This window comes from Euleptes europaea, chromosome 13, assembly GCF_029931775.1.
Source record: "Euleptes europaea isolate rEulEur1 chromosome 13, rEulEur1.hap1, whole genome shotgun sequence".
NCBI lineage: Eukaryota > Metazoa > Chordata > Lepidosauria > Squamata > Sphaerodactylidae > Euleptes > Euleptes europaea.
This window is the reverse complement of record NC_079324.1, coordinates 8,758,573-8,829,848: the sequence shown is the minus strand read 5'-3', so window position 1 is coordinate 8,829,848 and position 71,276 is coordinate 8,758,573. Positions and strand designations below refer to the sequence as shown.

Below are 71,276 nucleotides of genomic sequence, written 5' to 3'. Positions count from 1 at the left end.
CTTGAATACAGTTTGCTTCTCGGTAGAGCTACTTGAAAGTAAGCCCTACAAAGTCTAGCTGTATCTGAAGAAGTGAGCTGTGGCTCACGGAAGCTCCTACCCTGTCAGAAAATAGTTTTGTTAGTCTTTAAGGTGCTACTGGACTCTTGCCCTTTTCGACTACTAAAGTCTAATGGGACTGACTTCCAAGGAAGTCTACTATGCCTCCAGTCTAAGGGCACAGGTGATCAAGCCATACATCTCGCATTTACTCAGAAGTAGGTCCCACTGACATCACTGGGAGCTGCTTCCAAGGAAAGGTGCAGGGGAGGCGGGCAGTCCTAGTCCCCATATTTATGAGTAAGACCCACCGAGCGCTGACCTAGATGGCCCAGGCAAGCCTGATCTTAGAAGCTAAGCAGGGTTGGCCGTGGTCAGTTATTTGGATGGGAGAACGGAGGGTCTCTAGCCAGAGGCAGGCAGTGGCAAAAAAAAAAAAAGCCCTTATCTTTTGCCTTGAAAACCCTACAGTTGCCATAAGTCAGCTGCGACTTGACAGCAAAAGGAAAGAAAAAGACACGCTGAATTTAGAAGGAGTTGCCTCTGCATAAATATGCTAAGATTTCTGCTCCAGGACAGGTCTTCTGCCATCCCACTAGTTTTCCTGAGAAAGAGAAAATCAACAGGGCGAGTTTTACCCCAGGCTTCCTATAAAAGATGAACCTGTTAAATGGTTGCCTGCCACACCATTCTCAGGCAACCGATCCCTGCCAGGACTAAAACAACCACCTTGCTAAGATGATAAAATAAATGCCATTGATACCCCTATGGAGTTAGCAGGAGAGAAGCATGTAAAGGGGGAAGCCTCTTGGAGCAGACAAAGACAGCCTTCTGCCTCATCAGAAAGGAGGGTGACTGAAAGTCAGAGTGGACTCTCTAGGATTACCAGCTCTGGACTGGGATTTCTGGACATTTGGGATGCAGCCTAAGGAGAGGTGGAATCTCAGCAGGGCACAATGCCACAGAGTCCGCCCTCCCAAAGCAGCTATTTCCTCCAGGGGGGGGGCGGTTCTCTGTAGTCTGGAGATGGATTGTAATGTCAGGAGATCTCCAGGCCCCATCTGGAGGTTGGCAAGTCTAACTCCAGAGTTCAAGGGCTGGTCCACCAGGTGCACCCAGCTGATTTCTGTTGACCTCATCACTGGGGGCTGGTTCACACCCAGGTGTCTCTCCCCATTCAAGTAATATCTGTGGTTGCCACCTATTCCACACACAGCCCTGCTCATGTGCTATTAAAACAGCACTCTTTCCAGGCAGTAGCAGGGGATGGAGCTTCAATTCGAGCAGTGGCCACTTACTGCAGATTCTGTAGCCAAAAGTGTCTTTCAGTACAACTCTACATGAAGTTACTCCAGTCTAAGCCCATTAAAATGAATGGGCTTAGACGAGTAACTCTCCTTAGGACTGCACTGTTTGACAGCAAGCTGGGATTTTGTGGCTTTCCCATTGCTAATGCAGCTGCAGATAAAAGCACAGCAGCAATGAGGCCTGTGCATGGCAGATTTCCCTGCAGTTTCCTTCCCCAGTCCCTCCGAAGTGGCCTCCCCCAGGCCACCGGGACTTTTGCATTAAAAAAAATTGCCACTGGAATATCTTTATATCATCTTTATATCACTAGGTGTATCAGGTTCTCTGAATAACCAGCTTTTGTTTTTGTTTTTAAAGAATTCTCTATTCCCTTTCCTTGCAACGATATGCTTTTTCCCTTATATCTCCGTAAGAAAATGGGCTGAAGACTTATCTTAAAAAATGAATGCTGAGAATTCAGAGAACCTGCTGCACCTATTGTTACAACGACATAACAATATTCTAGTGTCATTAAAAAAAGAAAGAATAAAAAGCCTTTTGGTGGCAGGTGCCATGGGACAGGGTCAAAGAAAATGGCTGCCACGTGGGCTGAAAAATCCACATTTTCCCACCCACACAGTAGCCCTCTAGGCTTTTCCACCATCTTTCCTGCAAAGGCACAAGAGCAGGCTGGGATGGGTTTATTTCTAGTCAATTGGCAACTCTACCCACATCAACTGACAAAAACTTCCTGTGTGAAAAGCTGTCTGTCATTTAATAAAACCTTTCGTATCACCCAGGTGCGAGGTTTTTCAACGGAATTAATTAATACATTCGCTTGGCAGCCAATTGCACAATAATCTAGTGGAATTAAGTAATACATATGCATGTGTGATCATAAGTGAGAAGCGGCTGAATGTGTGAAATGGTCAACATGACCGTTGCTGGTACTCAGCATTGCTGGTATTCAATAAAACAGCAATAAAACGGTATTCAAATTCAATAAAATGGCAACATTAATAATGCATTTATATAGCACTACTAGAGAGGAAGCCTAAAGAGGTCTACTTAGAAGAACGTTCCATTTTTTTCACTGGGGCTTACTCCAAGGAAACTAGGATTTCAGATGTAGGCTGCCATCCTAAAAACACTTTCCTGAGAGTAAGCCCCCATTGAATAAAATGGAACTAACTTCTGAGTATACCTACTTAGGATTGCTCCCTTGGTATCCCAGGCTGGTATCCATACATACACTATCTTCCACCTTCTTTCGACCCTTACAACAACCCTTTAAGGTAGGTCAACTCTGTGGGTTGAAGGCTAAGAAAATGTTTGTTTCTTTAGATGCTTTCAGTTATAGGCCACCTTTCTTACTGAGACTCAAGGTGGTTTATACTGTTAATCACAACACAACAGGAACATTATAATCCATAAACAATGTAATAAAACTAGATTATTAGACAGAGCACTAGAAAACTATATAAAAATTCAATGAAGTGGGATTAGAGAACAGAAGAACTGTGCAAAAAAAAAAAAAAAAACCCCAGTAAAATAAATATAATGAACAATGCAAATAAAGGTGTCTTAAATTTTCCAGACATTAATAACAGCCTGCCCAGGAGAGCCTGATCTTCTACAGATCTGGGAAACAGGAGGGCCAGCCCTGGTTAGTACTTGGATGGGAGGCCACCAAGGAAATCCCGGGTTGCCAAGCAGAGGCAGGCAAAAGCAAACCACCTCTGCTCGTCTCTTGCCTTGAAACCCTACGAGGTCACCATAAGTCAGCTGTGACTTGATGGCACTTTACACACACAATTGCAGTCCTGTTCCCTCTATGAAAGGGCCCTGCTGAACAATTCCATTCTGCAGAAGGACAGAGGAGAGAAGCCTTCTGCCCTGTCCCTTTACACAAGTGTAGTGGTTAGAGCATTGTTCTGAAAGATCCTTATTCAAAGCTCCAGTCTGCCTCGAGCCTCAGTGAGCAACCACAGGCCAGTCACTTTCTCTCTCAGCCTAAACTACTTCACAGGGCTGTTGTGAGGATCCAGTGGGCATGCCACGCTGCCTTGAGAAGAAGAAGAAGAGTTGGTTTTTATATGCCAACTTTCTCTGCCACTTAAGGGAGAATCAAACCGGCTTACACTCACCTTCCCTTCCCCTCCCCACAACAGACACCCTGTGAGGTACGTGGGGCTGAGAGTGTGTGACTTGCCCAAGGTTACCCAGCTGGCTTCGTGTGTAGGAGTGGGGAAACAAATCCAGTTCACCAGATTAGCCTCCGCCGTGCATGTGGAGGAGTGGGGAATGAAACCCGGTTCTCCAGATCAGACTCCATGGCTCCAAACCACCGCTCTTAACCACTACACCACGCTGAGCTTGTGGTTGAGATGAGATTTGGCCTGGGAACCTCTAAATCCGATACATGAAATAACAGTGGGAGGCCAAACAATGTTCTGGTTAGGTAAAGGTAGTCTCCTGCGCAAGCACCGGGTCATTACTGACCCATGGAGTGACATCACATCACTGTGTTTAAGGCAGACTTTGTTTACGGGGTGGTTTGCCAGTGCCTTCCCCAGTCCTCTATACTTTATCCCCAGCAAGCCAGGTACTTGTTTTACCCACCTCAGAATGATGGAAGGCCGAGTAAACCTTGAGCCAGCTACCTGAAACTGACTTCCATTGAGATCAAACTCAGATCATGAGCAGAGCTTGGACTGCAGTGCTGCAGCTTCCCTCTCTATGCCAGGGGGCTCTTATGTTCTGCTTGGTGACCCATACATGATTTTGCAAAGTATTAAGAGCAGCCCCACTTTGCTTCCCCCCTCCCAATCTGAACTGGGCCCATGGCAAAGCCCTTCACCCCATACCTCCCTTTGCATTTTGAAAAAAAAAATTCCATTTGCCCCACAGGGGGGAGGCATGCTGGTATCATACTGTTGGGGGGCAACAGTATTCCTGCTCTATCCTTAGGGTTGCCAGGTGCCCATGGCCATTGGCGGATGATGGAGGGTAGAGTTGCCAGATCTAGGTTGGAAAACTCCTGGAGATTTGGGGATGGAGCCTGGTGAGGACAGGAACCTCAGTGCCACAGAGTCCATCCTCCAAGGCATCTATTTTCTCCAGGGGAACTGATCTCTGTTGTGTGGAGATGAACTGTAATTCTGGGGGATCCCCAGGTCCCACCTGGAGGCTGGCAGCCCTCTCTAACCAGGCCATGGAGAGAGTGACCAAGCTAAAATTCTTTCCAGGAGCAACTCTGCTGATGCCAGTAGAGTTATATGGGGGGGGGGGGGTGAATAGTCCTGAATGGCCTAGAAGGAGCTTCAGAAGGCCTTTGAAGGAAACGTATTGATGGTTACACAGCTGCTGCAAAACACTGCAGAAGTGCTGAGTGGGAGAAACACTGAGGTGCAAAAGGGGCCACCTAAGAAAGAGTTACACACCTCCCAAAGCTCCTCCAAGGCACTGAGAACCAACAGTCTTTCCCAGCTCGACAGAAGCAGAGGGAAAGGCCCCTGGTGTGGGGAAGCCTCTCCCTTTGCAGCCCCTCTAAAGCTTGCTGCATCACTTTAGACCAGGGGTCCCCAACACGGTGCCCTTGGGAACCATGGTGCCAATTGACACCTTTCCTGCTGCCCTCCAAGTGTTTGTGGGAGGGGCTTCTGTCAAGCAAGGCTTCTGATTGGCTGTGAAATTTTTAAAAACCGTTACTTTGGCAGGACTGCCAGCACAGGATCTTCACTGTGTGACTGAAGATAAGCTAAGCGAGTTATTTTGTGGCTGACTTTACCTCCTGCAGCACCGGGGGGGGGGGGGCAGCCTCCAGGTGGGACCTGGGGATCCCCCAGAATTACAGCTCATCTCCAGACTACAGAGATCAGTTCCCCTGGAGAAGATCGCTGCTCTGGAGGGTGGACTCTGTGGCATCGTACCCAACTGAGGTTCCTGTCCTCCCCAGGCCCCACCCACAAATCTCCAGGAATTTCCCAAGCTGGAGATGGCATCCCCACCCCCACCCCCTGCCAGGGGCTGGGGGGACCTGGCACCCTAAGGAGTTGTTTTGTGGCCGACATCCTGTGGCTGCAGGGTTGCCAGCTCCAGGTTGGGAAATACCTGGAGGTTTTTGGGGTGGAGCCTGAGGAGGGGGGGTTTGAGGAGGGGAGGGGCTTCAATGCCATAGAGTCCAATTGTCAAAGCAGCCATTTTCTCCAGGTGAGCTGGGGTTTTTTGAGCCTAAGGGCACATTTGGAATTCTGACACAGGGTGGTGGGCACAACCACAAATTGGCTGCCGCAGGAGGCAGAGCTAACCTCCGAATGTCAGAGTCAGGTTATGCATACGTGTAACACTTTAACATTTCAGGCAGAAGGTCTGTTTAACAGAATTTCTTTTTAAATGAACAGGTTGTTTTAAAATATCCTTCTTGCCTACCCACGCAGTAATGCAGTGAACATCCTTGGGCCCCGGGGGCAGCTGCTCCCGAGACAACTTTAAAAACATCTGCACAGCCCATTAGACCTACGCTGGCCCATCAGAAGCCCTTCCGAACAGAAGCCCCACCCACTACAGAAAAACACTTGGTGGGCACCAGGAAAGGTGTTGGCAGGCAGCAGGGTGCCCATGGGAAACTCTAGGGGGGAGCCTGAGGAGGGCAGGATTTGGGGAGCTTAGCAGGGCAGGGTGTCGTAGAGTCCTCCCTCCAAACCATTTTCTCCAGTGGAACTGATCTGTAGCTGGATGGGCACCACATTGGGGGCCTCTGATATATTCCATGCAGTGGTGCAGTCCTGCTCCCTTTATAAAAGCGCCTTCCTAAACCATTCTGTGATACTATTGCTCAATTACCTTAATAATTAATAACTGAATTAAATTAACACATCTAAGTAGTAGCTGTTAAGACACAAAACTGAAGCCGAGGTCAGTTTTGCCAGGGTGAAATTGTGTGTGTGTGTGTTTTCTGGTGTCACCCTGTAAAGAGGGCTCTGCCTAAGGAAATATATTACAAAAACACAACCACAGTTCTTTTTTATTACGTTTTCAGCTGAGGAAAGGAACACGCAGAGAAATTTAACCCTCTCTTCTCACACAGCTTCAAAACTGCTGACCATCTGAAATACTATGATAATAATTGATTTGGCCCAGTCAAGAAATTTGGGCCTGTAGTCATTTGGGGGTCCTTAAATCCAAGCTGAACTCCGCTTCTGATCTCTTTGCAGTTAGATTAATAGCCCACTACTTAGAAGTGGTATTTTATTTTTACTTATGATGCTAAGAATAGCCTCTCCACACAACACAACCTAAGCTGGCTTCAGAGATACCAGACTAAGCCTCTCCGGATGTTTAATGTCGAGCTTTTAATCTTTTGGGAAAGCTCTAGGAAGGATTACTTTGGCCTGTAAGTCAACAATCTTTTTTTTGGGGGGTGGGGTGTCTTTAACAGATCTCAGTTTTGATGCAGACTAATCTGTGAACCCAAGAAAGAAAACAAGTTAAATAAGTCATTTTGGACCACCATGAGTTTGCTGCCATTCTTCTGTTTGCAGCACCTTGGATACAAAACAACGGCCAAACAGGGACAGAAGAACACCTGGGCAGATGCAAGTATGAAGAGGGGCACCAGCTGCTGGTGGAATTACTCTCCTGTGAGAGCCACATCACAGCTGAACATCGCCTGGTTTGTTTGTGTTTATTTAAAACATTTTTATGCTCCCTTTCAACCCCATCAGGGTCATAGAATCATAGAGTTGGAAGGGGCCATCTAGTTCAACCCCCTGCTCAATGCAGGATCAGCCTAGAGCATCCCTGACAAGTGCTTCTCCAACCTCTGCTTAAAGACTGCCAGTGAGGGGGAGCTCACCACCTCCCTAGGAAGCTGATTCCACTGTTGAACAACTCTTACTGTAAAAAGTTTTTCGTAATATCTAGCCAGTACCTTTCTGCCCTCAATTTAAACCCATTATTGCAAGTCCTATGATCCTCTGCTGCCAACAGAAACAGCTCCCTGCCTTCCTCTAAGTGACAGCCCTTCAAATACATAAAGAGAGCAATCATGTCCCCCCTCAGCCTACTCTTCTCCTGACTAAAAATTTCCAACTCCCTCAGCCTTTCCTCATAGGACTTGGTCTCCAGGCCCCTGATCATCCTCGTCACTCTCCTCTGCACCTGCTCGATTCTGTCCACATCTTTTTTGAATTGAGGCCTCCAGAACTGCACACAATGCTCCAGGTGCGGCCAATGCAGTGTACAGCAGAACTATGACATCGTGTGATTTGGATGTTATGCCTCTGTTGATTATATGCCATAATATCGCATTAGCCTTTTTTGTTGCTGCATCACACTGGCTGCTCATATTTAACTTATGGTCCACCTGTACCCCAAGATCTTGTTCACACACACTGCTACCCAGAAGTGTATCCCCCATCCAGTATGTGTGTCCCTCATTTTTGTTACCCAGATGTAGATTTTGGCACTTATCCTTATTTAATTGCATCTTGTTCACATCTGCCTACTTTTCCAGTGTGTTCAGATCTGATTGAATTCTATCTTTATCTTCCAGTGTGTTCGCTGCTCCTCCCAATTTGGTGTCATCTACAAATTTAATGAGTAGTCCCTCCACACCCTCATCCAGATCATTTATAAAATTTTGAAAAGTACCGGACCCAGAACCGAACCCTGAGGCACCCCACTGGACACCTCTCTCCATTCAAATGAAATGCCATTGACAACCCCTCTTTGAGTATTTCACTGTCCACAAGACAGTGAACATAAAAGACATTTAAACAAAACTACAGTTAAAAGTATTCAATAATTCAGTTAAAAACCCATAAAAAACAACACTAGAAGGAAGGACAATAACCATTATTGGGGTATGCCAGAGAAAACAAAAATGTCTTCACCTGCTGGCAAAAGACAAATCTCCCTGGAGAGGAAGTTCCAAAGTTTTGGTGCCACAACAGAGAAGGCCCTTTTTGGGTCACCACCCATCTAGCTTCAGATGGTGGGGCAACCGAGACAGAGCCTCTGAGGATGACTGCAGTGAGTGGGTAAAATTGTATGGGAGAAGGTCCTTAAGGTATGTTGATCCTAGGCCATACAGGGATTTAAAGGTAAATACCAGCATATAAAGGTGTAGTTGCATACCAGTGTAGTTGCATATCAGTGATGACTAGGAGGCTAAGGGGCTATTCAAAACTGGAAGGCATGGAAGAACCTCCAAGAATTAACTGAACTGACTAATCCTCTGCACTCAGTCTGTATGTGGGGCGGGGGACAGACTCTAGTGCCTTTAGCTTTTCGCTTTCCTCTGAACGTCTGAGAAAGATTTTAAATATAGGCATTTCTAGATGATCATTTGTTATTTGAATCAACTTACAATTGTTGTGGTAGGGTTGCCAGGTCTGGGCTGGGAAATTCCTGATGATATTGAGGGTGGAGCCTGGGGAAGGTAGGGATTGGGGAGGGGAGGGACCTCAGCAGGGTATAATGCCATTGAATCCACCTTCCAAAGCAGCCATTTTCTCCAGGGAAACTGATCCCTTTAGATTGGAAATCAGTTGTAATTCCAGGAAATCTCCAGCCACCACCTGGAGGTTGGCAACCCTTACTGAATCTGAGCAGACACTGTGTTCGGTCCCGGGCGCCATGGCAAAGGGTGCCTGGAAAACAAACTTAAGTTTAAGGAAACATTTCGTGATTTCTCCTTTCTCATCCTCTTCCCTCTGACATGCTCGTCTTCTCAGGGTTTGAAGGGAAAATTTGTCTCACTTTAGCACATCCACCTCAGACCCAAACTAGTGGCGAAGCTGATGGGCACAGGTTTGCCCACCAATTCTGCCCACAACTATGCCCATTGGCATCACATCCTGCTGAAAGTGGCATGGGAGGAATTGACAAGGAAACCTACCTCCATCAGACCGAACCAAAGAGCCTTTGTGCCAGCATAGCATTGCCAACCTCCAGGCAATCTGATCCATCAGGATGGAAGTAATAGTGATACGACACTGTCTATATGAGGATGAGTTTACAAGAATATTATTTTGGAGAACTGAACAAGCCTAGCTCATTTTGAGCAATGTGAAACGGTTCTTGAATGAGGCTGCCAGACCATCTTCTCTTCTTTGAAGTTTTCTCCTTTGGAAAAATATTGTCTTCTGTAAAAGTTACCTAGAAAGAAAAGGAAAGAAATATAAGCTTCAAGTCATATGGTCAACTGTATTTCTACTCACCTTTTTCCTGTGATGCATTTGTTTCTCAAATCTCCTGCAAGAGATAGAGAAAATACTATGTGTTAGTCTGAAGACTTCAATATAATATAATTGTATGTTTGTTTATTATTCTGTTTGAGAACATATGTAACTGTATATTTTGTTATTTTGGTACTATTTGATAGACATATATATTGTACTTTTTTGACTTATGCTGTCTATTTTCATTAACCTCCAGGTTGGGGCCTGGGGATCTCCATGAAGTACAACTGGTCTCCAGACTACAGGCACTATCAACAACCCTCCCCACCTTTCCCATGCTCCACTCCTCCAATTCTCCAGGAATTTCCCAACCTGAAGCTGGAAACTCTATGCCAGCACCCCCGGGGGTATTTCCCACGTGGGAAGAGGCTTATGTGATTTCTCTATTTTTGCTGCAGCAGTAGCAGCCAATAAAGCACAATGGCGACAGGGCTTGGGGGTGGCCGGTTTCTTTGCCTTTTCCATGCCCCACTCCACCATTTCCGCTATTCACCCCACCCAAGCCACAAGGGTGCTTTCTTGGGTTCTTTTTTAAATCTGCAATCGACATGTTGTTATAACATGATAGTGTTACAGCAATCTATCTACTAGTTGCTGTGAATACCTAGCTATCATTTTACAGAAAGGGAACTCTCTGTACGGTTTTTTTGGCAGAGATATGCCTTTGCAGGAATCTTTCCCAAAACATCAAAACAAAGCAGGCTTGGGAAAGACTGCAGGAAAGGCAGGGATGGCACAGGAGGTGCATAGAAGAAGCACAGTGCTGTGGGGGAAGAGAGAGAAAACACTCCCTTCCCAATTGCCTCCAAGCCAGGGCAAACCACCCCTAAATAACTGACATGAGGTTCAGCTTGGCTGGATTCTGCCACCTCCACACCAGGAACATACCTGGTCTGTTAAAGGGCCCATCTCTTCCTGTCCTCAGATGATGTTCGTTCATCATTTGGGAAAAGGGACTTAAGGAATCAATGTCCTTCTGAAAAGGATATCTAAAGAAGAGCACTGTCAGTATTTATTTATTTACTTCATTTATACCCTGCCTTCAAGGGAAGGGAGAACCACATACACTGCTTTGAGCTCCTTGGAGGAAAACTGGGATAAAAATAAACAAGACAAACAAACGAAGATCGCTTCTTTACAGTATTCTTTCTATGCACACAGTAGGGCTGCCAACTATTATGTAAGCATAGGCGAGACACACCGGAGACGGAGGTCCAGCAGCAGCTGCTTTATTGAGTGAACAGGAACAGAACTGGAGAACTGTGCAACAAACCCCGGCTTATATGCCCGCTCGGCTGCTCGGGGCCACGCTCCCCAAGTCCGTGATTGGGCGGCTGCAAACCCTTACAGCCAATTGGGACCCACAAGTGCAGGAGCCTGGAGAGGCTGCAAGCTCAACATGTTTCCAGCTTCCCGCTGCATACATAACACCAACTCTGGGAAATTCCGGGAGGTTGGAGGGGGAAGCCTCGGAAGAGAGGGTTTGGGGAGAGGAGGCAGGGACCTCAGTGGGGTTTAATGCTATACAGTCCACCCTCCAAAGCAGCCATTTTCTCCAAGGGAACTGATCTCTGTCATCTGGAGATCATTTGTAATTCTGGGAGATCTCCAGGCTTCACCTGGAGGTTGGAAACCCTAGCACACATTGATATTGGGGGATAAGGAAGATGATAATGAATGGAAGGGTCAGAAAACCACAGCAAACTGTGCATGATCCTATTCAGAAATTAATCGAAAAATAAAATAAATGACTCATCCCTCATAGTTTTCCATGCCTTGTTAGAAATGTTCCTGCTTTGCAGGCATTTTCTTTTTAAAAAACCTGTTGTCAAGACTAGCTTTTAATTCTCACAGGCTTTTGCACACTACTTTGCTTTGTTGACTATAGCTAAGAGTTTGGATTCAGTGCTACAGTCCCTGTTTACACCCTGTCCATAGCAAAAGGTAGGAAATATCACTGAATTAATTACACATTACTGGTTATTTGACTTGTATTTAATTGCAAACAAACCCACTGAAATTCTCTACACCAGCATGGGGCTCATCTACTGGTTCTCTCAGCTCTGCTGGAATCAAATCAAATGAAGTACCAGGAGATTCCAGCTGTGGCTCTTGGTATTCTTTTTTCTTTTGGATGAAAATCTCTAGCTATGAATGATAACTGTTGGCGCATTTCCTCACCTGATATCTCTTTAGTAGCTTTCAGGCTCTGCAAGGAATGATTTAATTAACAGGGATAACTCGTCATATGTACAGGACAGAGGCTGGAGTCTAAAGATAATGACAATTAGAAATCTTTAGATTTAACCAACCAACATCCCTATTTTTGTGGTACAGTCCGACCCCTATAACTCTGATATGCCAATTTCATAGCTGCACAAACCATAGTTTACAAACTTACTGCAAACTATGGACTCTGAATCTATTTTGCCAGTTGATCTGAAACCAAAGTTAACTTAGACCATGCAAAATCGTAGTTAAACTTACAGGGGAAGAAAAGATAATGACATCAGTTTGTTGAGTTTGTGAGATGGATGCTGTGGCTATTTTGGAAGATGGCTTCCTCTGCCTTATGCCAACCAACTCACCATGTCTGCCCACATTTTTCTCATTCCAAATCATGTCTTCCGTAATCTCATATACGTGGAAATCATTGTGTCAGGCATCATACTTCTTTGGAAGCTTGTTAAGGGAGAGGAGGATGAAATGTAGAATAGCTCAAGGTTAGGATTGGCAACTGCAGTTTGGGAAATTCCAGGATATTTGACAGTGGTGCCTGAGGATGGTGGAGTTTGGGGAGGGAGCTCAGTGCAGATTTAAAACCGCAGAGTATTCTAAGGCAGCTGTTTCCTCCAGGGGAACTGACTGCTGCAGTCTGAAGACAAGTTGTAATTCCGGGATAATTCCATGCCCCACCATCACTACCTGGCAACCCCTGTGGTCTCACCTTTTCCTGCTTCCTTCTCTCCTTCCCACCTACGTATCTTTTATCAGTCCCAATCTTTGGCTATATTGATGTTTATTTACTTTATTTATACCCTGCCTTTTACCACAAAAGGGGACTAGGGTTGTCAACCTCCAGGTGGTGGTTGGAGATCTCCCGCTACAACTGATCTCCAGCCTACAGAGATCATTTCACCTGGAGAAAATGGCCACTTTGGCAATTGGGCTCTATAGCATTGAAGTCCCTCCCCACCCCAAACCCCACCCCCAAAATCTCCAGGTATTTTCCAACCCGGAGCTGGCAGCCCTAATGGGGACCCAAATCAGTTTACATCATTTTCCTCTGTTCCATTTTATCTTCACAAAAACCTGTTAAGTAGGTTAGGCTGAGAACATGTGGCTGGCCCAAAGTCACCAATCGAGCTTCCACTGGGGTAGAGTAACTCTGCATAAGACTTGTACTGCACCCTTCATGCATACTTACTCCAGCACAAACCTCTTCTTCCAAATTTCCAGGCAGCCGACCATTTAGTGATGTGTTTGAACGATTTACACGCTGCCTTGTGTCTTTGGATCTTCAGGCATTGACAGGGATATTTATGGTAACAACCATATCAAACCAACTAAAAATAGTGCAACAGCGACCCCTTAAACAAGCAGGTGTATAAAGATGCAACCAAGCCATGTTGAGGCCCATGGCTCGGCTGAATGCTGAGAGAGAGCCGGCTTTAACATAAGGAAAGCCATGCTGGATCAGACCAAGACCCATCAGGTCCAGCCGTCCGTTCACCCAGTGGCCAACCAGGTGCCTCCAGGAAGCCACTAACAAGACTTTGACTGCAGCAGCATTATCCTGCCTGTGCTCCAAAGCACCTAATTTAACAGGCCTGCTCCTCTGATCCTGGAGAGAATAGGGATGCAGCATGACTGGTATCCATTTGGACTAGTAGCCATGAATACCCCCCTCCTCCATAAGAACATAAGAAAGGCCCTGCTTGTGAGGGTCTGTATATCTTTCTGTATGTCTCTGTGTTCTCTGACCCCACTTCCCCCCTCCCTCTGGACTCGTAAAAGCAGTTCTGACCATTTGGCCTTCTTTGAGTTCAGGTGCCATATCTGTCAGGCCCTGGCTGGTATGTATCATGAGTGCCTCCCCTGCTGTGTTCCCCGACTGTGCTTTTGGTTCACTCCCTCTTGCCAATTCCGGCCTTGGATGGTAGATAACCCTAACTAGCTCCCTGGGGACGATTGATGTCTGTACCGTACCCATCTATCTTTTAGCTTCCCATAATATAGGTGTGACCTTTTGCTCCTCTGAAGGAGATATATTCTGTAGCAGTGTAGTCGGACTTACTTGCAACTTTAACCCGTGTATGGCTAACACCTTCTGAAGCTCTCAATAAAGATCCTTGTTTCTACATGACTGTCTGAGCAAGTGGCTTTATGGGATTTGCACAGAGAGGTGGGGAATCCTCACACTGCTGGATCAGGCCAAGGCCCATCGAGTCCAGCAGTCCGTTCACACAGCGGCCAACCAGGTGCCTCTAGGAAGCCACAAACAAGACGACTGCAGCAGCACCGTCCTGCCTAGTATAACAGGCCTGCTCCTCTGATCCTGGAGAGAATAGGGATGCATCATGACTAGTATCTCTTTTGACTAGTAGCCATGGATACCCCTCTCCTCCCTGAACGTGTCTACTTTCCCCTTAAAGCACTGGTTCCCAACCGGGGGTCCACGAGAACTAAATTAAGGCCCGCGAAACAAAGTTATAAACCCATTATAAATTAATATTTTCAATTAAAAGTTCTCTATCATAAAATATATATATATTCAAATATTATTCTAAGTTTAATGTTTAACTAACAGTTATGATTACAGTTTATTTTCAAATTCTCTGATTTTTTTATTTTGCACCTTGGGGTCCCTGCACCGAACAAAAAAGTCCTAGTGGTCCCTGGTCAAAAAAAGGTTGGGAACCCCTGACTTAAAGCCTTCCACGTCGGCAGCCATCACCACATCCGGGGCGGGCGGGCAGGCAGGGAGGGCGGCTCGACCTGACGAGCCTCGGCCGAAGCAGCCGACGCAGCGGCCTGGGCGAGGAGGGGCGGCCTGGCACCCGCGCCCGCGCGCAAGATGGCGCCCACGGCTTCGCGCCCGGCTCCGAGTCTCGCGATGTTTCCGGAGCGAGGGGCGGGCGGGAGCGCGGCGGCGCTTCTCGGCGGGGCCGGAAGAGGCGGGGCCGCCGGGCCCAGGGAGCGGCGCTCGGCCATGGAGCACATCACGACGCCGAAGGTAAGGAGGCGGGAGGCCTCTGAGCGTGTGCAGAGTGCGCCTCCGGCAGCTGGGAGTCTCCGCTGAGGGACTCTGTGCTGGGCGCCGCACCCCCCTTCGCCCCTCATCCCGCCCCCTTCGACCCTCAGATGTATCGGGTGGGGGTGGGGGGGGGAGAGCGGTCTGAGAGGCTGCATGAACATGTGCAGAGTGCAGGTTTCCCCCCCCCACGTGCTGCGGTGGGGGCTGAAGAGAGCCAGATCGTGAACGCGTGTCAAAGAGCGCTGTGTGCACGTGAACAACGAGGCAACGGGGGCGAAGTCCGGGACCCCTGAGGACCCCGAATGTCTGCCATGATCAGTCTTTTTTATATATATATAATTTTTAATTAATTTTTATAACATAACACAAAACAAATACAATAATAAAAATATAAAAGAAAAAATTTAAAAAGAAAATACAAAAGAGTATATATGCTAATTAATACATTCATAATTACAAAATTATAAGATTCAAGATCAGTCTTGATGCCACCGGCCTCTCGGGGGGGTTGGTTTTTTTTCAAATGCCAGTAGCATAGCCTCAGTAATCTTATATTTTTGAACACCCCTCCCTACCTATTTGTACAGGAGGCAAAAGGGAATCATGTATTTTTGGCTGTTTGCGTTTAAGTTGTTTTTCTGTACAGCCACGTCTAGCGTACATGCTACTTTGTGTGTTTGTTTTAAAGCTTAATAAGTGAAACAGGATCAAAGGTATACATTCAATTTACATTTGGGGTAATTCCCTTAACAGTGAGCTACTGTGCCTTTCCCCCCATCTTGAGTTCACACAGACGAACCTGAGGGGTAGCTTCTCTAGCTCAGATGCAAGACCCGGATTATCCTTGTCTGTACGGAGACTCACTTTCTCTTTGTTGCAAAGCTCATGCTTCCCCTCAAAACCAGAACTGCAGTTTGTGGTTTGCAATCCTGGTTGGGGTGAAGATGTCAGTTGTAGTTTGCCAGTTAGTAGCCATAGTTTCTGCTAAAAAGCAAGTAACAGATGAACTTGAGCATGCAGCTGGACTACAAGGATGGTTTTTGGTGTGTAAACCACGATCTGGCATTGTATCCTTTATTAATGTGATCTTGCTCTTTCTGCTACACTTTAGCATGGCATTGTGTGGTGTCCGTAAAGTTTCCATGTATTGAAAGCAGCGTTCAAATGCAATTAAAAAAAACCCCACCTTAACAGAAGGTTTATTAATAGTGATATGTTGAGTTTCACCAGATGTTCCTCCTTCTCATCAACTGTGGCTTTTTAAGACATATGGAATAATTTGCATGGGAAAATTCTAAGCCAGCGTTTCCCAACCTGTAGGTTCGGACCCCAAAGTGGGTCACAAAACCTCTGAAAATAGGTTGCTGGCCAGACCTACCTAATGTCCATTCCTACACTTTCCATTGCGCTCTTTTATATTTTAGTGGTTAGCCACTGTAGAAAATGGGAGTGCTGAACTAGGTCAAGACCAAAGTCACAGTTTGCATTAGGGTGCCAAAAAACTTTGTCCCAGCCTTGGATGAGTCCTTATTCCAAGTAAATTTGGACTTGTGGGTCTCCATACGGCAAAAGTTGGGAATCACTGTTCTAAACAAAGATAAGGGGGGGGGGGGTTAGACAACTGAAGTCCTGTTGCAGTTCAGCAATAGTTGTGTCCAGGCTGACGGCTCCTTGTGAAAGTTAGTTTAGTCTAGTAATGTCTTCAGCCTCACTGAGAGTTTTGTGTTCATGGTACATACACAGCTGATGGTACTACTGATGAGTATTTCAAAGTTACATGAACTGCCCAGTTTGTGTGATTCACTTTGGTGTCTGTAGTGCAGGTTGAGTATCCCTTATCGGGACCAGAAGTGGTCCGTATTTCAGATCTTTCTGTATTTTGGAATATTTGCATATACATAATGAGTTATCATGGGGATGGGACCCAAGTCAAAATGCAGAATTCATTTATGTTTTATACATGTTTTATATACACTTTATAAACGTAGCTTGAATGTAATTTTAAATAATATTTTTTGTACATTGAACCATCAGAAAGCAAACTGGCACGCTGCTGAGGGCCTGTGAGTAATGCCTGCATGCTGGCTCAAAAAAGTCTGGTTTTCAGGTCAGCCTGGATATCAGATGTCTGGATAAGGGATCAACCTGTACATGTGTTATCTTGTTATCTTTACAACAGTCTTTCAGAAGAATTAACCCTGTCTTACAGCTGCTGAGGCACGGGCAGGCTTCAAACCGGGAGCTTTCTTGTTCAGATTCAAATTTATTAATACGGTCGACTGACCAATCACATGCCAACAAATCAAAATTTCCAGACTCAGTAGTTTTGCACCGCAGAATCACAGACTGGCCGTACATATAAAGATCAATAAAAACAACCCCTGGTTAAAATTATCATCTTAAAATGGATAAAATTGTAAAATAGTCTAACAATCATTCTCTAATAAAGCTCTGCATATTTTAATAGCAACAGTGCAGAACTTGGCAGTTTGGAGCATAAGCTGAGGGTCTTCTAATAGGAGCTTCTTTGCCAAAAGCTCAACTGACTCTTCAGGGAATTTACCAAGCAGGGGGGAAATAAGCTTTGATCTAACTTCGTGGTAGAATGGGCAACATATCAGTGCATGTTCGATGGTTTCTATGTCCCCTGTTCCACACGGAGCTTTCTCTTTCATAGCCCAACCAGTGCGCTTGATGCCGATCTCTTTTACTGCCTCTTGAAGTGTTGGCCTAAATTCTATGATGGGGATTTGTTCAAGTTTTGTGTGTGTCTTTAGGCATCTTTGCACAGAGGAACTGCTTCTGTCTGTCACAAGCCAGGACCACCAGTCAATATTATCAGTGCAAGCAGATGAAAGCATTTCTCCCCATTTATGGTGACTGAGTAAAGATAAGTTCCTTGAGCACGCAGCCATATTTTACAACTCATGAGGTATAAACGTCTTTTAACCAAAGCCATAATCTTATCTGACAGGGAAGAAACCCTGAAGCCTTTTTTCAACCTCGTTTTTTATCTTCATGATGTAGATAAGAAAACCTAGCACAGTGTGAATGATTAATAACTAGGCGTTCGGAGATGGAGAACTCTGGGGTTTAGTTATCTTTCTACAAACATAATATGCTGTGGTTTCCTGTTTTTCTGTCTGTTGGTTGACAAAAGTGTTTGGAATTTAACAGAACCTTTTGTTAATATCACACATTGATAATCTGGGGAAGAAACACAGCTTTAGTACTCTTATTTAAGAGTGTTGTTATAGCAGACAGTTATAGTGTTTAGTGATGTATTCTTGCCAGACAGTTGGCCTGGCTTTTTTTGTTCATTTGCAGCCTGCCTTGTCTCCCAAACCTGGGGGAAAACATCAAAATCTCCCCCTCCCCTCTGCAAAGCAGTATAAAATTTTACCAAAGCATCACTGACACTTCTTTACCCTTTGCTGACTTAAAAATAACACCTAACATTTAGCCTGCATTAGAAATATATCTAGAGAGAGAGCCTAGGTCGGACATTCTCCAGCTGGAGAAACTGCATGTGCATTGAGCAGATGCAACAGGAAAGGGCTGATTACAGCCATGACATACTCTGTTAGATATCATATATAGTGCAGAGAAGATATTTTCAGTATTTGCCTGCCAACACATAGCACAGTTAGTCACTGGTGACATGTTGATGGGTCCCTTATCTTCTGGAATTGACTTATTTGCCAACAGTGACTGGCTGAGTGCCTGTTTCGCAGCCTGACCTAACTGGCCACCTACCCCAACAGGGACATTAGCGGATGGGATGCTTACTTGATTTGCCAGAAGATAGACATTATTTCCACATGCTCAGGAAACAGATATTCTGTTTCCCAAGCTGGCACAAAGTAGTAAGTCGAAAGCATCTTCTCCACTTTACCTTAGCATGCTTCGGTGGTTGCTCCTTCCCCCTGGAATCAGTTCTCTGGGGAAGTTCGTGCCCTGACGGATCTTTCAGTATTCCACAGGTCATGTAAGGCTGTTCTGTATCGTGGGGCCTTTGGCTAATGTTACAAACTGAAGAGCTGGCCAATTTTATTTTCCAAGTGAGTTTTGTAGCTGATATTTTAAATGGTTTTATTGTTCTATTTATTGCTTTCACTTCCATTTTATTTGTATATATTGTATTTTAAATGTTGTAAGCTGCCCTGAGTCCCCCGTGGGTGGTATAAATTAATTAAATAAATTGCATGTGCTGCAATTCTGTTAGTGCATGGCACAACTTGTTGACATGTTCTAATTGGGGGTTTCCTCCCCTTCAGGTGGAAAATGTCAAGTTACTAGATCGTTATACCCACAGAAAGCCAGCCAATGGGACACTATACCTGACCGCAACACATCTGATCTATGTGGATGCTTCGGCAGAAGTTCGGAAGGAGACATGGGTAATGTTGGAAGGGGGGGGGCTAAGTTGCTGAGCGACCAAGGCACAAAGGCAACGATCCCTTCTTTAGCTGCATGCCTCAGAGTAGCTGGCGTTCAGGAGCTCTCTTGCCTTTGAATCATGTTGCTTCTCTAATGCTCCTGATATGCTTTAGAGTGTGAATAAAAATTCTTTGCGTGTTTTGAAGATGATTGTCACTTAAAGGTTGCTCTTGCAAAGGGTCAGTAATATTTACTGGCAAATGGTATCCGCACATTGGGGCCAGAGGTGTTATCAAATTAAACAATATCCTATATGACATCTTTTCATGCTGGTATTTTCATTTTACTCTAGTTACATTTAATAAAAAGTGAAAACTAGGATTAAAAGCATCCTAGCAAGTAAGTTCCCCAAATTAACCTAGACTCCCCCCCCCCACACCCATCTGTCTGCCCTCTTATTCCTGTCTCATTGATTTGTGGCTTCAGTGAAGGATAATCGGTTTCACCTCCTCCCCTAGAAAATTCTCACTAGTGGTTATTTACAGACCTGATTAAAAGTGTTCATGTCAACCTGGATGCAGGCTGTTCGTGTTTTATTAAACAAATTATCTTAGTGAACAAAATGATGTATAGCAACCTGACTATACAGTGGAAATTAAACTTCTTGGGTGAAGTTAAAAAAAATCTTCCAGGCTGCGTAACCACTCTTGGTTGTATGAACTGCCTTTTGGGACTCATTAAAATATGTACAGTCACTGCTTGTATTTATAATTGCCCCTTGATTCCGTTCTCGTTCCTGCAGTCTGGCGTCAGTGCTGTGAGATGTGATTCACAGGAAGTGGCTGAAGCCTTGCTCCTTCAACTTCCCTTCCTGTTGTTTCTATAGATCCTCCATCACCACATTGCAACTGTGGAGAAGCTGCCACTGACTCCGTCTGGATGCCCACTGCTTATTCGCTGCAAGAACTTCCGTGTGGCGCACTTTCTTATGGGGCACGAGCGGGATTGTCACGAAGTCTACACCTCCTTGCTGAAACTTTCGCAACCAGGTACTCAAGGAGTGCAGTCCTCTCCCAGACCTTGGCAATTCAGTTGCAAGGGGCTGTATGGGAGATGAATTTTGGTTACGGGCTGTTGGTTTCCCTTGAACTGGACAGGAAGAAGCACAATCTTTGTCTTTTCCTGTCTCTGTTAGAAGAGCGGAAAAAGCCTGTATCTTCTGCAGAATTTTGGCAGTGTTCAAGCAAAGTGAAGTTTTGGAGATTAAAATACTCCTGTTGTTTTTGTTGTGCTGGTGGTTTAAAACCCTCTAAAGCAGGGGTCCTCAAACTTTTTAAACAGGGGGCCAGTTCACTGTCCCTAAACACTGTTGGGGGCCGGACTATAGTTTGAAAAAAAATGAACAAATTCCTGTTCACACTGCACATATTTTATTTGTAGTACACAAAAAATAAGAGAAAACAATGCAATATTTAAAATGAAGAACGATAGCAAGTGATGCAAGTGTTCATCAGTTAGTCTGGATCTGGTTGGAGATTTCAGATGTTTCATTCGGGGAAAAGTCTGTTAACAGATATAGGTGCTGCCAAAGATGGTTGCAATTTTGAGTGCATGGTTCCTGAGATTAAGATATGTCTCAGAGGGGAGAGATGCATAGAAATTAGTAAGGCTGCTTGATTTGAATGCTTTTTTCAGAGAGTCACAATTCTGTAGTTCGGCCAATTCCATTTGGTAAATCGGATTGACATTTTCAATGTCAACAGAAAATGGGTTCCGGAAAAGCTGTATGTCCTGTTCATGGATATGAAGCTCTTTAAATCTAATTTGAAACTCCTTTTGTAACATTTCTAGTAAATCCACACATGTTTTGTTTGGGAATGCAACTTTCCGTCTTTCTCACAGGGACTCAAGGAGGATTACGTAAAGTGAGTCAACACAATCAACCAAATTGGATATCCAATAAACCAGGGGTCCCCAATGCAGTGCCCCTGGGTGCCATGGCACCCACCAAGTGTTTTTAGAAAGTGGTTATAGGTTGTATGAGCAGTGTGGAGAAGGTGACAGTATCAGACTAGAATGGGCAAGGACTTGGGTTCAAATCCTGCCAACAACATAGAATCTTGGAGTTGGAAGGGACCACCAGGGTCATCCAGCCCAACCCCCTGCACAATGCAGGAAATCCACAGCTCCCTCCCCCCACACACACCCATAGGGACCCCTACTCCATGCACACAGACACATGCACACAGAGGGCAATTTCATACTTACTGAATAACACACTTTAAATCCACATTCAATTCACTTTAACAATCGTTTGCAAGTGGATTTTGCAGTTTCACACAGTAAAACTCAGCTGCAAAATGCATCGGCAGTGGACTGAGAGTGCATGTGTGAACGCAACCCAGGAAGAGCCCGCCCCCTTGCCACACATGAAAAAAAACCCAGCAGACACCGCCACAAGACACGCGTCAGACGCTTCCACACGTGCACCCCCTCCTCCACGGCTTGGTCCCTACCCAACACTCGCCCTGCTGAGCTCTAAGCTCCGCCCCCACCACAGGACATGCGTCAGCCCCTTCCACACTTGCCCCATCCCACCCACTTGCCCAACACTCGCCTTGCCCATCTCCAAGCTCTGCCCCAGCAATAGGGGCATGCAGAGAGACACGCAGGCAGGGCCCCCGCTCACGCATCCACACATTATGCGTGCGCTCACCACTCATGCAGCGCAGCACATCGGGCGCTTTGGGCGGGCGTCGGCGGCCCCCCTCCCTAGGAAGGCCGGAGCGGCAGTGGCTGCTGTTGCTGCTGGCGTCGGCCGAGGCATCAGCACCTGGGCCCGCCAGCCTCCGCCGCCTCCTCCTGCCTCTCCTTACAGCTGCCCCGGATGCCTGGGCGCCCAACGTCACCAAGGCTGTGGCTGCCACCGCCATCTTCGCGTGGCCCAAAGACCCCGCCCCTCGGCCCCGCCCACCCAATCCAGAGTCATGAGCTCCAGGCGCGCACGGGCTGTGGACCCTCTCGCCTTTTTATGTAAGCTTGAGGAAAAGCCACGCCCACTCAGAAGAACAGGGGAAACTAGCCCCCCCCCCCATTAATATTAATCGGCAGTGAAACGCCTCACGCGCTGTGTTTGTTTTTCCTTCATGGTCACGCACGGGCGCGCGCGCACAATCTGCGAGAGAAAGAGAGAGAGAGAATGTGTGTCTCTCCCCCTCACCCCCACCCCGAGTTTTTAAACTGACTTCCTCCCAGAATTACCTTGCGGCTGCAATTTTTTAAAGGGGCCGGGTTCAGGACCCTGACGGGCCGGATCCGGCCCGCGGGCCGTAGTTTGAGGACCCCTGCTCTAAAGTATTTCTGATCAGCTCAGGTGAACTCTGCAGTGATAACTCGGTAGTGCTGGAACAAAGTTTTGGAGCAAGTTGAAGCAATGCAGGTAGTCCTTAGGAACTGTAAGCCTGGAATAAAATGCTGACCTTTACCAGACAGCAAAGATGTCCAACTCCTTTGGCCAGGGTTCAGACCCCAGAGGGTGTGTCCCTACTTTTTCAGTTCAGGTCCCAGAGGATCTGTCCATAATTTTTCATTGTAGAACATCCATTCCCATTTGCCCTTGGCTCATAACTCCATTCTGTATCCTTTCCTCCCTTTGCTTTTCAGAGCTCCTTTGATCAGTAGATCTTGAGCAATGACTAGAAGAGTACTAAAATAGTTTCTAAAGGAAAATATGATAGGAATTTAGCAACTGATAAGGTTATATTTGGATCACTGTCTAGTGTCATAGAGAATAACATGTCTTTGAAGATTATTAAACGATAAACATGATAAACAGTTCCAGCAATCCGTTAAAACAATAAAAAGGAGCATTCCATTATTTTATGAGGTAAATTATCAATTTTACCCTGGATATAAGGACAAAGACGATCTGAATATGGAATATTACAAAACGTCCCACCCAATACTTCAAAGGAGTTAGCGGTAAGATGAGCCAGAGCAAATGCCTGTGCATAATGAGGAACTGTTAAATATCTCATATAGGAAGGCAAAGAACGAGGTGGTAAAATACCAAAGAACTGGAACAAACAAACTCTACAAGTGCAAATTACTGTGCTATAATAATCAAGCTCGGTAAGATGATGCTTGACAACAGAGAGGGTCTCTGCCTTACCCAGCTGGAGAATTTCTTCTTCTGTAAGCCCCAGCTGCTGTAATCTAGTTATCAATGGCCAGCCATTCTGTATCAGTCTGGAACTTAGCCAAGTATCTGTTTGAACAGTTTACAGCATGAATGCAGTGTCATAAGGTTCTGTATTAATATTTTGTTGCGGGAAAGGTACAAAAGGCCAGCGGAGAATGAGCAGTTACTGGGACTTGATTGATTGCTACTTTTCTGTCTGTAGTATGCCCACCCCCTCACCCATATTTGGGGTTGTAGGCCTGTGTATTGAACTCTTTCTCTTCCCAGCCTGAGTTGCTGTACTTTAGTTTGGATTCAGTTCCTGCATAAAGTCCTACACTATCTTTTCTTGGCAGAGCACACAATTACTCATTATTTGCTGGAGGGTGACTGAAAACTGGAGATTACCTGTTTGGCAAATTGGCTGCTTTATCAGATGCTGGCAGGGCCTGTTCAGCCTCTGGGCAGCCTGCTGCCATGAGAGTCTTGCAGGATGAGTTATCAATTGGATCTCTACTTTTGGGGAGAAAGAGGGGCCGCTGGGAAGGCAGGAAGTGAAGAAAGACAGGAGTACCGAACCTAGCGCTGGTTTCACCACACTTCTTGAAATAAACTGCCCATTTTTCCCCCACACACATTTTGAGGTGTATTGAAACAGGAAGTTCTAGGTGGACAGAGCGCCTCAGACAAAAAAGTGCAGTAACTGTAATATTTTTATCATTGAATTTCCCCCTTTTATATAGCCCTTCAGCTTGAAGAAAACGACACTACAGTGTTGATTGGGAGCCCCATAGCCGATTCTCAAAGTCAAGGTGTGAGGGAGAAATGTCTCTCCAGGGCCCTGTTCACAATGCCTGGGGCAACCTTAAATAGGAAGTGTTATCCCGGTAGAGTGTCTCCTGATTTGGAATGTGCACAAAGGAGGGGCTGTGGGTCAGCGGTAGATCATCTGCTTGGCAAGCAGAAGGTCCCAGGTTCAATCCTTGGTGTCTCCAGTTTAAAGAGTCAGGTGATGCGAGCAACCTCTTCCTGAGATCCTTGAGAGTTGCTGCCAGTCTGAGCAAACAAGACTGATTCCGTTGCAGTGTAAAACAGCTTCATGTGTCTGTCTACTGTATGGGCATTAGGGTTCAGCCATCTTTTGCATCAGTGGTGGTTTCTGTGAAGGGCTAGGAAAGAGAGGCTCACGCCAGAGCGTGGCCAGTTCTCCCACATGTGAAACTTCAGTGGTTCACACAAGATGGCAGCTCCTTGGAAACCAGCGCATCACTCAGGTGGAAAGGTAGCCGCTCAGCCTATGCACTTCGGCTTCCTTGGGGAGCAGCCTTATCAGCCCCCCTCTTGAGGCCAGCCAGGGTAGGATAATTTCTACCCGATCTCCCAAAAAGGGCCACAATCTTAGACCAACCTTAAGGGTGTATGAAGAGAGAAATCACAGCGCTAGCTTTGATTAAAAAAATCTTTTTGGCACCTATAGAAATTTTTATTGGCGGTAGGGGTAAAGAACATAGCTTATCAGTTTTTTAAAAACAAGCGTTTCCTAGACTTCAGAAAGTCAGCTTTTCATCTGGTGACTGCTCTTCTTAATACCAATATCTCGCACTCAATTGTTACTGCAAAATAACAATTCTGCTTCTCTCAATTTTCCTTATTCCTTCAACAAGCCACATACAACCACAGCTTGGATCTAAAAGTTCAGTAATACTGCTTTTTAAAAATAACTTCTAAAATTCTGGAATAGAACCATCATGAGTAAAAGCAGTGGGAGAGGGTCAGAATGGGATGGTGCTTTGTTTGTACAAAGTCTGGGGAGGGGCTGTGGCTCAGTGGTGGAGCATCAATCCCCAATATCTCCAGTTGAAAAGATGCTGTAGCTAATTTTTTTTCATTCTTCTCACTGCTTGATGTTATGCTAAGACTGAGGAGAGGTCACCTTGGAGATAGCTACGTGGCTGGACTTGTGGTGAGCGTGAATTGTCAGATAGAGAAGGTTTGCAAAAGGTGATCTTTCTTTTCTGCCACAGCTGATGGAGGGACAGGTATCTGTGTTATGGGGGGGAGTAAGGACTAGTAGCTTGATAGAGCCTATTGCCACAGTTGGGGGGGGGATAGTTAAAACCAATCTGACACAATATAAAAACATAAGGAAGCTGTGAATTTCATTTTAGTTTGTTCTTTTTCTGAAGGACTCCGGTTTGAATTGTGAGTCGTGAACATTGATTTTTTTTGCCTCTATGAATTTAATCTTTGCACTCTAGTGAAACCAGAAGAACTTTATGCATTCTCTTACAATCCTAAAATGCCCAAAGATAACCGGGAAATGGGCTGGAAGCTGATAGACATCACAGTGGACTACCAGCGAATGAGCATTCCCAATGACTACTGGGAAATAACTGATACTAACAAAGACTACGAGGTACGTCATTCTTGCCTAGACTAGCCGCTCACTGCAGTGCGTCCAATCCATTGATGTTCTTTAGTGAAAATCTCAGGTGTGGCTTGCTTAAGGCCGGTCAACAGAAAGAAGCAGATCGTGTGGTAAAGCTCTTTTGTTGTACAGTTTCAAACTGTGGGTGCAGAGTTGCATGTCTGAATGCTCCCCTTGCAAAAAAGAAATATCCTCACACAAAAAGGCAGCTGTGCCAGGGAGAAGTTAACCCTACAAGCTTTCTCCTTGACCTCTAGTTTTCTGTATGCATGGCTAGTCTATGCAGGAGAAAGGGACTTGGTCATGTGATTCTCCCCCCTCAAAATGGTAAAGTCCAGCGAGATATATATAAGGATGATGAGCTGTTTATCTGGACAGGTTCTTTTTGTAGAATTTCTTGTAGTCCCATTCTCTCAGTTTACTCACAGGATTGCTGTGGGGATCAAATGGGGAGAGGAGAACCATGTATCTGCCCTGAGATAGACTGATGACATAGGAAATTGCAGGATCCGACCCACAGTCCATCTGATCCAATGTCCTGTTTCCCAAAGGCCAACAAACAGGGAGTTAGAGATCAAAGCCTCTCCTGTCTATTCCCCCCCCCCCATATTCATGACATGGATCATAGAATCATAGAGTTGGAAGGGACCACCACTGTCATCCAGTCCAACCCCCTGCACAATGCAGGAAATTCACAACTACCTCCCCCACACACCCCCAGTGACTCCATGCCCAGAAGATGGCCAAGATGCCCTCCCTCTCATGATCTGCCTAAGGTCATAGAATCAGCATTGCTGACAGATGGCTATCTAGCCTCTGCTTAAAAACCTCCAGGGAAGGAGAGCCCACCACCTTCCGAGGAAGCCTGTTCCACTGAGGAACCGCTCTAACTGTTAGAAAGTTCTTCCTAATGTTCCATCATAGTTAACATCTGGCAGTGGACTTGTGTTATGGCCCATACTGCATCCCATTGCAGTGAGTTCCACATGAGATTGCTCCAAGAAACACTTCCTTTGTCTGTCCTGAATCTGTTTCCTGTGAACTTCATTAGGTCCTTCTGGATTCTACTATTCTGGGGAAATGTGCCCCCCCTCCCACACTCTATTCCCCCCCTCCCCCCACACACACTATCCCTATGTGGAGGGAATATTACTTGGTCCTTTCCTCCGTACCCTGATTGGTCTTTACATCAACTTAGAGAATAAATTCCCAGGTTAGGTTTTATCATTTGGACTGGCGGTATCTTGTTATTGCTGATTCTGAACAGACCTGTATTAATGTTCCTAATCTCTTGCAACCAGTTTTGCTTCCATGTGAGCTATGATTGCTATGATCTGCAAGTGCTAAGTTGCAAATCAGTAACAAATGCTCCAGCAAGTTAATATTGCACCAATGAATAATTTAAGATGCTGTTCCTCTTGCCCGTTCATTACTTCCCTTAGGTCTGCAGCACGTACCCTCGGGAACTGGTGGTGCCCAAAGCTGCTACAAGAACGATGGTGCTGGGCAGCTCAAAGTTCAGAAGCCGAGGTCGGATACCAGTGCTTTCCTACTTCTACAAAGAGAATAATGTTAGTCATGCATGTTCTGCTTTTTCTGGGGTTTGTCTGACCATCTCTGCCAACAGCTCCATGCTTTGGAGTGGGAAACTGGGCATTTTGTTCTGTCTCATGAAACTGTTTGTGGGACTGATTGTATACATAGCATAATGAATCAGTGGAGTCCTGAGTTGTCAAGGGGACGGTACCAGTTCCACTTACAGAGGGAGAGTGATGCTTTTGAATGTCGTTCTTGTGGGGAGTTGGCTTGCAGAGTAGGAACTGGGGCCTTTGCTCAGTCCGAGTTGCTCAGGGCAGCATACGGCGTTTACTCTACTGTGGAGACCTAGGCTGTTCATAGGATGTGATTCCCCGGATCTTCAGTCTCAGTCGAGGGGGTGAAGCAATCTGTACCGATCTGTGGTGGGGGTGGATTAGATGACCCTGGTGATCCCTTCCAACTCTATGATTCTGTGATTCAGGGTCACCCCTGGTTAGTATTTGGATTGGAGACCATGAAGGAAAACCAAGGTACACAGAAGCAGGCAGTGGCAAACCACCTCTGAACATCTTTTGCCTTGAAAACCGTACAGGGTCTCTTTCCACCACTGCCCCCACCATGGGAAGAAATTCTTTAAGAACATAAGAAAGGCCCTGCTGGATCAGACCAAGGCCCATCAAGTCCAGCAGTCTGTTCACACAGTGGCCAACCAGGTGCCTTTGGATTTGGTTTTGCTGTGATTCTTGTCTGTCTTGTATTCTGGCACTGGAGGTGGCTTATGTGCAGAGAGTTCCCCGGACATTTCCTGTAAGTGAATACAGACCTGTTTAGGGTCAGAAAAGTGGCTGCATCATGCATCTGTTGACCTTAGTGGGCACTCCTGTTCGCTTGTCTTTGTGACACTGTCACATTTATCTACGGATGGACCATGGAGGGGATATGTAAATGTGTCGGTGGAGCATTTCATGTCGGGGACCTGTGGCTACACTGTTAACCCTTGTGTCTTTCAGGCTGCCATATGCCGGTGCAGCCAACCCTTGTCTGGGTTTAGCGCTCGTTGCCTGGAGGATGAGCAGTTGCTGCAAGCCATTCGGGAAGCCAACCCAGGGAGTCCGTTCATGTATGTTGTAGACACAAGGCCAAAGGTATTGCTTCCTGGGGTCTGTGGGCGCTCACCGGGTCCGCATCTCTGGTGCTCCTTCCAAGGGACAGTGTCTTTACTGCTATCAGAGTAGGCATTGCCTTCATTGGTTGATTTATATCAAAAGGTTATTTATTGTATTATCAAAAGAGGAGTAACTTTTTCTGGCATGATAAAGCAAAGAGAGGTGCAATGAGAGAAGCAATGAGAGAAGTCCAGGAGCACCTTAGAACCCAACAAGATTTCGGGGGTAGAAGCTTCTGAGAGTCAAAGCTCCCTTCGTCAGATACGTCGCGATCTCTGAGTCTTTAGCTGAGTCCTTGGCTCTTACTCTGGGGATGGCTCAGCTGGTCAGCGTAATAGGCTGAACAGACCCAAGATCTAATTTCATGCAAGGCAGTGCCACATTATCGCTTCTAGCATAGAAGCTCGCTGGGTGACCTTGGGCCCCTCATGAACTCTCAGCCTGGCCTACCTCACAGGGTTGTAGTTAGAAAGTGGAGGAGGGGAGAACGATGTTATAATCTCATTGACTGCCACATGCAGAGAGAAGTCCACGTCCTGCATTTCTGTTGCAAAGACAGACGTTCCTGGGCAGGGGGAATGAGCTACTTTGGGTGAACACCATGAGCATATGAAGCTGCCTTATACTGAATCAGACCATTGGTCCATCAGACTCAGTCTGGTCTACTCAGACTGGCAGCGGCTCTCCAGGGTCTTAAGCAGAGGTCTTTCACATTATCTACTGCCAGATCCTTTAACTAGAGATGCAGAGGATTGAACATGGGACCTTCTGTATGCTAAGCAGAGCCACTGAGCCACAGTCCCTCTCCATGGTGATAGCTGTGCAGCTCGTGAGACATATGTCTTTATCTGTAGAAGCTGCAACTCATATTTTGGGGACTGGAGAAAAGGTACTGTTTTTACCGGCACTTCTCAAACAATGCAGAGAGTTTCTGAGCACGGTTAGGAACATGCCGTTACCTATGTTTCCCCCTTAATTCTTCTAGTTGAATGCCATAGCTAATCGTGCTGCTGGGAAGGGTTACGAGAATGTGGACAATTATGACAACATCCGTTTTAAATTCATTGGCATCGAAAACATCCATGTCATGCGGAGTAGCCTGCAGAAGCTCTTGGAAGGTATGTTGGCTTTGTTTGACAGCTGGCCGCTTGCTTGTGGCCCACCACCTGCTGGTCTCCTTTGCTGTAGAATGTGCCAGTCCTGTAGACACAAGCCTGTGTGCTCTGGGGGTGTGGGAGAGGGAAGAGATTAGGAATGTCAATAGCCATTGTGTTCTTTGCTTGCTCAAGTGGCTTGAACTGACAGCTGGTATTAAGTACTGGTTGGGAAAAACCACCCTGACCTGGATGGCCCAGGCTAGTCTGATCTTGTCAGGTCTCAGAGGCTAAGCAGGTTTGACCCTGGTTGGTGTTTGGATGGGAGACCACCAAGGAATACCAGGGTCACTTTGCAAAGGAAGGCAATGGCAAACCACCTCTGTTAGTCTCTTACCTTGGAAATCCTACTGGGTCTCCTTAAGTTGGCTGCCCCCCCCCCCACACACACACACAGAAGAACCAGATAAGAAACGCACTTCTAGTTTTACTGCTAAGATAGGCCAAGGTCAGGATAAGCATGCTAGATAATCTATACAAACCCAAAGAAGAAGGTTTGAATTAACAGAGCTGCAGAATTTTGGATAGCCTTTCTAGATCAGAAATGGCCAGACTGTTCAGCGTGGGACAGAGAAGCCTTCCTGGCTAAGCTGCTTGGAGGTGAATCCCTTTCTATCTGTGATGTTCAAGGAGAATCAGGACATGCCTTGTGAAGAAATTGCCTTCCTGCGACTCCCTTCAGGGCTCCTGCTGAGTTGCAACTTCCCCTTGCTTGGTGCTTTGCTGCCTAAGGGGGTGCTTCAAGGGACCTTTGTGTGAAGTGACAGGATCCCACCTTCTAAGTTGTAGCAATTACAGATCTTGGAGAAACACATTTTATGAATTGGTCGGCAAAGGTGTAAAGCCAAGATGCTTTCATGGGGTTAGAATTACCTCCGTAGCAATCTGGGCTCAGGGACCGGAAGAGTCTTCTAGGAGGATGGGAGCAGAGCTGAGGCCAATCTTCTGCCTTTTCAAGTCTCCCCTCTTCTGCTTGTGTTCCTTCAGTGTGTGAAATGAAATCTCCTTCAATGAGCGACTTCCTTACTGGCCTGGAGAGCTCCGGCTGGTTGCGACACATTAAAGCGGTGATGGATGCTGGCGTTTTCCTTGCCAAGGTAATGCCTTCCTCTGCGGAGCATCCAAAAATGGGCATGTCCAATGAAATGGTGGAAGTGTTTTCTGGAACCTCATTGTTTGGAATGGGTTTTTATTGTGTTCTAGGAACCGGGCCATGCTTTGCCAGCCCAGATTGGGAGCAGAGGTGGGTGGGTGTCTTCCTCAGCTGGCTCGCGGGCTGGATAGGAGCTATCAAGGGTTCCAGATCTGGCCCTCGGGCCATATGTTTGATACCCCTGGGTTAGATTGTTGCACCAGGATCTGGGAAACCCGGGTTTGAACTCCTCCTCTGCCGTGGAAGCTTGCTGCGTGATCTTCAGCCAGTCACACTCTCACAGAGCCACACTTACCATATAGGGCTGTTGTGAAGATAAAATGGAGAAGAGAACAAAGGTTTCTATTGGGTTTCTATTGGCGGGAAAGGCAGGATATATCTGAAGTATATAAATAATAAATATACACTTTGATATGCTTGCGCAGAGGCTACTCTTCTGTAGCTAGATTTTGGGCAGCAGAATGGGCCACAATCTTTAACGTTTGTGAGGACAAGTCCCTTAGAATCATAAGTGGTCTTATTGTCATGCAGAGGAGTCATCAAGGGAAGGTTCTTGTGGATTCTCTAGGGCCACCTGTAATTCTGTTTCACACATTGTGGCTTAGAGTTTCCTTCTGCCCAGAGTGGTCATGCCTCTAAATCCCTCATCACTTAAACCAGTGTTTTATGTATCTTGGCCATTAAGCATTTTGATGTGGCGTGTGTGTGTGTGTGATTCTCCTCTTTGTAGGCTGTGACAGATGAGCACGCCAGCGTCCTGGTCCACTGCTCAGACGGCTGGGATCGCACTGCCCAAGTCTGCTCACTAGCTTGCCTCCTCCTAGATCCATTTTATCGGACACTGAAAGGATTCATGGTAGGAGCAGAGAACACCTGGGGTTTCTAAACAAAGCACTGGGTGGGTTACTCGGTTACTCTCCTACCCATGGCGTGGGCAATTGGCATTGGGCACTAGTTCAAAACGTAAGCAAGCCCCCAATACATGCCTCAGATGGCTTCTATGTCGAAGTAACTTTGTGTGTGTAGCAATGCAGTTTTATTTCCAGTATGGGTCTGAAAGGGCTGTGCTACCTCACAGGCAATAAAGGTCGGTTGTGTGCCTAGTGATAAGCTAGAGGACCTGCTAACCTGGCCATGTTATGGGGGCCAGCCTGCCTTCCTGTTTGCATCTTCTGGCTCAGTGCAGTAGGGACAAAGCCATATCAAAAGGCGGGGGGTGTTGCATATTTATTTGTTTATATTTATCTTTACATTTCAATTTCGCCCCCTCCCTCAATCCCTGGCCGAGGCCAGGCTCAGGGCGGCTAACATCTACAAATAATAAAACCATAATTGTTAAAACAGTTCCCAAAATGATCAGGGGACTAGATCCAACTGCCCTATGAGGAGCAGGTAAAACGCTTAGGGCTGTTTAGCTTGGAAAGAAGGCAGCTGAGGGGAGACATGATAGAGGTCTATAAAATTATGCATGGTTTGGAAAGAGTGGACAGGGAGAAGCTTTTCTCCCTTTCATAACACTAGAACATGGGGTCATCTGCTGAAGCTGGAGGGTGAGAGATTCAAAACAGATAAAGGGAAGTATTTCTTCACACAATGCATAGTTAAATTGTGGAACTCCCTGTCCCAGGATGTGGTAATGGCTGCCAACTTGGAAGGCTTTAAGAGGGGAGTGGACATGTTCATGTAGGAGAAGGCTATTCATGGCTACTTGTAAAAATGGTTACTAGTCATGATGCATACCTATTCTCTCCAGGATCAGAGGAGCATTCCTGTTACATTAGGTGCTGTGGATTGCAGGCAGGATGGTGTTCCTGCAGTTGTCTTGTTTGTGGGCTTCCTAGAGGCACCTGGTTGGCCACTGAACAGACTGCTGGGCGTGATGGACCTTGGTCTGATCCTGCATGGCCGTTTTTATGTTCTTAATCCCTTGCTTTGCAGCTGCCTCCATCTTCCATGTTCACCCATTTATACTGGAATATGAAAGAAACAAAATGAGAGAGATTGGAAGCCCACAGGCTTTGTGCTTAATGCAATACTTGCACAGTACCTAGCTGTTGGGGTGCTTATAAATATTGAATATGATTATTATTAAAAGTCTGTCCTCCTCGCATTGGGGGAAGCTCGGCTTCTTCTGAAGTAGACGTCTTCTCTCACCCATCCGCAGGTGATGTGTCTCCTCCAAAACACTGCCGGGCTAGCGTACTCCTCCCCAGAAGCCCCATCCCCTGTTTCCACCAGTTGTGCAGATTGTCTGTGGTTGGGGCAGGGCATCTTCTGAATTCCAGCCTCCAAGTAGACCCCAGGGCTTCCTGCGGATTGAGCCCTGAGGCCAGTCTCTCCGCGGGAGGGAGTGGGGTTGAATCTTATTGTGTACACCATATAATAAATATCATTATTTTGTTATAGATTTTATAGTTTCCCCACCCCACTCTCGGAAGTCATCCCAGTTATGCAAATAAACTGCTGCTTGGGAGTTGACAGAGGGTACCCTTTGTGTCCTGATGACAGCCCAGTCGTGTGCAGGTACCAGACGTTCCCCCAAGAGGGTCTGGGGTGAAGTTCAGCATTTGGAGGTATTTGTGCAGACGTAAATGGTGTCCCTTTGTAAAGTCAGCTAGTAAACGTGTTTCTTTCTCTGACTTTAAAGGTCCTGGTAGAAAAGGAATGGATTGCCATGGGTCACAAATTCTCACACAGGTAAAAACAAGAGTGGATTAAGATCCGCTTGGGGGGGGATTCTCTTGTGCAGTGTCTCTTCTTGAAGTGCATGGTTTATCCTACCTCACAGGGTTGCTGTGAGGATAAAATAGAGAAGGGGAGAATGTTGTAAGCCTCTTTGTTCAAAATACTTAGAGTAGAGGCGACAAAAGAGGAATCTAGCAGTGCAGAGTAATTATAGATGGCACATTTATTTTTATATCTCATCTGTGTTCCAGAGAGCACCAGGTGGGTATATGTTAGTTTCCAGCTGGGCTTTCACTTTGGCATAAGGTTGCCAATTTCCAGTTTGGAAATTCCTGGAGATTTGGGGCTGGAGCCTGGGGAGGGTGCAGTTTGAGGAGGGGGAGACCTCAATGGGGTACAATGCCAGAGAGTCTGCTCTCCAAAGCAGCCTTTTTCTCCAGGGGAACTGTTGTAGCCTGGGGATTAGTTGTAATTCTGGGACGTCTCTAGACTCAGCCTTAAGGTTGGCAACCCTAGATGTAGGGTTCTGGAAGAACTCCAGCCCCTCTTGGTGTAGTGGTTAAAAGTGGTGGTTAGGAGCAGTGCACTCTAATCTGAAGAACCGGGTTTGATTCCCCACTTCTCCACATGAGTGGCGGAGGCTAATCTGGTGAACCGGGTTGGTTTCCCCACTTCTCCACATGAAGCCTGCTGGGTGACCTTGGGCCAGTCACAGTTCTCTCCGAACTCTCTCAGCCCCACCTACCTCACAAGGTGTCTGTTGTGGGGAGAGGAAGGGAAAGAGATTGTAAGCCGGTTTGAGTCTCCTTAAAGAGAGAGAAAATCGGGGTATAAAAACCAATTCTCCTTCTCCCACTCCCCTTCTTGGGCATGAAGCACACTTTGTCCTGCTTTGCTTCAGGAAGGGCACTGTATTATGCACATCCAGAATAACAGCAAGGGCAGATAAGTTTAGAACAACTTTTTCGAAGCAATTTCCCCCTGCTACAGTCTTCCCTCTAGTCTTGAAAAAGGCTACAGGGGAAGGGATAATGGATTTTCTTCATTTGGGGCCAAATTGTATGGTAAAGGCTGTGAATGAATTGGTTGGTGACGCACGGTCATGGTAACTTGCCTTCCCCCTCTCCAGGTGTGGCCACCTGGAAGGTGACCCCAAGGAGGTGTCCCCCGTCTTCACCCAGTTTATGGACTGCACCTGGCAACTCATGCAGCAGTTTCCCTGCGCGTTCGATTTTAATGAGCGGCTTGTGCTAGAGATCCACGACCACATCTATTCTTGCCAGTTTGGCAATTTTCTGGGGACCTGTCAGAAGGACCGGGAAGATCTGAGGTCAGCTGGTATTCCAAGAGACAGGCGATCATGGCTGTTTTACTTTTGTTTTTGGAGTGTTTCCTTTTTGAAGATCAAAAAGAGTAGTACTGAAGAGGGTAATTCTAAAGAGCATGAATTCTGCAGAATCTCTGGTTCAGTACTAGAGGTGTGCACCAAAACAAAAAGTCAGTATTTTTCGAATTTGGGTATATTAGACCCAAAATTTACGGTATTTCTGAAAAAAACTGAATTCTCATCCTCGTATGGGGTTTTCTTCAGCTTTTTTTCAGATATCCCCAACATTTTCAGCTCCATTATACTCTGTGGGGAATTTTTCCAGGGCTCTGGTGTGCGTGTGGGGGGTGTTTTTTAAAGTAGAGGCACCAAATTTGCAGCATAGCTGCTGGTGACTCTCCTTACAAGAACCCCCAAGTTTGGTAAAGCTTGGATCAGGGGGTCCAATTTTATTGGCCCCCACATGAAGGAAAAATGGGGGCCATAAAGTTGGACCCCTAACTCAATCTGTACCAAACTCAGGGTTCTTTCTATTCTGCAAAGCTGAATGCACAGCCCTGTTCAGTACTAATTGGGCATTGTTGGGCTTCTTTGGTTTGATATATAAATTTTTCAAGTATAAAAATCCACTTCATGGATACACAGAATTAGGTTATTCGTTTATTTACGTTACTCTCCGGGACTCCAGGCGGATTACACAGAGTGAGTCACTACAAACAATAAGATGGGACATTCAGTTAACAATAGGATAGGATTTGAGTTGTGGAACCAACCAGAAGATTGAAAACAGAACTGAAGCTAAGCATTAGTGTTAACATGACACATCAAATGATGCAAAATTACATAACAGGAAACAGCTTACAGCAAACTATACACAGTAGTATAAATCACAATCCATAATAATTTGTCCAAGTAACTTTGTGAAGCATTTTGTACCTTGATACCCTATTACCTACATAAAAAAAAACCTCTTTAATAATTCAGTTTTGCAGAGTTTGTGGAAATAAAAAAATAAGGCCAAGGCCGGTGTTGCAAAATAAGGTAAAATATATTTTATTACTGAACTAAAATCCCCAAATTTCCTTACACGTTTGCCAAGAGACTTCTTCAGGGGAATCTTGCAGTGATTTTCCAAGAAGAGTACAAGTAGCATTCATGAGCCTCCATGGGCTGACCTCTGCCAATTCAGACGAAGTGCCCACTGCAGAGTTAGACTGTCGGTAAACAAACATCTGATCTATACTTAGTTTCTGACTTGAAGAGCATACAGTCAATGCCAGTGATGGTTTTCACTGGAAGTCTGTGGAAAGATAGCGGCCACACCTCCTCCCAGCCACATGTTCATGGTTGATGAACGACTGCATAACCAGGTGGTGTTAGTTGGGACAGATACACCACATCGTTTTCTTCCAGCCATGTCTCTGCGATGCAAACCTGGTCAATTTCCCCTTCCTGTATTATCTCATACTGTGCTGCAGTTCTGTGCCTTACTAATCTGGTATTACATAGTGTTAATGTACAAGTGGCGGAAGCAGGGCCCCTTGCCTAATAAGTACTTGGGAGGGTATGGAGGTTACACAGGCAGCGAGCTTCTTTACCACATAATGGCCTTTGATACAGCCCTCCCCCATAGTAATGTGGTAACAGGTATGTGCATAGAAACCTTGGGGTTTGTAGGAGATTCACATGGGTATGGCACTGTGCCATCTCCCTCCATCTCTTGATTTGCCACATGTAAGTGCCTTTCTATGCCTTTAGCAAATATACACACGATAATGGCGGGGGGAAGCATACCAGTTTCAAAGAACAGAGGACTGCCATCGAAAACAGCAGCCCTGTGTCAAGGTCTTCCCAACTATACTGTGTAGTGAAACATACCAGATGGTCCCTGTCACACCACATGTCCCCCACACACATACACACACCTGCTGTAAACTGTGTGGTGCTGCACACATCATCTTATCAGGGCCTGGGGTAACGTGGAATAGACATTGGTGAGGGGGCTTGACTTGAGGCTGGCATTTTGGTAGCAACCCTCTTTTTAGCTGAGTCGCAGCTATTCTGCATTCTTTAGAAGTGAATTTCTAGCACTGTAGTAGAGAGAGTTCACTTGGTTGAGAGTGCAGTTGTGAAAGGCTGCCCTGCGGGTTTATTTAATGATCGCAGTGAAAGCTGTTTTGTTTGTTTTTTTAATTTATCAGGATCTTTGAGAAGACCCATTCCTTGTGGCCTTTCCTGCAGCACAGGAAGGAAGAGTTCAGAAATCCGTTGTATAAGGGATTCTCTGCTTACAAGGGACTCCAGCCCAACACTCTGCCTTTCAGTTTCCAGTAAGTCCCTGATTGGGGAAAATAATATGGGGAAAACTTCAGGATTGGAACACAGTGTTGCTCTTGTGGTTTAATTTTGTAATAGTGCAAGAAAAAGGGTTACTGGATGTCAGATCTCAAAAGGGAAGAAAAGTAGCCGTGTAAATTTTAAACTCTCTGTAGTGTTCCTCAGGACCAAATACCCAAATATTTCTAGATTTGAAGCTCACTTTGTTCCTCTGTTTAAGAAATCCAAGTTGAGAAACCTTGTTCAGCAGCCCTTCCCAGATGTTAGCAGGCTGGGTACTCACAGTTTCAAGCGTCAGTAGTAAGAACATGTTTTGAAAGAAAAAGTGAAAATTGAGCTTCTCAAGATGCTGAATGTCATGCTCAGTACCCCATTACTGCTTTTTCCTGTATTGCTGCAGACGTCACATAGTACTACCTGTAATCTTGCAGCAAAAGAAGCTTCTGAGGATTTGATGGTACAGGGCTGATTTCAGAACAAGGCAGCCTGCAGTAATAGTTTGTGCAGAGCCAGGGGCTCCAAATTTCTGGTTTCTGAGTTTCCACATTTCCATCAAGAAGCTGGTTGTTACTATTTTTTTTTAGATTTTGTCAGTCTTAAGTTCATGACAGTCTTAAGTTCAACAGATCAGCTTTATATTGTAGTATGGCAATTCAAAAAATACAGCTATTATGGCTATCAAAATTGAACACACACATATATATTACTACTCGTGAGTAAAATAGGATGTTGACTTACTGCCGTCAAGTCGCAGCCGACTTATGGCGACCCCTTTGGGAGTTTTCATGGCAAGAGACTAACAGAGGTGGTTTGCCAGTGCCTTCCTCTGCACAGCAACCCTGTTATTCTTTGGTGGTCTCCCATCCAAATACTAATCAGGGCCGACCCTGCTTAGCTTCTGAGATCTGATGAGATCAGGCTAGCCTGGGTCATCCAGGGTTGACTTACTACTCGTGAGTAAAATAGGGTGTTGACAATAAGGTTTTTTTTGTATCTTATGTGTTGTAACAAAAACTTTTCTTTAACAACTATTGTATTTCAACGTAAATAATAATTGCTGCTACATCAGTCAATTATATTATACACTCAACTTGTGTTTTTGAATTTTCATAACCAATCTGTGTTTCTAACATACAATGGATTCAACAATAACAGTTCATATATGGTAGGTGGGACAGCTTTCCGGTAAGTAGCGCTGTTTCATAGTATGAAAATTCAAAAACACAAGTTGAGTGTATAATATAATTGACTGATGTAGCAGCAATTATTATTTATGTTGAAATACAATAGATGTTAAAGAGAAGTTTTTGTTACAATACATAAGATACAAAAAAACCTTATTGTCAACACCCTATTTTACTCACGAGTAGTAAGTCAACATCCTATTTTACTCTCGAGTAGCAAAAGGTACAAAAACTGTTGTCAACACCCTATTTTACTCATGAGTAGTAATCCTATTTTACTCACAAGTAGTAATATATATATGTGTGTGTGTTTTCAATTTTGATAGCCATAATACCTGTATTTTTTGAATTGCCAAGCCTTCTACAGCTTAGACATTTTTTGTGTGATTATATTGTAGTATGATGCTTGAAGTTAAGCACAGATCTGCATTTGGCAGAGGGTGACGTCATTGTCCTCTGCATTGGAGGAGGTTTGACTGCTCTTTCCCTTTTTTTTAAATTACTTTTTATTGTTTTTTCCATAATAACACAATCCATCTTATTCGGTATTTCATAAAGCAGTTTGCCATTTCCAGGCCCTTTGAAAGGAAAAGATGCCCCAGAAATGCTCCTGCGACTTTTGTGCCTCTCCACCTGGGACTGCGCTGCACCTAAAAGTGTCTTCAGAGCTTCAAAAGTCCTACACTGAGTCTGAGCTCTTGGGGGGTGGGGGGAACCTCTTCAGAATTCCACTCTGGGTCCTCTCCATTTCTTGCTGTTCTCAGTCTTGTTCTTACAAATAATTTTGTTTTTAAGTACAGTATTTTTTGCATCAGCCAAACAAATGGGCAAAGTAATTAAGTTTTCAGATGCATTTGTTCCTGCCTGGGTTTTTTAATTTGTTTTTTTTAAATTGGGTCACTAAAATCTTTTTTTCCTCCTTCTTTTAGAAAGACAAATCCCTGATACTTGCAATTCCCCCTCTTCTCCTACAACCATTGTTTCAGAAGTCTTTGCATTTTCTGTCTCCTTGAGGTTCTGGTGCGGCATGTATAACCGGTTTGATAAAGGGATGCACCCAAAGCAGTGCGTCTTGGATCATCTCCTCAGCTGCATCACCCAGAAACTGGAGTTGGAAAACACTGCAGATGAGCTAGGAAATGTGAGTAATACACAGCTGTTAAATGATGTTTCTTTAGAAAAAGGCAGTCTTTGCCTGGAGGCTGGAGATGGGATGACATAGTCTTGTCCTTCTGGGAGGTGGATGCTGAATTATCCCATAGTGGGACTAGAGGAACAGTAGAGAACTGGTATCTCCAGTTAAAGGAGATACAGAACTTTTTCTGTGCCAGGGAACCATTAGTTTTTTGCAGGAGACTCCACTGAGCTAGATAGATCATTCAGCTGTAAGGCATCTTCCTGTGCCCCTGTGAACCAAAAGGCTTCTGTACTAGGCCAAGACCTGTTAGATATGTGACTCCCTCACCCATAAACTTAACGGAACTGTGATGGGAAAATATGCCGAGAGGGCTTTTCATTTTGTGTTGCCCCTGTAGAGAAGAACCTCACAGTCTCCAGAGCATTGCATCCAGCTGTTCTTTCTGGCTAGAGAGAGGCAACACAAATTCATCTCTCGCTCTGTGTAACAGCATATTCTGATGAAAGTGGTGTTGCTGTTTTGGCTGGCAAGTCCAAAGTGCAATGATGCGGTTTTGCATTCTGGGATATCCAGAAGAAATTGCAGGTACAAAGTGACATGGAGCAGTATGTTTCCTACATGGCAGCTTTATACATGTTGGCCACCAAGAAAACCTGTGCAAAAGTTGTCTGATAATCTAACCCCGTAGGGTTTTCAAGGCCATTGCCTGCCTCTACATAGTGACCCTGGAACTTCTTGGTGGTCTCCCATCCAAGTACTAGCCAGGGCCGACCCTACTTAGCTTCCAAGATCTGACAAGGCTAGCCTGGCTCCACCCATTTACCTGAGGCAAAGTCGGGTTAAGTTGATGGGTTTCCCAAGAAGTGGACAGTACAGGTTCAAACGACATTGATGGTTAATTTGCTCTAGTCCAGACTTTCTCATTGTCTGTCCACCTTCGATAAGGAGACATGCCAAGTTGCCCCAGACTTTTAGAAATGACACTTGTGAAGTCATTGCTGCCCAGCTTGAGGCTCTTGCTGGTATCAGGCTTTTGGTTTTAATGGTTAATTCCTTTCTACCACTACAGAAACTGCCCCTCTTAGATGGACCCATGCCAGATGAGATTTCCATCTTATCCAAAATGGTAACCGTTCCAACCGGCTGTTCGAAATCTCCAATGCTCAATACTCCCCAGGACTATGAGAATGAGCCTTCTGCCCCGGTGGCCAACGGTACCTTGCCTGTGGAAGGCGACAGACCCAACCAGCTAAAGAGTGAAGAGGGTCTTGTTAACCCCTTTGACATTCCAGATGGCGACCGGAGCACCAACGGGAGCGTCCAGTCTGCTGTTAATGCAGGAAACTTCCAAAACCACTGAACTGACACCCACGTTTGCTTTGAGCCATGGAAAGTGGTAATAAAGTAGGTAGGACCTGTGGCCCGGTGCTGGGGTAGCCGCCTTCCCCATATTATGGCAAAGTGTTGTGTTCTTCTGTGTTGTGAAGGTGGGGGCGAAGGGGCTGTTGTTGGGGGCTCGCAGGAGCAGCCCAGCTGTGGGGCTCGGAGCCAGAGAGGTGCTGCCACCGTCTGACACTGGAGGTGCCTGCCGAGGGGGCCTCAGATACTGTCCTTTGCCATGCCAGACCTCCTTTTCCCGTGGAAGCCCAGGTGCTCCTGCCAAGACCATTCCCGGATTCTAAGAGAGGTTGAATCCAGGGGGGAGTGTAAAAAGCCACGCAGTATTTCAGATGTGGAATTAAAAGCAGTGTGAACTAGTTGTGAAGCGCTGTGAATTGTCAGTTTCCTTTAGAGGCTTTTGTTGGCTGTCTTCTGGCACCCTGCGCGGGAATATTCTACTGGTGCGTTTTTGTTACCCCATCCTTGTTTTGTAAGCAGGTGTGCCTTTTTGTTTTGTTTTTTGTAAAGCAGAGAGATTATTGTCATGCTCAACCATTAGAAAGGTAATTATATTTTTTATCACTGTGATACCTAAGTGGCTGTAATGTGTGTGTGCTCTTTTGTGACATATTTTTTTAACTGTGTTTTGAATCTTGTAACTGCTGTTTCACTGAGAGTTCTCTCTTTGTAGCAACGTGCCGCAGTCTTGACTGGTCTTTACAGCATGTAAATGAAACAGGCCATAAAGTCTGTGAATGCAGGTCTGAGCCTGTCCATAGCCCTCCCGTCATTTAGCTTTCTGTCTGTTCAGATGTCCAGTTCAGACATTTCCTGGGCTGCTAAGCATCGTCACTTGGTCGAAGAATGCTTTCATGGCATGGCATGGCATGCGGAAATGCCATTGTCACAATTTCCCCGTCACCTCCTCTTCTGAGGTTAAAGATTCACAAGGATCAGGTATCTCCATGGGACCCCTGCATGTGTGGCCACAGGTAGGAATGATGGCCACCCTACCAATTCTCCACCATTTAAAAATTGGTGTTGGCTTAGTAAACGAGCCAGAGAGTTTTCTTTTGGCACAAAAGGACCCTGACTTTCTCATGGTCCGTTCCACCTTGAGAAATCCTTTGCGCTTGTCACAAGTGCTGTATAGGGCATGGGACTCATTTTGTATGGTGTGTCATGATTGAACAGCTATTTAGAACAGTTAGCCACAGCCTCTCAGGGCCCATAGAGCACTAGTTTCATAGGGGTTTTTAAAAAATCTAAAATGTTACATTTGGCTTGTAAGAAATCTGTTCTTTACTTGAGGAGCAAAGACTTGGCAGTTTCTCACTACAGGCCGTTTTGTTAACCACCTCTGGCCCCTAAATTGACCAAAAACATTCTGTCCTTCTCCTTCCTCTTAGTTCTGCTGATCACAAGTGCATTAGATATCACTGACTTAAGAAAACGTAGACTATACCAGGTATATTTTTCACCAAAAGTCCAATAATATGCCCAGAACCCCTGGAGCTTTTCTTGGAACTGATTTTCCTCACTTGCTGCTAATTAAAAATGTTTTGAAAATATGAACAGGGGGAGGGAACCCTCAAGACTTAAAACACTGTTAATAATTAGTCTTAACAAATAGTAGAAATGGAGCACATGCACACTTTTATTTGCTGCTAATTGTATGACCAAAAGTATTGGTGCTGGGTCTTGTACACTGGAAAGTTGTGTGCTACTTGGCTGTATAGGTAAGCTATCCTCTTAAGTCATTATGCCATTTCTAAAGACACATCTCTTTCTGTAACACACATGGTCTTAAAAACTATAAATAAGACATTCAAATCCAACACAGTATGAGGGATGAGAAAAATACATGCTTTCACAGCTACATGCTTTCAAAGCATGCTTTCACAGCCAGCGTGGTGTAGTGGTTAAGAGCAGTGGTTTGGAGCGGTGGAGTCTGATCTGGAGAACCAGGTTTGATTCCCCACTCCTCCACATGAGCGGTGGACACTAATCTGGTGAACTGGATTTGTTTCCCCACTCCTCCACATGAAGCCAGCTGGGTGACCTTGGGCAAGTTACAGCTCTCTTAGAGCTCTCTCAGCCTCTACATCACAGGGTATCTGTTGGGAGGGGAGGGGAAGGGAAGGTGATTGTAAGCCGGTTTGAGTCTCCCTTAAGTGGTAGAGAAAGTTGGCATATAAAAACCAACTCTTCTACCTACATAATGACTGTCAGAATCTTCTGTCCCAGTGCATACCGCATACCATGCTTTTCCATTTATATTTGAACTGCCAAGAAGAAGAGTTGGTTTTTATACCCCGCTTTACTCTACTGCAAGGAGTCTCAAAGTGGCCTTCCCTTCCTCTCCCCACAACAGGCACCTTGTGAGGTAGGTGGGGTGAGAGAGTTCGGAGAGAACTCTGACTGGCCCAAGGTCACCCAGCTGGCTTCATGTGGAGGAGTTGGAAACAAACCCAGCTCTCCAGATTAGAGTCCGCCGCTCTTAACCACTCCACCATGCTCCTGGGGTTATGGGTCCATGTTGTCTCACCTGTGGTGGGAAAGTGCTTGCATGGAAACCCCTGTTGATAACTAATTTTGTCTTGTGAAAGAACTGTGGTTGCAAACTTTAAAATGCTACATTTCTTAATGGTTCCAGGGAAAGTTTTTAAAGCACTTGCCTTGGAGCCTGATGGAACAATCACAATCGCATCATTTGATTTAGATATCTTTATTTTTTATTTCTACCTGGGCTGTAAAGGAGCCTAAATATTTGCTTTTCTTCCATTTCTAATAACAAACATCCATTTCTGCAAGAAGGTACTCAATTGTTCCTGTCCTCAGTTCTCGTATGAGGACACATGATGCTGTTCTTGTACTGAATCAGACCCACCTTGGTCCATCACAGTCAGTATTGTCTACTCAGACCAGCGGCTGCTCTCCAGGGTCTCAGGCAGGGGTCTTTCACATCACCGACTGCCTGCTCCTTTCAACGGGAGATGCTGGGGATCGAACTCGGGAGCTTCTGTATGCCAAGCAGATGCTCTGCCACTGAGCCACAGCCCCTCCCTTCACAAACAACTCTTCAACTTAATTTTCCCGGTCTGTCTGCTAACTCTTCAGCATCACCATCTCTAGTATAATAGCCTTTTCCAGTATTAATAGTTTTGCTTTCTAAGCCTTTCTAGTCTTCCAGCTTCAAAGGACTTCTCTGAACGTGCCATGGCTCTAAAATCCTAATCTTGGTTATCTATAAAGACAAGGGTGAGAATTTACTGATGTTTATGAAGCTTTTCCCACACAAACGATTCACAGATTTTGGTGTTCCACATTAGCTGAATATAGTGATCTGCTGTTGTTCCTTTCCCCCCCTTGTAATTTACAGATGTTGTGCAGTTTGCTATGCATGTTCTGTTTGCCACATTTTTCAGTGCATGTTTCTTTACTGCAGGTTGCACACTGGAGCATATGTGCTCTATAGGGGATGAGTTTTTGTGAGTCACAGCTCACTTTTTCAGATACAGCTAGAATGTGAGTCCATTTATCCTTAAGTAGAGAAGAGTGAATTCCCGGACTCTTCCTGAATTACTAGACTCTTGCTCTTTTCTCCTGCTACAGACGGACTTAACCCATCTTGATTACTATCGACAGTATACAAATGCAGTTGTATTTGCTTCCTCCCTCTCCCACAGGTTTAACCAATGCATAGGTACAAGGATGTGTATCATTAGCCCTGGAGCTGGGGGGAGAATGAGCTGTGACCCAATGCATACGCCAAAGCTAATGCTAGGAATCCTAGGCAGAACAGGATGTAGGATAGAGTAGATCTGCAGAACAGGAGAGAGATTCCATTCATCCCAAACATCAAAGCATTTAATTCATCACAAAACGAAACAAGCAGCAGGGGTTTCTCCTGATTATTTCCATAACATGGATGCATTCTTGCTTGTCAAGTAATTTTTGTTTTGGAGGAATCTTTATAAAGGGATCTTGTGTAAGGGTCACCAAGCTTCTGTGGTGCTTTAGAAAGGCAGGTTGCTGCCTCTGAGATACATTCACAAGTGACCAGTTCAAATTATTTCAGTTTACCTTCTTTTGGATGGGACCAGTGGGTAGAACTTGACCCCCCCACACACACACACACACACTACTTAAAAAGGGATTGGATTATTAACCTGCTATTTTGTTGTCAATATGTTTTTTGCTTAAGTCATTTTATGTCAGTGTAGGAAAGTATTTATTTTTAAAAACCCAGTCTACTTCAAAGCTGTTTTTGGTTGCTGCTACTTAAATGTTTGGAATTAATATTTATACGAAAAAATGCCTCTCTCGAGCTCTGCTAAGCTGCCTTGGAAAGAAAGCCCCTGGAACTCTTTTGGGTAGGTTCCTGAATATCCATACATCAGGCTGCAGGGATTCCCCCCCACCAGGCTACATCGTGACCATCTCGAGCAGATCCATAGCTTTCTGTCTTGCAGTCTTCCTGTGGTTGTTGTCAAAGATGCCTTCATTGCATTCATTGAGAGAGAGCTGTGCAAGCAACAAGTCATTCAGAAAAGGTAGGCTATATCCGTTCATACACATTTCTGAACCAGCTGCAACCTTGCATCACTAAGGCAAAGGCTTAAGCCAGGGGAGTCAAATATACGGCCCAGGGGCTGGTTTCGGCCCCTTGAGAGCTCTTATTTTGCCCGCGAGCCAGCAGAGGCAGTCCCCTCCCCATTCCCAAGGTGTCAATGATCAAAGACTGATAAATAAAGGAAAATACTGTAAGAGTGTTATTGTTTTAAGCACGTTTGTATTTTAAGTAAAAAAAAAAAAAATCAATTGGCTTTGCCTGTATAAAGTTTGTCATCTCCAGTACTTAACATTAAATTTTATGGTACATATGGTTCAGCCCAACCAGAGGAACATTTATGCCATATCCGGCCCTTGTAACAAAGGAGTTCGACCCCTGGCTTAAGCCTCCTTTGCTTGAACACGTTTGTGCTTGGAGTCTGCATGCTCAAGCTGTCTTGCAAACAGCACCTGAACTCACCAAGCAGTACGGTGCATTAGCTGTGCCTTTGGACAACAGAAAGCTGCTCTGCTCCCTGGCAGCCAGACCTGGGTGGATTCTTTGCTCATCCGCAGCATGGGTTGAGAACAAAAATGCGCAAAGCCCTCGGAAATGCCGCAGAATGTCCCAGGGCCTTCCGTGGCAGCTGTAATTGGCTTCTTGCTGTGGCGCCATGCAGAGAGCTTAGTTTTGTTAAAGTTTTTTACCTACTAATAAAAGTAGCACTCTTACTTGAATGCTTCTTCAGGAAGAGGAATCTGGAAATGGACACCCAGGGCTGTCTCTACAGATGCTTCCATTGGGCCTTATTGTTCAAATAGCAGCTGCATCGCATCCATCAGCTCTGTAAATCTTTCTTCCCCCTCTTCTCATGGGCTGCTCCTATGCATATGCATTACTCTGTTGCTCCTGAGAACCTTCTAATGCCGCAGTCAGACTGCCTGGGTTATACTGGGCATGTCAGAGAACTGCAACCCTCATCCTGTGTTGCTGCATGTGCTGTTTCACTGGCTGGCACAGATTCATATGGTAGCAGGGGTGACCAGGTGTGGAATCCAAGTGATTGCCCGAGGGAAGGTTGGCTTGGGCGCATGAGGCTGTTCTACCTATTGATCAATATTGCCATAGTGAAGAGGGCTCCTATTGAATGTTTGCTGGTGGATTCATAAGAAGCTGCACGGGTGCTGTCTGAGCAGTGGCTGCATCCCGGGGGGGAGACACCACTGTCATGGGCAGTGAAGACAACCCCACAACTCCCTCCTTTCCACCCGGCTAGAGCGGGCGCAGTAAGGTTCAACCCTGCAATGAATTTCCCCATTTGGATGCATCTGGTCATCCGTAAAATATTGCTGGGTTGTCAGAATCCAGTTTTGTCTGTTGTTGAGCATTTTTATACATAGGTGGAAACTATGCAACCCTACAACCATTTATTCCTTTGTAGGAACTCGCCGGCCTCTTTTGGGTGGTAGATTTTGGGGAAGCATCACAGTGTTACACATGGGAGCAAAGTTTGCCTATGAACCTTTCTCAGAATGTGCCAGATGTGTCCAGCAGCTCCTTAGAGACCAACAAGGTTTTGGGGGAATAAGGGAGGTTTGATGAAGGGAGCTTTGACTCTCGAAAGCTTATTCCTTGAAAATCATGTTGGTCTCTTAAGGTGCTTCTGAACTTGAACCTGGCTGTTCTGCTGCAGACCAATACGGCTGCCCTCTGAAACTGTTTTTTACTCTAGTGAAGCTGTGTACCTCAAAACCCTTCCGAGTAGCCGGTCTCCAAACTCTCTCCCTTTCAACATGGACATGTCTGCCACAAAACCTTCTGGGCCAGGCTTCTTAGGGGTGGCCCTCATTGACCCAGAACAGAACACACCTGCTGTCTCTCTCTGGCTGCAGAATGGCCGGGCAGGTGGGTAGAGTCAGGCTTGCTGAGTTTCAGAGAAGCACATCCACCATATTCATCTCCTTACCAGGCTTCTGGAACCCCAAGATTTAGTGCTGTGGTTTTCACACCAAAGCTGTGGGCATTGCGTGGAGGCCAGATAGCCTTGGCGTTGTTGGCATTTCCTTGGTGTCATTGGAGTGATGGAGGAAGAGAACAGGAGTGTCTGTCTTGCTGCCTGCTCTTCTAACATTAATCTGTACCATATGTGGTGATGGAACAATACTGACGTTGACGGTTTCTCTAGCCCTGGGCCTGAAACCAAAGGAGGACACAGATCCCATCTCAAACTGTACATGGGTTTTTTGTTTGTTTGTTTTTGGTGGAGAATTTAAATTTGTCTCTAAAATATTTTGCAATTCCTGTAAGCCGGCTGAGACTGTCTGTTTTTAATATGTAGTTGTCTAAAACGGTGTGGTTGATGGCCCTGTACGCCCCCTTACATATACATATATACTTTAAGTCTGATTTCTTTTGATGCACTGCTAAAAATTCAATTTTATTGGCACTTAAAGGAGCACCATGTTCTCATAATTGTCTGTCTCATGAGAAGTTTGATTTGTATTACTGTTTTTATTATTAAAAGAATATACACCATGCATTTTTAATACAAAAAGACTTTGTGTTGATTTCTGTTGGATCTCTTTTTTTAATAAGCCAGCATTGAAGAGGGCCATACGTCAAAGAAAACAAGCATATAACTGGACTGCTTGTGTGTGTGTGTTGATAGCGTAGGGTCAATATGTAGGGTCAACACAACAACGTTGTGAACTTCTGAAGTTGCCATGTACTCAGCTGGAACTGTTTGCAGCACAGAGGTGTCCTTTCCGTCATGTGCTCCATTTCCCTAACATTTATTTTTAAAGGTTTTCTCTGATTCTTTGGCTGAAAATAAACACACTGCTCTCTCCAGGTTTTCTGAGCTCCACTAATTTGTTCCAGAGTTGCAAGGAACCTAGAACTTCAGAAGTCCAAGTGATACAGCTAACTTGCTGTAGCCGACCAAAGGTTCTCCTAGCTGAGCATTCCATTTCCAACAAGAGGCCTGCCAGGTTTCTCTGGCACTTCACAGGCAGGGCTTGAGTGTTGTGGTCTCCTCCCATTTGCCCCCCACCCCAGCATGCCAAGAGATTGTCTCTGAATGCAGAGATTCCCTGAGATATGTTGAAGTACCTCCTTCCATGGAATAAAAGCCACGCAATTACCTTTTATTATGGGCCTACAGGTAAGAGGCACCTTTTCCTAAGTATAGGCCTTGATTGGGGGGTCTAACGCACCAACAATTTACAGCATATTATCACCGTGCTCGGTGTGTTCTTCATTTCCAAACGCAAATGCGTGTTCTTCATTTCCAATCGCACCGTGCCTGTTAACACTGCTCCCAAGATGGTTTATCCTCATATCGCACCTCCAGAGAGGAGGAGTGTGGGGGAACACTGCGTCATGTCTACGTCGCTGATGCTTCCCCGCCTCCCCTCCCCTTTCTTTGTTTCACGCATGCGCAATATCATTGATCCGAAGGAGCGCTGTACTCCATTAAGTATTGCCTCATTTTCACGGCAGGGAAACCCTAATCACAACCTATGCAGGCATTCCCCCCCCCCCACAAAAAAAAAAAACCCAAAATGAGCCGTTCCTTGCATAGTGCTAATCACAGAGCTTCCGTCTTTTCGGGCGTTGGTCCAACGATCTTGCATTTTTTCATTGGGACGAGCACATAAAAAAAGTTTTCTGAGAGCAGGGAGGCATGCTCGGCAGCGGGAGAAAGAGAGGAACTTTGTGTGGGCAGGAGAGTTTGCTGGATGCAAAGGGGGGGGAGGTGGGATGGGAGGAGAAAGGCTTTTCATTGGGTGTTGCAAAAAGAGGGGAGAGCTGAAAAGCGTAAAACGACATAACGAAATACATTGTGGTATAGGCGTTTTGGGAAAAACAGATGTCTGGCGCTTCCAAAGCATTTCCAAGCCGAAATGGGAGGTCTTGAGGTGCGATCTAACCTGGATAGCACATTTTTTTAAACGTCGTATATACTGAGTGCATTAGGCCCCCGGGTCAACAGACATGTTTTGGGGATTTCCCCAATAGGGCACGTAGCTGATCCCCTTTCAGGTTAGTAAAATGGCATGGAGGAGAAGGTGTAAGCCTCGTGCACACCTTGGGGCACAGTTGATATAGAGACACGTGGGACACACAACTCCCGAAAACATCCGTCAACCTGACCAAGAGATGTATACTTTTCCTATTGTTCAATTGGGTCTCTAGACACAAAGTGATTTGCAGTGCAATCCTAAACACTTAGGAGGTCTATAAACACTGTTTCTATATTTACTAAGACTCAAAGTGGATCACAGGATATAGAACAGTGTAGACAGACAGCATAAAACAACCAGTAACAATGGAGTAGGGCTAGGATGATAGAATTAGAGGATGATGCCAATAACAAACTAAAGTACGGCATCTTACAAATCAGGAGCATCAAACATAAGGCCCGAGGGCCCCTTGAGGGCTCTTATCCGGCCCACAAGCCAGCCGAGGCAGCCACCTTCTCCAGTCCTGAAGTGTCCGTTATCAAAGACTGTTAAAGAAAATACTGTTAAGAGTGTTTTTGTTTTAAGCATGTTCATATTTTAAGTAAAAAATAATATCATTAATTGGCTTTGCCTGTGTCTTCTAAAAAGTTTGTATCTCCAGTACCTGGCATTAAATTTTATGGTACACATGGCTCGGCCCAATGAAGTTACATTTATGTCATATCCAGCCCCCGTAAGAAATTAGTTTGACATCCCTGCTATAAATGATACAGAAGGTAGCTTACAAGGTAAAGACAATGAGGTAAGGTGAATGTTTACAGTCATTGTCATGGATGACATCTTATTCTGTTATAATGGCGCCCTCCTGAGCTGTTTTATTCAATTTAGCACTAACCTCTATTTAGGAATGCTCTCTTGAACATTTTGCACATTCTGCGGAGTGATGGAAGGGACCTCTTCAGCCAGCCCGTCCCATAAGGTGGGAGCGACCACTGAGAATGTCCATGAGTGGGCATCTGCCAATTTTAACCATTTGTAGAGTGGCGTCTTTAGGAGGCTTTGCTTGGAGGAGTGAACCTGTTCCGCAGAGCATAAGAAGTGGTCTTGATGAAATGTAGCTCTTCAGGGCTTTGTGATGACCAGAACTTTGAATTACGCTTGGTAATTGATAGGGAACCAGTGACATGTCTGTAACACGGGTGTTACGCGCCCGTTCCACTTGGTGCCCAACAGTAACCAGGCTGCAGGTTTGGAGCGGTGGAGTCTGATCTGGAGAACCGGGTTTGATTCCCCACTCCTCCACATGAGTGGCGGAGGTTAATCTGGTGAACTGGATTTGTTTCCCCACTCCTACACACGAAGCCAGCTGGGTGACCTTGGGCCAGTCACAGCTCTCTTAGAGCTCTCTCAGCCCCACCTACCTCACAAGGTGTCTGTTGTGAGGAGGGGAAGGGAAGATGATTGTAAGCCAGTTTGAGTCTCCCTTAAGTGGTAGAGAAAGTTGGCATATAAAAACCAACTCCTACGACTACTCTTCTTCTATACCAGGGGTGGGGAACATCAGGCCCAGAGGCCATTTAAGGCCCGCAAAATCATTTGATCTGGCCCTTTGTGGGTCCTGGCAGATCTCTAGCTCAGAAGGATCTAAGACTGGTGATCCGCCCCCTCCTGCGGACAGGAATAGCCTCTATTTAAGGCAGATGTGAGTTTGTTTTGCTGAGAAAAGGAGCCTTTTTTCCCCTTGCAGAAGAGTCGTTAGCTATGGAGCTGCTAGGACTACCCAAGAAACTGTTAACCCTTTCCTACCCAGGCCATGGAGAAACGTATTCCCTCTGTACTACAAGAGGGCTGGGGGCAAAAGTGGCTACAATAGAGGGGTTAAAGGGAGCAGGGCCAGAATGCATGGGCGGGGGAGTTCTTAGCCAGTGTGTCCTCATTTCATCCCTGCAGGCGGAGATAGCAGGAGCCGGCTGTAGAATCTGGCCCCAACCATGCGGAGCAGGAGCAACTCCAGCGTGTGGCTGGACGGCTACGCCTGGCTGGTGCAACAGACCATCCTGTGCCACCACGTGGGCGAGTGTACCACCGGTTGGATGCCTGCTTGCCTGCTTGCCCATGCGGGGGGGGGGGGTCAACTGGGGCAGCTGCCTGCTTGGGATTTGGTCAGCTAATTTTTAAGTTGATAATTTTGTATGGCCCGCGAATGATGTTATAAATAGCCATATGGCCCTTGGCAGAAAAAAGGTTCCCCACCTCTGTTCTATACAGACCATGTAGAACGCATTGCAGTAGTCTAGCCTGAGAATGGATCCAAGTGGCCAGATCAACTGAGTCTGGGAATCGGGGGGGGGGCATTTTCCAGCTAAATGAAGGTCCCACACAAGCAATGGGGGTTGTACCCACACAGGCTCTTTTCTGTTTCCACCCACAGCAGACAGAGAAGCAGCTTAGCCTCCTCCACTGTTCTTGCAACCTCAAACTGCCCCAAGAAACTGCTATTGGCTCCTTGTAAAAATCACCTTATTCACCTGGCTTCATGCAAGTTTCACAGCAGAACCAACAGGGACTCCAGGGGGCAGCCTGAAGATGTGGAGATGGAGGGAGATGTGCTTCAGGCGCTTCTCCCTGCATCCTGCAGTCACAAAACGAAATTGTGTGTCTGGGAGGCACAATTCCCATTGCATGTGTGATACAAAGTCCTTGGCAGAAGCTCAGAAGCCACGGGGGTGGGGGGGAGAGTGTTCACACAGAGGAATATCATCTTCCATCTTCGCACAAAGATTAATGGCACCCGTGACCAGTGCTTAAAGGCCATTGGAAGTTGAAACTCGATGGAGAAGGGACTGGAGTGGAGACATGTTGGGGGTCTTGTTTGCAGGACCCTTGCTGGAGACATGGTTCCTTTTGCCTTCTGCACCCACTAAGAACATTGTTTTTCCTCTTGAGGGTGTTGCAAGACACTCGCGTCTACAAGAAAAGACAGCTGAAGGTTCCTTACCGACTATCATGGAGTGACCACCAACCTAGCACCCAGACCCCCATGACCCCCTCATCTCCAGACTACAGAGATCAGTTCCCCTGGAGAAACCTCAGCAAAACACTGTCCTTCAGTGTGACTCCTCTGAAGATGCCTGCCACAGCTGCTGGCGAAACGTCAGGAAAGAAAAGACCAAGACCACGGTCACACAGCCCGAATAACCGACAAGAAGCATATGATATTGTTTATCAGAACTAATTAAACGGCTGACAATGGTTTGTCATTCCTGTAACGGCTGACCGTGGTTGTCATTGTATTCAAAACAGTGTGCAAGCTTCTGACGTCCTCAGAATGCTTCATCAGCCCAGTTGATTAAGAAAACCAAAGCAGCGCAGATAAAGAGTACTGTCAACACCAACTCTGGATGCATCTTCTCTAGCTGACAGGTGCTTGGCTGACCCCTTGCTTGCTTGCAGTTAAGGTGCTACCAGAGTCTAGCCCAGGGGTCCCCAACATGCTACCCATGGGTCACCTGGTGCCCGCCAATACCTTCCCTGGCACCAACCAAATGCTTTAAAAAAGTGGGAAGGGCCAGCTTGGGCTTTTGCCCAGCAAGGTTTCAGAATGGCCACAGGAGATTAGATTCAATGAGGCAGCAGCTACCACCACATTCACTTTGTGACCAAAGGTAAGCTGCAGCAGCCATTTTGTGGCTGGTTCCATCTCCTGCAGCAGCCAATTTGTGGCAGCCATTTTGCGGTTGAGCCTACCACGTTAGAATTCCAAAGGTACACACAGCTCACAAAGGAAGCATTCGCACAACAAGCCTGCGAGGTAGGTTAGGTAGGAGCAGGGAGTGAAACCCAGTGATGATTATTTTGGTAAGATTCAGCCAGAGTTAAGCAATTTCAAAGCCTGCTTTGTTTCCCTTTAAGTGTTAGCTGCTGAAAATAGTTTTCTTCCAGGTTTGTGGTTTACCTTCTTGTTTTGAATGGTTGGTTTTATTTAAATCTACTGTGAGCCTTGTCTGAAAAGGGGGCAGTGTGGGAGTTCAGGACTTCCAAGGCCCACAGTTAGGGTTGTCAAACTCCAGGTAGTAGCTTGAGATCTCCCGCTAATACAACTGATCTCCAGCCGATAGAGATCAGTTCACCTGGAGAAAATTGCCACTTTGGCAATTGGACTCTATGGCATTGAAGTCCCTCCCCTCCTCAAACCTCGCCCTCCTCAGGCTCCATCCCAAAATTCTCCAAGTATTTCACAAACCGGAGCTGGCAACCCCACCCACAGTGCTCTGTGAAAGAGTTACATCCTTCTAGGTAAGTCCATTGAAGTCAATGGCCTTACAAGGGTGGAACTGTGCTTAGGATTGCCCTGTTATTCCTGTAACGGCTGACCGTGGCTTGTCATTCTGCTTGAACACAGCTTGCTGGTCTGGCCCGTGCATTTTTCATGCAAAACTGAGGGCCAGCCCAATCCCGTAAGCAACTGCTTGGGAACCAGGATGCCAGAGCCTCCTGAGCAAATGAGGAGTATGCCGCCCCCCCCCCACACACACACAAGTGACTGATTCTGATCCCCTTTTCTACACAATTAAGTTTCCATCCCCTTTATGGAGCACAGACAAGCAGCTGCACTTGGAGGGGGGGGCTTACTCTTTCCATTCCAAAGACTCTGTCATCCAGACGTTCTGGGATGAGGGTGTTTTTCCCTCCCCTTTGGGACTTCCCCAATTGCAAGCCCTGCCTTTGTTCCATTTGCTTCTATGGGACAGAGAAAATGAACTATGAGGACGAAAAAGAACCACCTCCACCCATACAATAAAGGCAGCAGGTCTTTGCTCAGACAGTTGACCCTGGTAAAATCCAAGTGACTTTTACATTCAAGCCTAAAACACTGCATGTGGGTTTCCCTGGACACTTTCTGAGGAAATGCCACGATACAAAAAGCATTGCATCATAATAGGCTCTTGGATAAATCAGCAACTGTGCAGATGGGGGGGGGGCGCTTTCCCCATCTTCCATCAGAAGCTGCTTCACAGAGAATTGAGAGCTAAGGACAACAAATGGAGATCAGCCACAAATTCTTCTGCATCCTGGTTCAGAACTGGCAGTTGCTTTGAATTTTTCATGTGTTGCACCACCGGCATTCCTTTCCCCCAGCCACCCAGGATTAAGATCCAGTCCTGATCGCTGGTTCTGCTTCTCCTCCCAACCCTGGACCATCCTTCCTTGATAACCATTTCATTCCTGTATCCTGGTTTCTTACAAATTCTGATAAAGGCACTTTAGCCTGTCAGACAAATTCTCCTTCTGGTTTAAAAAAAGGCTCAGAATCAGCTGGGGGAGTTCCAAAAATGCTCTTCTCAGAGGGTTGGATCAGACAACGCTGGCTCCACCACCCTTGGGCCTTTTAAGGTCTTGGCCCGTCTCTGCTTGAGGTGTGATTGTCTAAAAGGAGATGTCAGCATGCCAACTTATCCCAGGCCTGTGCCACACGCCACGTGCTGTAATACATTTGTTAGTCTTAAAAGCGCTGCAAAAACTACTAAGGGGGGACATTATAGAAGTTTACAAAATCATGCACAGGCTAGAGTGGAGAGAAAGAACTCCCTCTCCTAAAACTAGAACTCACAGGCATCCAATAAAGTTAATGGGCAGTAGATTCAGGATGGACTAAAAGACATACTTCCTTATACAGGTGATTAAGTGATCCAGTAGATTAAAATCTACCGGAAGTTCCTGGCCCAAGAGCAGTATGATTGTCCTCAACCAGAGCCAGGGCCTTTTCGGCCATAGCCCCTTCCTGGTGGAACTCTGTCTGAGGACACCAGGGCCCTGCGTGATCTGGCCCCATTCCCAAACAGAGATGTTCCACCAGGCACGCGGTTGAGGGCTTTCCGCTGCTCTATTACATCCACCATTCACCAAGCAGAGCCACCCACCTTTCTATATACTCCCCTCAGCCCTCCTCCCCACTTACTTTTAGGGTTGCCAGGTCCCTCTTCACAACCAGAAGGAGGTTTTTGAGGTGGAGCCTGAGGAGGGCAGGGTTTGGAGAGGAGAGGGACTTCAATGCCATAGAGTCCAATTGCCAAAGCAGCCTTTTCCTCCAGGTGAACTGATCTCTATCGGCTGGAGATCAGGTGTAACAGCAGGAGATCTCCAGAGACTACCTGGAGGCTGGCAACCCTAGTCACAGGGGTCGCGCAGTCACTGGGGGGAGGAAGGTTGTGTGTCGTCCCCCCCCCCATGAATGCATCAGGCTGCTAAGGGGTCCCAGGCCCCTCCTGTGAGGTATGAGCGGCGAGCGAAGTGAAATAGTCCCATTGATAAATCAAAGGCACATTCTAACCAGTGACAGTTTTACATTCTCTTGATAAATGTTCATTTCTTGGATTATTTTTTAGGATAGAGTTAGGAAAGCAGAAGAAAAAGGCAGTCTAAAAGATCAAGAGTGTTAAGTCCGCGTGGGAAGGATTCACGAGGTCGGAGACGGAGTTCAACAACAACCGCTTTATTGTCTCTTAGCACAGAACTAGTTAACACAACGAGCAAACCCTGTTTATATGCGCCCCTGGCCCCCCTTGATCCGTGATAGGGGGAACATAACCTCCTGGTTGTGAGAGTTCCTGACCTCCCTGTGCAAATTCCATAAAATCACTTGCTCAGACTGTCATGCAGAAACAAGGATCTTTATTGAAAGCTTCAGGTGGTACAAGTCTTACACTGGAAAAGTTGCAAGTGAATTCAGTTTCTCAAAGACAGAATTATAACCCCTACAGGGAAGCAGATGTCAAACGCGTATTATGGGAACCTACGAGATAATAGTGCATGGTACTAAACATCAAAAGAACTCAGAGCTTGTTAGTACTATCAACCACCAAGGCCACAGTGGTGCAAGGGAGTCAGTAAGAGCAAGGGAGGGCTGTGGGAAGAGGGGGAGACATTCCAACTGAGGCCCGTCACACACTGAGCCTGAACCAAGGAAGGTCAAGAGGCCTGAACTGCTTTTACGAGTCCGGGGGGGGGGGAGCATACAGACAAGGCATACAGACCCTCACACTGGTGACCAATGGTACATGTTGGCTTAGAGCCAATGGGGTCCGTTTGCTTAACCAATAGGGCGAGCAGGGGTTAGGATCCTTTGGGCAGAACTCAAGCTCCTAAGTCTCCCCTTGCTTACTACCCAACTATATACATACACAACAAAGAGGTTGGAGAATCTTCCTACGAGAACAAATGGAAGCATTTGGACCTTATTATTATGCGAAAAAAAGATGAGTTGAACAAAAACAATGAAAGAAATTTACAACATTCTGAATAATGTGAAGAGAGTAGGTAGACATTTTCCTTCCTCTCTAAAGTTGAAACTTTGGAACTCCCTCCCTAGGGAGATTCGTCTGTCTCCCTCTATCGGCGTCTTTCACCAGTAGGTGAAGACTTTGTTTTGTTTGGTATACCCCCATAACCATTACTGGCCCTCCTTCTAGCATTGTTTATGTGTTTTAATTGAATTTTATCTTTTAAACTGTATTTTAATTGTTTGAATGTTTTTTGTGGGCCACCTCATGGATCCTGATTGGGTGGAAAGGTGGCATTAAAACATTTTAAATAACAAATAAAATAATACCAGGACTACTCCAGCAGACTGAACGGCAACAGAGTAAGGATAAGACTGCTCACACAATGTATAATTAACTGGTAGAATTCTCTTTCATAAGATAGGATGTGGGCCACCAGCTTAGAGGTTTTAAAGGGTGGGCGTTGAGTTTTGAATCACTACAGTGTCTGTGTTCAGAGGCAAACACCCAAATGGCAGCAGCCTTCGTGTCCTCTTTGCATGTTCCAAAGGCCCCTTGTGGAAACAGGATGCTGCGCTCTGTGGACCCATGCGCCTATCCTGGGGTGCTCTTATTTTCAAAGGCAATACACTTTTAAAAAAAATCTATCAAGCGAAAACACTTTTCTATTATTCTTTTAGCTTTTTTACACAGATAGATCGGTGTGGGGGGTCGGCAGTGAGTTCTCCTGTCCATGATCTGGAATCATAACCTAACTGAGATTTCATTTGCTGGCATGCAAAAAAATGAATGCACCGTTTTCATCCTTTATGCCCCAGTGTGGTGCTGCAAGTCAGGAGCAGATGGCTTAGCAACACATTCTCTGCAGAAGTCTAATAATAAACCCAGCCCAAGCTGGAGACTGACAAGAATGTTTTCTGCGGGTTTTTTTGTCCCCCAGTCACCCTTGGTCAAATTGCTCGATCAGAGAAGCTAAAAGGGCAAAAGAAATTAACACACACAACGGGCAAAGAGGGCTCCTTCATCCTGCCTTCAGATCTCTGGAAAGCTATCACCTTCCCCAAATGTTTGGGGCTTTGACAGTGCTCAAGGCCTAATTCGTACATCCATCCTCTGGATATGATGACTGTACACTGGATGAAGAACCTGTAAATCTACTCCACTGGTCGCTACCTGTGGCATCGCAAGGAGACAGGAAAGCTGTGTCTGCTGCATTTGCTCAGTGACAGCCCCTTTGCAAATGCACGACTGTGTCAGTGAGCACGCATGCACCGCCTTCCCCCAGAGCAGCACCTTTATAAATAGGGTTGCCAACCTCCAGGTGGTGGCTGGAGATCTCTTGCTATTACAACTGATCTGGTGCACACACACCCTCCGTAGTCCCAGGCCGGGATAAGACAAAGGGACACTGTGCACGAGCAGAGATGCTCTTGTCTTCTTTCCCCCTTATCTTCACTGCTGCCTCTGACCTTGCGGATGTCTTCAGCAGAGCTCTGGGTAGGGTTGCCGGGTCCCTCTTTGCCACCGGCGGGAGGTTTTTGGGGCGGAACCTGAGGAGGGGGGAGCTTCAGTGCCGTAGAGTCCAATGGCCAAAGAGGCCATTTCCTCCAGGGGAACTGGTCTCTATGGGCTGGAGATCAGTTGTAACAGCAGGAGATCTCCAGCGACTACCTGGAGGCTGGCAACCCTAGTCGCAGGGGTGGCGCAATGTCAGGCCCAGCCTGTACAGTGTACAGAGAATGCCAGGCATGGTCTGACAGAGGATGTTGTGCTTTCTCCAGGTGCTCTAACAACTGCCAACTGTGTTTTGACTCTGGACTCTGTGGGAATCTTACCCCAATGGGGGGAGGGTTGCCATGGCATCCTGAATTGTTCTATGCTTTCGATATATGCCCTGCTCCGTGCTTTTAGTTCTCATTAGTGCCAACTTGCATCTTAGCTGCTGTTAACCTGTAGATCTTCCAATAAATCAACTCTCTTTTGGACTCCCTGTCCAAGGATGTTGTTTAAGGGATTGTCATGGGACAAGTGCTCACATTTTGGCACTTCAATCAGAACTAAAAGCACGGAGCAGGGCATGTATCGAAAGCATAGAACAGTTTAGGATGCCACGGCAACCCTCCCCCCATTGGGGTAAGATTCCCACAGAGTCCAGAGTCAAAACACACAGTTGGCATTGTTTCTTGTAGGTTATCCGGGCTGTGTGACCGTGGCCTTGGTACGGTATTTTCTTTCCTGACGTTCCGCCAGCAGCTGTGGCAGGCATCTTCAGAGGAGTAACACTGAAGGACAGTGTCTCTCAGTGTCAAGTATGTAGGAAGAGTAATATATAGTCAGAAAGGGGTTGGGTTTGAGCTGAATCATTGTCCTGCAAAAAGTATCAAAGGTAATGGCCTAATCACTGTCCTGTAAGTATCAAGATAATGTGCTAATGAGGGTGTGGTATGTTAATATGGAACCATTGTATCCTGAAGTGATCTGTTAATGTGTGAAATCCAAAGCTAATCTGCATGGCTATTGTGGACTGTAGTCTTTGTTAGTCTAAAGCTAATCTGCATGGCTATTGTTGACTGTAGTCTAAAGCTAATCTGCATGGCTATTGTGGACTGTAGTCTTTGTTAGTCTAAAGCTAATCTGCATGGCTATTGTTGACTGTAGTCTAAAGCTAATCTGCATGGCTATTGTTGACTGTAGTCTTTGTTAGACTAACAAAGACTACAGTCCACAATAGCCATGCAGATTAGCTTTGGATTTCACACATTAACAGATCACTTCAGGATACAATGGTTCCATATTAACATACCACACCCTCATTAGCACATTATCTTGATACTTACAGGACAATGAGTAGCACATTACCTTTGATACTTTTTGCAGGACAATGATTCAGCTCAAACCCAACCCCTTTCTGACTAGATATTACTCTTCCTACACCCTTGACACTGAGAGACACCGTCCTTCAGCGTGACTCCTCCGAAGACGCCCGCCACGGCTGCGGGCGAAACGTCAGGGAAGAAAAGACCAAGGCCACGGTCACACCGCCCGGATGACCCACAAGAACCCACGAACTCCGACCCTGAAGGCCTTCGGCAACATTTTACACAATTGGCAGTTGTTAGCGCTGACCTTGGCCAGGGACCACTGGGACTTTTTTGTTCGGCGCAGGGACCCCAAGGTTCAAAATAAAAATTCCGAGAGTTTGAAAATAAACGGTAATCATAACGGTTAGTTAAACGTTAAACTTAGAATAATATTTGAATATATATATATATTTTATAATAGAGAACTTTTAATTGAAAATATTAATTTATTAGGGGTTTATCACTTTGTTTCGCGGACCTTAATTTAGTTCTTGTGGACCCCTGGGGGTCCGCGGACCCCCGGTTGGGAACCAGTGACCTGGAGAAAGCACGACATCCTCTGTCAGGCCAGGCCTGGCCTGACAGAGGATGTCGTGCTTTCTCCAGGTCACTGGTTCCCAGCCGGGGGTCCACGGACCCCCAGGGGTCCACAACACCCCTGCACCACTGCCCAGGCTGGGCCTGACACGCAGTCGCTGGGGGGGAGGAGGAGGGTTGTGTGTGTGTGTGTGTGTGTGTGCCATGAATGCCTCAGGCTGCCAAGGGGTCCCAGCCAGGCCCCTCCTGTGGGGCCGGCCGGCTGGCGGGTCAGGTGCCGTTGGAGCCGTTGGAGCCGTTGGCGCAGCCCCCGCCGCCCCTCCCCCCTCTCGCCCAGAAAGGAAGCGGCCTGAGGCGCCGGCTGAGCCGGGGCTAAAATTAGCGGTGGGCGGGCGGGCGGCAGGCCACGGGCCCCTCTGTCCGTCGGGGAGGCGGCGGGGCAGCTGCCCCGCCGCCTCCCCGACGGACAGAGGGGCCCGTGGCCTGCCGCCCGCCCGCCCGCCCCGGCCACCTCACAGAGGGCCGGCGGCCACGTCGGGCCCCTCGGCGCTCCCGCGGCGCGCTTCCCGGCGACTCGGCGACCCACCCCCGGCTCGTGAGTAGCGGGCAGCCCCCTTCCCTTCCCCCCCACGCCGGCAGGGAGTGAGGGACGGCGGGCGGGCCGTGCCCGCCGTCACCCCAGGCCGCGGGGAGACGAAGGCGCTTTGTGCGCGAGCAGAGGCGCGCTCGCCTTCTTCTCCCCCCCCCCCGTCTTCCCGCGCTTCGCACGTGCAGGGTTTCTCGCCGCGCGCAGCCGAAAGAAGCGGCCCTCGCTTCCCCCCTGGGGGGGGTCACATTTTCAGAGGGCCAACAAAAAAGTGGTTTTTTTGTGGGGGGGGGATGAGCCCCCCCCCCAGGGAGGAAAGCGGGGCCGGCTTTTGACTCGCAAGGAGAGGGGGTCGGAAAGTCAAAACTCGTCCCCCCCCCCCCCGTGCAGCCGGTCACGGTCTCGTCCTCTCTGGCCCCGTGTTGAGCTCGGCTGTGATGACTCACGGCTGGAAAGGGGGGGGGGGTTCGGGGTCGGGCCCGTTGAAACGCGTGTCAGCGCTGGGGCGATGCAGTTCGCACGTGCACGCCTGTTCACACGTGCATCTTTGGGTATTGTTGAGGATGCATGCTTAGGGGGCATCCCTAGTCTGGGTGCCAAATCTTGGTGGTGAAAACTACAGGGAAAGAATTTGCAACCACCTCTTAAAAGCAGCATCAGAGGACACACGTGTGTTTTTAGTCGTTCAATACGTGAAGAGAGAGAGAGAGACCTAAGTGGCTGCTTCTCAGATCTCTTACAACAGGATTACAAAAATTATTTACATACTTTATTTATAGCGTGCCTTTCTAACTAAGACTCAGCGTAGGTGACATCGGAAAACATTTGTGTCTGTGGGGACGCCAGAGGCTTCTGTCCCTGTGTTGAAAGCAAGAGAAGACAGAGAGGAAGGGGGTGTGTGTGATTCTTGACACGCGTTTATCTAAAAGGAGGGTTCCTGCGCCTGTTCAGGTACACAGGCAGTTAATAGTGCCACAGGTACAATACCTTTATTGTGGGCACTTTACTTTCACACATTACTGAGACTGCAGCCCCCTGTATTTGGGTATCTAATGATGGGATCGAGTAGCCCTTCACACACAACAGAGGTTTCCCCTGAACGGCCATTCATAATAGCCATCCAAAACATGAATTTGAATTTTTACCAGTGCTAACCATTCCCTTCCACAAAATTAATTATTTGCAAAAACAAGAAAAATGCTTTAAAAAACATGCATTCCTCCCTAGCAGAAATACTGTCTCATCTTTTGGGGCATGCAGGAGAGCTAGTTTTGGGTATTGAATCGACATCAGAATCTCAAAGGAACCTTGCAGCATAAATGTCTGTGGACGAAAGCCCACTTCAGCAGATGCATGAAGTGTTATGTTCAGTTGGCAGGCATACACATACACTTTTATTTATAACCCGGTTTTCTCTCCAGTGGGGACCCAAAGCAACTTCCAATATCATTATCTCCTCCACTATTTTATCCTCACAACAATAACTCTGTGAGATAGGTTTGGCTGAAAGAGAGAGTGACTGGCTGGCTCAAGGTTACTAGCAAGCTTCTATGGCAAAGTGAGGATTTGAACCCAGGTCTTCCAGTTTCTAGCCCAGCATTAAAACCACTACACCACGCTGGCTCACACATACACACAAGCAGGGACCCTGTGAGACTTCAAGAAGGGAAGAAATAGTTCCTCCTCACATACTCAAACCTCTTCGTTCAGGCACAAGCCTCCTGCTTAGATACAGTGACAGGCACAAGAGGCTTTGAAATGCATCTGTGGCATTTTTGACATGAGACTCACACATGCGCAAGACAGTATTATTCCCAACAATGGTAATAGCAGTCAGGGCAATCTTCCTAGGACAAGCAAAGGAAATGGAACCTCTGAAGTGTAATGGGAACCCATTGTTCTGATTGGGGCCTAAGGAGATTGTGTTAGGCTTTCCGGGCATTTCCGTATGAAGCTCTTGTGCTGAAGATTGAAGACCCCTGCCCCCCATTCTTCTTTTTGCCAACCTCACTGGTGTCTGCTTGACAGGGTTGGGAAATTCCTGGAGTTTTGGGTGGGGGAGCCTGGGGAGGGCAGAGTTTGGAATGGGTAAGTACGTGAATGGGATATAATGCCATACTCTCCTAAGCAGCCATTTTCTCCAGGTAGGGGCGCCATCTGCAGCTTGGGAATTCCTGGAGATGTGGGGGTGGAGCCTGGGAAGGGTAGAGTTTGGGGCACGAAAGGAACTCAGCAGGAACGTGATGCCATAGAGCCCCATCCTCCAAAGCTTCCATTTCCTCCAAGGGAATTGATCTCTGTAGTCCGGAGATAATCTGTAATACCAGGAGATCTCCAGGCCCCAACTGGAGGTTGGCAACTGTACCTCCAAGGGAACTGCTCTGTCATCTTGAGATCACTTGTAATTCTAGGAGAAGTCCAGGTGCCACTTGGAGGCTGGCAACTCTACTGCTTGACTTTTTGCAATCTTCTTTGCATCCCCTCCCTTTTTCTATCTCCAAAACTCTCATTTCCAAATCATTTGGGTGAAATGTTACAATGTTTGTATTCTAAGCTCAAGGAGCTTTCCTTTTCCTTGCAAAAGGCCTCATCATACATAATTACTAAAGTGTAGAAAATGTAATGTGTGAATGCAGCAGTTTAACAGCAGAGCGTCATGTCCCAGAGAGCATGGGTTAGCTGCTGAGTGTACACTGGGTAGCAAACTAGAGTTTCTTGTTCTGTAATGTGGGTAGGGTTGCCAGCTCTGGGTTGGGAATAGAGTTGCCAGCTCCATGTTGGGAAACACCTGGCGATTTGGGGAGGGTGGAGCCCGAGGAGGTCGGGGTTTGAGGAGGGGAGGGATTTAAATGCCATAGAGTTCACATTCCAGAACAGCCATTTTCTCCAGGTGAACTCTGTCACTTGGAGATCAGTTGTAATAGTGGGAGATCTCCAGCCACCACCTGGAGGTTGGCAACTGTAGTTGGGAAGCTTCATGGATATTTGGGAGTGGAGCCTGGGAAAGGCTGGGTTTGAGGGGGGGAACCTCAGCAAGGTATAATGCCATAGAGTCCACACTCCAAGGCAGCCATTTTCTCCAGGGGAACTGATCTCTGTCACTTGGATATCAATTGTAATAGCAGGAGATCTTCAGTTACCACCTGGAGGTTGGCAACCCTATAAATATGTGAAGTGGCCTCTAGTGGACAAAGCCACTGTGGAGCAGGAGCTTGTATTCAGACAGATTAACAAACCTCCTTGGTCTAACTATGCATCAACTGATTCATGGTTTTGTAGACAATAAGTCTTCTGCCTTTAAATGAATGAATGCATGGATGACATTTTAATGACAACATAGGGGGGAAATTATTTCATTTCTTTCATTTCATTTAATTCACAATTCTTTTAATTCTTTGTCTCCTTTTGTGTTTTCCTCTCCCACCAAGGAACTCAGTGCACATACAGGAGGCTGTCTAACATTATTCTCCTAATGAAGTAGGCTATGGTGTAAGATAGTGACTGGCCCACATGATCCTCACAGCTTTGTACTGATTTGAACCCAGGTCTCTGCAGATTGCCCTCAACCTCAAACTGGCTTTTTAGAAAGTTTCTTGGGGGGGGGGGGGCAAGGTAGTTTACAACAAACAGAAGTTTCCAGTCAATGCTATAAGAAAATGCTACTTAAGTCTTTTTTATCAAAATATCCCCTAATTCTGTAACAAATCAGATCCGCTTTTGAAATATGCAAATCCCAGAGGTTTGGAGGTTTGTCTTCTTATGATATTGGCAGGACTGGAGCTCTTTACAATTCCATATTACTCTTAGTGATGCATAACTTCATTGGAATTAAAAAAAAACTTTTCATTTAGATTTCCACATCGAGGCAGTCTTAGTGGTAAGTAAAGATACTGAAGTCCTTTTATCCCTGCAGGATGCAAACTAGAAGGAAGATGCAAGGGTGCAGCCTGCATGCAGTTGAAGCCTGAAATTCATAAACATGTGGAACTAGCCTGTCTAATAGCCCTTTTAGCTAAGAAGCCCCCCCACCCCATGAGCAACTGGGAGTGGTTGAAAGGCAAGAGGGAAGGGGACGCTGAATTGTTTCCCCACCCACTGTTTTCAAAGCTGCTTCCCCCATGCAGGGTTCCTGATACGTGTTTGTAAGGACAGACATGCATTTCAAACCTCTCATTGGAATGTAAACTAATTTGGATCAGGGAAATGAAGGGAAAGGGTTAAACATACACACATACTGTGGTGTCTGCCTCCTCTCTGCCCTGAGCATTGTGGAAAGGCGAGATATAAATATTTTAAATAAATAAATACTCTCCCAAAATGGCTTTTCAAAGAGACCTATATATGTGTGTGTGTAAAGTGCCGTCAAGTCGCGTAGTGTATGGTTAACAAAGTTAGCAATCCAAGAATGCTTCCAGAGGCTGGTGGAGAGCAGTGAATCTCACAATTCTTAAAATTAAATGGGGCAAATTTGGTAGTATCTTAGGACCAGTGCAAATTTGACGCCTTGAAAAGGAGTCAGAGCTATATTCTGAAGAAACAAAGAAGCAGCACAGAATATGGTACTGGACATAGAACTTAGCTAAGAATCCTTGCCTTTTTTCCAAGTTTCTAGTCCTCATGGCTGCCAAAACATGCTTGGTGTATGGGCTATCTGATGAGATCGTAGAAGGCTAGGGCTATCCATGGCTACTAGTCATGATGCGTACATATTATCTCCAGGATCAGAGGAGCATGCCTATAATAGGTGCTATGGAACACAGGCAGGATGCCGCAGTCATCTTGTTTGTGGGCTTCCTAGAGGCACCTTGTTGGCCATTGTGTGAACAATGTTGGACTTGATGGGCCTTGGTCTGATCCAGCAGGGCTTTTCTTATGTTCTTAAGGCAGAGGATTGGCTGAATGCACAACCTAACAATTTTACAGCAGTGGGGCTGGTCTGGAAGAATGCTTACTACATTAAGTACAAACATACCTTTTCTCTACTTGAATCAAGGCGTGGTAGGGTTGTCAGCTCTGGGTTGGGAAATACCTGGAGATTTTGGGGGTGGAGCTTGGAGAGAGTGGGAGGGGAAGGACCTCAGCAGGATACAATGCCATAGAGGCTCCCTCCAAAGCAGCCATTCTCTCAGTTGTAAAAGTGGGAGATTTCCAGGCCCCACCTGGAGGTCAGTAACCTTAAGCTGTGGAGAAAAGGTAAACCAAATTCTCCAAGTTTGCATCAAAAGCCAGTTGTGGATGGTGCTGACTGGCTAGCATCTGTGATACCAATTCCTGGAGCAGTTATATAATTGTTTTAAAATCCATTTTTAACACAGTGAGTGAAGAATAAATTAATATACCATGTTTTCTTAGAAAAATAGGCAGCCTTGTCTGAAGTTTGGGAAGAAAGGAATGAGACGGATTGGTTGAATTAGCATTCCATTTGCACATCTAGCTATGACATTTTTATCTCATTGTTTCTCCTAGGAAATAGAATCTGTCCCTGGTCAGTAGGAACAACTGGAGCCAAAGATATTTGTAAGTGTGTGTCTTGCTAGCGTGTTGTAGTGATTAAGATCGGTGGTTTGGAGCAGTGGATTCTGATCTGAAGAACCAGGTTTGATTCCCCACTCCTTCACATAAGTGGCGAACACGAATCTGGTGAACTGGGTTGGTTTCCCTGCTCCTAGACAGGAAGCCAGCTGGGTGACCTTGGGCTAGTTACAACTCTCTTAGAGCGCTCTCAGCCCCACCTACCTCACAGGGTCTCTGTTGTGGGGAGGGAAAGGGAAGGAGATTGTAAACCAGTTTGATTCTTCCTTAAGTGGTAGAGAAAGTCGGCATATAAAAACCAACTCTTCTGCTTCTTGCTGGGTAGGCAACCCCTCAGGGCTAAGCTGAGGCTGTGGAAGCCAGGCCCCAATCCAGGCTGGGAAATGCGTGGTCCAGGGTCCTGAGACCTGTTGCAGGATTTGTAGCAGGGACTTGCTGGAGGGGCTGGCGTCTTCTTATGGAGGAGGGGCAGTGGAGCTGAAGGAAATCTTGGTGTGCTTTGGAAATGGAATGCGTTGGAGAATCTTTTCTTACACTTCCCCCATGCTTCTAGCATTTCGTAGCCAGGCAGGTGGGGCTTGACATTCCTTCACAGGGAAGATTAGAAATTGCCTTGCATGGTTTTCCCCTTCCAAGTGCCTCTAGCTGCCAGGAATGTCCCTTTGTCCTTCTGTCCCTAACTTAGCAAAGGGCGTCATTCTCAGTGTGGGGTGAAAGTAACATCTGTCTCTCGATCTTCTGTTTGTCTGCCTCATTCTTTTTTATCCTGGCCTCTCTGTAGTGAGCTCAGGTACTTGCTTCTCCCTGCCCCGTGTATTCTTCATAACAACCCTGTGAGGTAGAAGAAGAAGGAGTTGGTTTTTATATGCCAATTTTCTCTACCTTTTAAGGAGAATCAAACCGGCTTACAATCTCCTTCCCTTCCTCTCCCCACAACAGGCATTTTGTGAGGTAGGTGAGGCTGAGAGCTTCAAGAGAGCTGTGACTAGCCCAAGATCATCCAGCTGGCTTCATGTGGAGGAGTGAGGAATAGGGTTGTGCATATCAATATATCTGAACTGAAAATAAACCCAAAATTAGCCGTTTGGGCAATATTCAGGTTTTGGGTAGACCAAATATCAAAACCTGGGAATCTGCCTGAAGCCAAATAGGCGATTCTCAAAAAAGCCAAATGATTATTCGGCTTTTTCAGGTTCAGCTATTCACCTGTGCTTTGTGCTTTCTCCCTTTTTCTATCTTTTGACTGGTTTTGTTAGGCCCTTTTGAGGTAGGGGTTGTGTTATCGGAGCCAACTTGGTCTGACCAGCCAGGCAGTGGGCTGATTTGCACTTAAAAGATGGGGTTCACCCAGTCCCATTCAGAGGGATATACCCTCCAACTAAAAAACGGCCGCTTTTACAGCTACTTATTGGGCTTCTGAAGAAGACTCCTCACCTGCGTGGATGAGCAATCTCCTTCACAAGAGCTGCCTTGGTCATGACCGGTGGGCTCCGGTATCACAACCCCCCCATGAAAACCTGCTTTCAAAAAGAAGGTTGCCCTGAGTAGTGACTTCATTTCCTTGCACCATGAACATCTCTTGAAAGCAGATTTTTGATGACTATAATAAAGGACTGTTCACAGGATGTCATTTGCCAACAAAATAAATGTTTTCCGTGCCTTATTTTTCTTGCATTTAAGCCTTTTTCCTCAGTGTGGAAGCTAATTATGGACATAATGCTATGCGCCCCAGATACGAAGGGAGCCCCCAGACTTTGAGGTGCCAGCCTGCATCGGCTCTTTCCGCCAGTCCTCTGCAACACTGAACTTCTGTACCTGCAAAGGAAATGAATGCAGTGTTCAGCAGTGAGAAAAAACCTTTGGGATGTGTAATGGTTGGTGGTGGGATCAGGACATGTTCTGAAAAATGTGTGTGTGTGTTCCAAGGGTACTAAAGGGTCCCTGTTTTCACCCTGAAAAGTTGGATGGTTAGGTTTCATCCCCAGAGAAAGTAGCGCTGGGGACCAGGTATGGCCTGTGTCTATCTGTGGCAAGCCACCCATGAAACTTCACCATGGTACAGCCTAGACAGTGAGAACTAAGGCCTTGATGCTACCATTTCCCAGAAGGTTGCATCTGGTGCTCTTGATATTGTCATCATGTGTGCATGCATGGAGAAGTGCAGAGCTCTCTTCGAAGAATGCTGAGAGACAGATGTTCCTTTTAACAGAATATTTTACATATGTGTTTCTGTGTGTACGCAGACATAATCATGAAAATACATCAATTGTCCTGTTGCAAACAAAGATCACTCCTAAGGGGCTAACTGTACCTTATCCTCATGTCTTCCCAAGCCCAGATCAGACAGACTTTATGATTTCTATGCTCAGAACTTGGTTCCCAGGTGTGCAGGGGCCAGATTCAGGGATTGTGGAACACTTGCTCCTTGCCACTTGTTGAGTTAACAATGTACATCTCTTCCCCACCATTCTGTGGACTTAACTGTGCACTTATTTTACAATCCATTGCCATATTCCTGCATGTGAATTCCTTGAGTTCTCTGCACTCGATGTTTGAACATACTGTGCATCAAAAGACATTTGTATTTGAGAAGAGGGGAGATGAAATCAGGTTTCTAGCCCCTGGTGATTTGAAGGTTAAGAGTTGAAGTACACACTGGAAGATCACAAGACTCCCAGTATATACATTGGTCTCAACAGATGCCTGAGAGGGTAAATCTGAAAGTCCTCCCATAATACAGTTATGGGGGCCAGTGTGGTGTAGTACTTAGACTAGAATTTGGGAGAACCGGGTTCGAATCCCCACTCTGCCATGGAAGCTTGCTGGGTGATTTTGGGCCAGTCACACGCTCTCAGCTTAATCTACCTCACAGGGTTGTGATGAGGATAGAAGGGAGAAGAGGAGAATTATATAAGCCACCTTCAGTCTCCATTGGAGAGAAAGCTAGGGTAGAAGTGAAGTAAATAAATGAAGTAAATAAACCCAGAGCCCGGCACCGTGCCCTTCCCCTACTCTGATCTTCGCATCTGTTGGCCAGGAGGGCTCCCACACAAGTGTGCCTCATCTCAGGGAAAGTCTGGTATGATCTTCAGATCTGGCCTCTGTTGCTGATTCTCGTTCTTGTTTCGTAGCTCTCAGGCATCACACAGTTCATGATGAAAGTCATCCTCAAGAGACAACTCAAGATGAGCCTGCTGGATATCACCAAGATTTTCTCCATGCTCCAGCCTAGGGAAGATCAAGAAGGGGATGGAGAAAGACAGGAGCTGAACCTGGCGGTGTCCCAGGATAACTACCAACTTCTGGACCAACTATTGTGCCAAGAAAGATACAAGAGATTTATCAACAGTCGGAGCGGGTGGGGGGTGCCCGGGACACCACTCCGCTTGGCAGCCTGCAAGGGCCACACGAGATGCCTCAAGGTTCTTCTGTCCCATGGCGCTGAGGTGGACAGCCTGGACGTGAAGGCCCAGACCCCACTGTTCACTGCGGTCAGCAATGGCCACCTTGACTGCGTGAGGGCCCTCTTGGACGCAGGAGCCAACCCTTGTGGGAGCATCCACAACAACTGTACCCCCCTGCTGACTGCCGCGAGAGACGGAGACGCCGACATCCTTCAGGAACTCTTGGAGCATGGGGCTGACATCAACGTCAAAGCCAGAGTTCCAGACTGGGCGGCCAACTCGGCCTCCTGTTCTGGCCCTTTGTACCTGTCAGCGGTCTACAGACACCTGGAGTGCTTCAAGATGCTTCTCCTCTACGGGGCCAATCCAGACTACAACTGCACTGATCGGAGAATGCTTGCTCGAATCAAGAAGCCGGCTACACTGCTGGAAATCTGCCTGAGGCACGGCTGCGGGCCTGAATTTGTCAAACTCCTGATAGATTTTGGAGCCAATGTGTACTTACCAGATATCACACTCGATAAGATCTCTGCAAATTCTGAAGTGGCGGATCTGCTGGCCAGGGAAAGAGGTAACTTATTTTTGGTTTGGGTGGGTGGCCACGTTGGTCTGCAGTAGAAGAGCTAGATTCGAAGGAATCTAGGTCTGACAAAAGGAGCTTTGATTCTTGAAAGCTTATCACCTGGAAATCTTGTTGGTCTTTAATCTGCTACTGGACTCAAATCTAATTTTATGGTAGTGGTGGAAGAGGAGATTTTATTGTTTTTTTTAAAAAAATTAAAACTTGGCCAATTCCTAGGGTTGCCAACCTCCAGGTGGGGTCTAGCGATCTCCTGGAATTACAACTGATCTCCAGACCACATAGATCAATTCCCCTGGAGAACATGGCTGCTTCTGAGAGTGGACTCTATGGTATTACTATGCTGAGATCCCTCCCCTCTCCAAACTACTGTGCTGAGATCCCTCCCCTCTCCAAACCCTGCCTTTCCCAGGCTCCACCCCCAAATCTTCAGGAACTTCCCAACCCAGAGTTGGCAACACTACCAATTCCAGATTTGAAGGGGGGGGCACTGATGGTGTCTAGCAAGCTCTCCTTTGGGCACATAGAGAAAAAAAGTGATAGCTAGATAGATTCTCTTGGTCAACACTGCCAAGTTCTTTCTGCTTTTTCTTTCTGCTTACGACGACGCGCCCATTTCGGAGCCCGGATGCAACTTGAAAGCTCAGCAGTCTTAGGAGTCTCCTTTGCCCTTTTTTGTCCCCCTCTGTGCAGCTCACCCCAAGTCCTTGATGTCTCAGTGCAGGCTGTCTGTCAGGAAGTTCCTCAAACTGGCCAACCAGCCACATGCTGTCAATCAACTGGACATCCCAGCTGTGTTGCTGAACTACCTCAAACATCAATCCTAACCGAAGGTCATCTCTGGAACTCCCGTAGTTACAAGCTATTGTAACTGGATGAGGAAAAGAAAAAAGACTTCTACGAATAGCAATACGTGTGGTTTGGTAGCCTTGTGTAGCTCTAGATAGTGGGTGTTACTTATCTGAGAAGCCCAGTCTAGAAAGACTGATAATTTTTAGTGGAGAAGGGGACCAAGAGATATTAAGACAGTCCCAGTAGTCTCCGGTTTGGGGTGAATTTTAAAAAAATTATTAGAATCTCTGTGATGCGGCAGTGT

At 46.3% G+C, this 71,276-nt stretch overlaps 2 protein-coding genes across 2 annotated transcripts; both read left to right on the top strand.

Moving 5' to 3' along the window:
- The first annotated feature begins 14,784 nt into the window (after positions 1-14,784).
- Positions 14,785-40,860, top strand: MTMR8 (myotubularin related protein 8). The gene is made up of 14 exons (XM_056859282.1): positions 14,785-14,808; positions 19,107-19,229; positions 20,096-20,258; positions 25,648-25,805; positions 27,260-27,388; positions 28,367-28,501; positions 29,508-29,640; positions 30,664-30,773; positions 31,560-31,685; positions 33,477-33,526; positions 34,644-34,844; positions 37,043-37,171; positions 39,377-39,503; positions 40,570-40,860. The coding sequence occupies exons 1-14, from the start codon at positions 14,785-14,787 to the stop codon at positions 40,858-40,860; spliced, it is 1,899 nt and encodes a 632-aa protein (XP_056715260.1).
- A 28,488-nt stretch (positions 40,861-69,348) lies between these two features.
- ASB12 (ankyrin repeat and SOCS box containing 12) lies at positions 69,349-71,007 on the top strand. Its single transcript, XM_056859283.1, has 2 exons — positions 69,349-70,171; positions 70,874-71,007. The coding sequence occupies exons 1-2, from the start codon at positions 69,349-69,351 to the stop codon at positions 71,005-71,007; spliced, it is 957 nt and encodes a 318-aa protein (XP_056715261.1).
- Positions 71,008-71,276: the final 269 nt, after the last annotated feature.

Coding starts and splice junctions, on each gene's coding strand:
- ASB12 (XM_056859283.1), top strand. CDS start 69,349: ATGATGAAAGTCATCCTCAAGAGACAACTCAAGATGAGCCTGCTGGAT. Junction 70,172..70,873: donor TCTGCTGGCCAGGGAAAGAG/GTAACTTATTTT, acceptor CCCTCTGTGCAG/CTCACCCCAAGTCCTTGATG.
- MTMR8 (XM_056859282.1), top strand. CDS start 14,785: ATGGAGCACATCACGACGCCGAAG. Junction 27,389..28,366: donor ACTTCTACAAAGAGAATAAT/GTTAGTCATGCA, acceptor TGTGTCTTTCAG/GCTGCCATATGCCGGTGCAG. Junction 33,527..34,643: donor GGTCACAAATTCTCACACAG/GTAAAAACAAGA, acceptor CCCCCTCTCCAG/GTGTGGCCACCTGGAAGGTG.